Source organism: Lolium perenne, chromosome 3 (assembly GCF_019359855.2).
Source record: "Lolium perenne isolate Kyuss_39 chromosome 3, Kyuss_2.0, whole genome shotgun sequence".
Lineage (NCBI taxonomy): Eukaryota > Viridiplantae > Streptophyta > Magnoliopsida > Poales > Poaceae > Lolium > Lolium perenne.
This window is the reverse complement of record NC_067246.2, coordinates 335160938-335221885: the sequence shown is the minus strand read 5'-3', so window position 1 is coordinate 335221885 and position 60948 is coordinate 335160938. Positions and strand designations below refer to the sequence as shown.

The window sequence follows — 60948 nt, the reverse complement described above, 5'->3', positions numbered from 1 at the left end:
TCTAGGGTTTAGGGTTTGGTGTTTAGGGTGTTTAGGGTGTATGTTTAGGGTATAATTAGGGATTAGGGATTAGGGTTTTAGGGTTTAAGGTTTAGGGATCATCGATCGAGTGCACACACACATTATTAGAGGCACCCGCGCCTTTGCGCATAAAGTGCATACGTATATATATAAGTGTGTTTCTTGGCCACCAATGATATATAGATCGAGAGATAGAGATTGAAATCCCCAAGAATATGTTCAAATATACGCACACACATGAATTATTAGAGGCACCCGCGCCTTTGCGCATAAAGTGCATGCATATGTGTGTTGTTCTGGCCACCAACGATAGATCGAGAGAGAGAGAGAGAGAGAGATTGAAATCCCCAAGAATTAGAGGACCCCCCTGCACAAGTGTTGGCCATCTATATATAATATGAATCCCAATAATGTTCATACATGATAGGGCATATGTGTGAAGCAATTTTTTTCCGAGAACTTGTAAAGATTCAAATTTATCAGCGCAAATGGAAACCAGTGCACATTAGAGGACCCCCTTGCACACGTGTTGGCCATCTATGTATATTTTGAATCCCAATAATGTTCATACATGATAGGCTATATGTGAATCAATTTTTTCTTCCAAGAACTTGTCAAGATTCAAATTTATCGGTGCTAATGGAAACTAGTGCGCACTAGACGAGCCCCTTGCGCAAGTGCTGGCCATTACATATAGTAGTTTAAATCTTAAGAATGTTCATACATGATAGGCCATATGTGCAAAGAATTTTTTTTCCCGTGAACTTGTCAAAATTCAAGTTTATCAGTGCAAATGGAAACTAGTCCAAAATATTACATAGAGGTCCAAAAGAATTAGACAATAACTAATAGGACCTACCATTTTACAAAAAGGACCCCAAAACATATACAAGAAAATCAATCGAGTCCTTCTGGACCGCACATCAGATCTCTGCTCCGCATCCTTTCCAGCAACTCCGTCGCCGGGGACGCACCACTTGGGACGGTGTCGCCAGTAGTCGCCAGGACGAAGGAGAAGAATGGCCTCAGCAACGACATATTGGCTCTGAGAAGGGCCGCTGAAAGGCCAAGATGTTCACGGGCAAGACGGATGACGCCGTCGTATGCCCCGAGCTTGTGAACGTTAGCAGCTTGACTTCCCCGTTGGCCAGATCTGAAGCACTGACCAAAGCAAGCCTCACCGTTAGCGCCATCACCTTGATGGCACCAGATCGGGGTTTGGCCGGCAAGATCCGCCAGATCTGATCCGCCAGATTCACCATAGGCCAGATCTGAAGCCGATGACGAGATCCCCGACTCCATTGCGCCATTCTGCTCATGGGAAACATTGGATCTAAGCTTACAACAACACTAACTCCCTCGGATCCAAATTAGCTAACTCAACTTTGCTTATCTAAATATGGATGTATCCACACATGTTTTTACTCTAGATACATACACGTCTAAGGAAAGTTGAATCAATTAATTTAGTTCGGAGGGTGTACGATATACAGAGAGAAGTCGGCCTTGTCTCCGGCCGGCGAGGCCGCCGGAGAGAAGGGGGAGAGGAGCCGGGGGAGTGAGAGAGACTCGAGAGAGAAAGAGAAGAGGAGAGCTCCCTGGGGAAGAACATTATTTTTGTCGTTCTGCTCGTAGCTTGAAACTGAAAATTTCGGCCCCGCGCCAAATCATCCCACCGAATCCATTCGAAAATCCCGTGACCAGTTTTACCCTTTTAACCCTGGTCCGGAAGTTACAACCCACCGACCATGGAGGGCTCATTCGGTAACAATAAAATATCTTGCCTAGATCCCGAACCCTCCCCACAGGCCCACACCCACCCACCAACCATTCGCCCCATTAGCTCAAAAATACTCTCACACGCCAAAGCTCTGACTCTCTACAGTACTAGATCTGCTTTGCCGCCGGCATACTCCCCACAGCGTAGCCTTATCGTGTTGGCTGTCCACCCACCTGATCCGCTCCCCCGCCGCCCTCGCCATCGACGGATCTGCTTCACCGCCGACCTCGCCACCGACGGATCTGCTTCAACGCCGACCTCGCCACCGACGGATCTGCTTCACCGCCGACCTCATCCACAGCATAGCAATCAACGCCTTTCCTGTCGACGCACCGGATCCTCTCCAACGGAACCGAGTCTACTTCACCGCGCCCCCCCTCCACAGAAGCTGATCTATTCCACCGACTAGTTCGGCGCAGCGGCTGTATCAACTTCACCGAATCCCTTGCCAGCCAACCAGATCTGCTTCACCAACGCCCGCTTCTACTGAAACAGGGTCGACTTATCGTCTCCCGCGTTCGCCGCCGCTGGAATGCAAGTTTCCGCCCCCGTCCACCCCGCCGCAGCTTGGTTAGTACGCTGGCCCGTTAGATCGCGGTGTTTCTTTAGCCACGTTTTGTGTAGTTATTTGCAGATCTCATATGCCATTAACTTTCCTGATGTGTTACTTCGCATGAAGTTCGTTTAAATAGTGGACAGTACAAAAGCATTATCCGGTCGCTACCATCCTGTTCATTCTACTGACACCTGTGTGCATCCACATACTTATAGCCTTATACCCATTCATTTACTGCCAACTATTTTTGTACTGCATGCTATTCCTTTTATAGTCATGCTATGGGCATTTCCAATCTGGTTGTTCTTATACCACGTCATTAGCTCACTGCTAGCCGCTAGCTGTTTTCTCGTGCCTGCTATTCTCACACTGCTTTTTTAATCATGCTATGTGCATTTCCAATCTGCTTGCTCTTATACCTCGTCTTTAGCTTATAGATATTTTTTTTCCATGAATGCTCCTGTCGCACAGCTTGTATAGTTATTGCTGCGTGCATGTCTGGTCTTTGTATTATCGTAGACTAACTTGTCAATGTTATTTTTCCTAGGGATTGATCATGCGAACCACTTATTGAATATCCAACATTAACAGCGGGGACGCTAGGGAAGGTTGGAATCTGAGTTCTTGGTTGGTAATTTTGGCAGTTTACTTCCGTTATTATCTATAACCTATATGCATTGTTCCTTATGCAAGAGATTAACACTTGGAACCCTGCCATAGCAATGCCATTCATGCTTTACTATGTTTCTGCCTATTTGATATGCTTGTCTTGGAGCAACTGCGAAGGTGATTTGAACCTGACATTTGGTCATTCTTAATGCCAGTTTACTTTATGTGGAAAACCTTGCCATTACCCTACTCTAAATCTGAATGTCTGAAATTCGTATCTCATGAAAAGCAACATCTAGTTGGTTTTAATCTGATATCTGGTAAATATTGGCTTATTCATTTGGCAGCTCAAGTTTTTTGTTATTTGAAACCAGCTGACTTGGTCTTAAATGTGATATCTAAACACAGATTAAGGACAATGGAGCAGGAGGATTAGCATTTCACTTGATGGCTCAACCTAAAATGGCAGGCATGTCGACCACGACTAGTGCACGCAAGAGAAGGACCTACAGCGAGCCAGTATGTGCTTAGTACATGCATCTTATCTTATCTTGTGCTTATTTCTGCTACATGATGTTATCTGATCTCTACATTGCGTAATACATGTTTGAATAGTTATTGTTGTAACTATGTTTGCAATATTACCAGAATGCAGTTTTAATGAAGCAGTCATCATTAGAAGATAGTCGCTAAAGCGACCCTGTGCAACATTATGATGTAAGTCTGTGCTTAGTACAAGTTCCATACATTGTCTTATTTATGGAACTTGTTATTATCTTATATCTACATTGCATAATAAATGTTTGAATAGTTCACTGTTGTAACTATGTTGCAATATTACTAGAATGCAGGTTTAATGAAGAAGTCCTTAGTAGAAGATAGAGCGCAAAAAAGGTTCCGGGGTGAGCCTATGCAACGATATAATGTAAGTCTGTGCTTAGTACTTGTGACTATCTCATATCGACAATGCTTAATACATGTTTGCATAGTTCATCGTTTAACTCTTTTTGCATTATTATCAGAATGCAGTTGTGATGAAGCAATCTTCATCAGAAGAGAGGCCCAAAAAAAGTTCTGATCTTTCTTCTGATGCATCCTCTCATAGCCGTCAACCTAGACCATTCCTTTCATCAAACAGTAAATATCTCAAGGCTGTACTTTATAAAAGACATGGTATTGCTGCTTTAAGATGTGTAGCTGATATGTTGACCAAGGGTACACAAGATTCAATCAAGGCGATTGCCAAATGTCAACGTGTTATTGATGATGCTAATAGAAGTCCTCAATGATTCTATGTAATTTTTTTATTTGGGCACATTAATTGCCTTGTAATTTTCCTAGTTATTTTATTTGTGTATGTAATTGTGTGTATCATTGATACCAGATTTTAGGCTCATGAAATTTAATGCAAGTTGACTAGTCAAACAACAAAGGCCCTACAACAGATTGGGCCGGCCCACTTACAGTAGTGTGGGACCCACTTTCATTTTGGGTCGGCCCACCTACTTATTGGGCCGGCCCGTTAACAGGAAAGTGGGCCCCACCTGCTTATTGGGCCGGCCCACTATCTTGTTGGGCCAACCCACTTGCTATATGGTGGACCCCACATACTAAATGGGCCGGCCCTTTAACAGGAAAAGTGGGACCCACCTGTGTTTTTGGCCCGGCCCACTATCTTGTTGGGCCGGCCCACTTGCTATATGGTGGACCCCACATACTAAATGGGCCGGCCCTTTAACAGGAAAGTGGGACCCACCTGTGTTTTTGGCCCGGCCCAATTTCTTGTTGGGCCAGCCCAATTGCTATATGATGGACCCCACATACTAAATGGGTCGGCCCTTTAACTGGAAAGTGGGACCCACCTGTGTTTTTGGCCCGGCCCACTATCTTGTTGGGCCGGCCCACTTGCTATATGGTGGACCCCACATACTAAATGGGTCGGCCCGTTAACAGGAAAGTGGGACCCACATGTGTTTTTGGCCCGGCCCACTTTCTTGTTGGGCCAGCCCATTTGATCTATTATGGACCCCACGTACTAAATGGGCCGGCCCGATAACAGGAAAGTGGGACCCACATGCTAATTGGGCCGGCCCAATAACTTTTTGGGCCGGCCCACTTGCTTTAAGGTGGACCCCACTTGGTAAATGGGCCGGCCAGATAACAGGAAAGTGGGTCCCACATGTCTTGTGGGCCGGCCCTTTTGCCTGTTGACCGGCCAAACGAGTGCATTCGGCCCGGCCCGCATGCTTAGTGGTTAGGCCTGACCCACGTAACTAATGGACCAGCCCAGCTATATAGTTGACCGGTCAAACTAAGTCAGCTGGCCCGGCCCGCAAACTTAATGGGCCGGCCCGCTTAAGACGTGGTAGGCCTCGTGTGGGCCTACCATCTACCACGGGGTTTCAGCCGGTTAACGCCGTTAATCGCCGATTAACGGCGTACGCACGTGTCGGTTGCATGACGTCGGCGATCCAACGGGCTCCCGGAAACACTTGGGCAACGGTCCGATTTCCCGTGGCGGAAGGGCGCCCAAGCGCGACGGACCGAAAAAATCGTCGTAGGACTTTGCCTGACGCAGTTTCGACAACAGAACCCATATCGTCGGGTTAGGCCCATAGGCGACGAAAAATACCCCTTAGCGGACGATTTTGAGACGTTGTCTATCAGAACTTTTCTTGTAGTGTATGTTATCTGAGATCCGTCGACTCAAAGAAGCTGGTTTCGTTAAAGAACTACACACCGAGGCCACGTGGGTCGCTAACCCAGTGCTGGTCCCGAAGGAAAACACTGAAGTCCTTCGCATGCGCGTTGATTTCACGTGTCTCAGTAAACATTGTCCAAAGGATCACTTCCCCCTCCCGAGGAGCGATCAAATTATCGACTCCATGGCAGGTTGCGAACGTCTTTCCTTCCTGGACGCGTATTCTGGTTACAATCAGATCCGCCTAAAAGAAGAGGATGAAGTCAAAACAACTTTCACAACCCCTTATGGTGTATTCTGCTACAGAACAATGTCTTTCGGGTTAAAAAACGCAGGAGCCACATATCAGAGGATGATGGAGAAATGCCTCGCCACACAAATCAGCAAAAACGTCCAAGTATATATTGATGACGTAGTCATCACAACAAAACAAGGGTCATCCTTCGTCGATGATCTTCGGGAAACTTTTGACAACCTCGACAAGTTCCGTCTCCAACTGAACCCGACAAAATGTTCTTTTGGCGTTCCTGCGGGAGAACTCTTCGGATACCTGATGTCAGCTAGAGGAATCGAGGCCAATCCAGAGAAAATACAAGCTATCCTGATGATGAGAAAACCAACCAAGCTTAAATATATACAACAGCTAACCGTGCGATTCGAAGCTTTGAGAAGATTTTTCGCAAGGTTGGGAGAAAAAGTGTTGCCCTTTTACGCGCTTATCAAGCAAGGGGAAAAGTTTGAGTGGAACGAGGAAGCAGACAAAGCCTTTGAGCATCTGAAGCGTACAATTTCAACACCACCAGTACTGGTGGCGCCACGAGAAAAACAACCTTTGCTATTGTACATTGCGGCCACACCTCAAGTGGTTAGTACGGTTCTCGTAATAGAACAAGAAGAAGAAGGAAAAAAATCATGGAGTCCAGCGAACAGTATATTTCCTCAGCGAAGTCTTATCACCATCCAAGCAGCGCTACCCACAGTATTAGAAGCTGGCGTATGAAGTCTTCATGTCAGCAAGAAAGCTAAGACATTATTTTTCGGCACACCCGATAATAGTGGTAAATGAGGCACCTCTCTCAAACAACTTGAACAATCCAGAAGCTACAGGACGTGTCTCCCTTTGGGGAATCAAACTTTCCCCTCAGAACATCACATACGAAAAGAGGAAAGCAATCATGTCGCAAATTTTACCGGACTTTGTTGCAGAGTGGATGGAACTCCAAAACACAGGACCTCCAGATTTGTCGAGTACCTGTCATATGTACTTCGACAGGTCCAAGAGATTAGAAGGAGCTGGATCAGGTACAGTACTTATTTCACCGCAAGGCAACAAGATGAAGTACATATTACAGATGACCTTCCCCAACGCATCGAACAATGAAGCAGAATATGAAGCTCTTATTCATGGGATAAAGATGGCGAACGCATGTGGCGCTACTCGCCTCAAAATCTTTGGCGACTCTCAGTTGGTTGCACAACAGGTGATGAACAAGTGTGATGCAGTCAATGACAACATGATAGCATACAAAGAGTTATACAATGAGCTCGAGGAAACCTTCGACGGTTGCAAAGTAAATCATGTGAGCAGACTCAGTAATGACGAAGCCGATGTTTTGGCAAACATCAGGTCGCAATGTCTGCCCATACCACCTGGAGTTTTCTAGGAGGGTATCAGTGAGAGATCAACCAAGTCAAAGAAAACGACAGCGCCGAAGCAGCCGAAGAAAAAGGATAAACCCAAGAAAGACTCGGGGGCTCCAGTAGCCCCAGAACCACATATTTTGGATAAAGAGGAAGAATCGGTGGAGGCCATGATGATACAAATCCCTTGGATGCAAACGTACTTGGCATATATCACGAAGAAAGAAATACCCGAAGATCCAGTACAAGCATGAAGAGTTATTCAACGATCTAAGGCGTTCACAGTGGGTCAAGGGATAATTATACAAACGAAGTATATCGGGTGTGCTGCAGAGATGTGCTTATCAGACTTGAAGGAGAAGCAATTACAGTTGGAAGAAAAAATACAACTCGAAGAAATGCACTTACAGTTGGAAGTGCATGTACACCACTGAATGGTTCCACGCAACAGGAGGAAGGAACTTTACTTTTCTTGCTCAAAGAGGTGAAGCGGTGTACTAGTTTTTCCAAATCCTTCAAAGGAAGATCTTCGGAAACCCTATCAACATCTTCAGCACCCGAATATAACCAGAGGGGATTCTTGCGAGCTTGAAGAGGATGCACTCGAATCCGCAGGAAGTGTGCGATGATCTGCACACCCGACAGCTCCTCCCCTTCAGTGTTCTGCAGCTCCTGGATACGAGCAATCAGAGACTCAGTGGCCGCTTTTTTCGGCTTTGGCCTCCACGTCCCAGGATTTGCGCCTTTGAATGTCTTCCGAGAGTCAAAAGGAGCAAGGCCGTACTCTTGAGCATCCGAGGATTCGTCCTTAACATAGAGCCATTTCTTGTGCCAGCCTTGGACGAAGTCAGCGAATTTCAAATCAAAATAGCCAACTTCTGGCTGGACAGGAATACAGACACCACCTACATTGTAGACGGTGTTCTTCGAGTTGTTGAGGCGGAGATAGAAAATGCGTTTCCATAAGCCCCAGTGGGGGTGAATGCCCAGGAAGCATTCGCACAAGGTAATGAAGATGGAGATATGGAGGATAGAGTTGGGCGTCAGCTGATGGAGCTGAATCCCATAAATAAAGAGAAGACCACAGAGGAATTCATGGACATGAACGGATAATCCACGGATGAGGAAGTCAATGAAGGTTACCCAGAAACCTGAAGGAGGAGGAGGGGTACTTTCATCCCCTGGCATCTGCATCGCCTCCTTGTTGAACATGCCCAGATTCTTGAGCATGCGGTGGTCCTGCGACGAGATCTTGGATCTCTCCCATCGGGAGACCTTCTCCTTCTCCACGCGCTCGCCGGTGCCGGGAGCGACGTTCCTGGTGAGCTTGGTTCACGGAGGCATGGTGACGAAGTGGTGGAGCAGAGAGAGGAAGAGAAAGATGGGCGTATGCTCAAGGAAGTAGAATGGTAGAGCAATGGAAGGAGTGAATGATGGTGCGACGCAGCGAAGGGTAAAACTGAGCCCAGGGGTAAGAATTTATACCCTGGAAGACGATGAGGCTTGACCATTGGATAAACACGGGAAGATCCTGGACCATACACGTGGCTGCGTGGTAAAAAGTTTTACAGTTTATTTTGGAGGGGAGGAAGTTACCGCGCGCGTGCCAGGAATATCGGAGGACGTGCAAGCCCCACTTGCGCGACGTGGGGGACGAGCAGAAACTTTGGACCCACAAAACAGTGGTCCACCAGAAGTCGTGTCTTCCGGAGGTGGCCACACATGGTTTTCGTCAACATTGACGTCATGCCGATAAAAAATCTTCGAGTTGCTGGAACAATATATAGTTAGAAGCAAACTTCAGGAGCCTATGTTCAGATGCAAGCACCTGTTCATATGCTCGGGGGCTACTCTTATCAGAAGTATTGAATATACTTCTGATAAGATGACGTGATGATGATACAAATATAGAGTTGGTTAAATAACAAAAGTTGAGCCTACAACCAAGTGCAAACACTCGGTTGTAGCCTTGGGGTCTACTCCCATCGGGAGCGCTGGTCACGCACCCGATGAATTATAGAAAGGGCAAAAGAAAGAGAGACAAATAACAAGATAATATGGAGCAGAAGCCGAAGAATTTTTGCGTACATCTTCGAGTTACATATAACTCCTCATGTACTCCCATCGGGAGGTCAAGATATTATTAACATGTTAACTCAAAGAAATAAAGAATTCCAGCAGCCGCCCAAAGGCACTCGACAATATATTCTCAGAGCGCGTCCGCCGCGATAAAAACTCTAAATGCCGTGACTCGACAAAGAGCTCACGAAGGTAAGACCCCAGGATCCGTCTTGTGCGGCGTGGCATCGCATATGAATGCGCTCTCCCACTTTATCCACATCAACAGATGTGAAGAAAAATCTCGACAGACACGTTGGGTACTCAATAAAATAAGTTGGAATTCGATTCATGATAAGTCCTGAAGCGGCACGTGTCGAATTACGACAGTATCCCGAGTTCGAGTCCAGGGACTTGAGCTTGAAGTAGGTTTATGCGGGTTTTCCACGAGAGCAATTAACTGGTACCTGATCCGTCAGAAGAACTAGGCTCATCTACCATTATCCCTGTGCAAAATACACTTAGTGAAAATTGACATTGACTCAAAAGTATTATTAAATAGATGTACGATGGAGATTTTACTAGACTCTACGATTCAAGCAAAAATCTCGGGGGCTACTGACATAGGTATACCGAATAGGCATGCCGAATATGTACCCTGGATCTATAAGAAAGTATGAAGCCAATAAACTCGGAGCTTTGGAGGCCCAGAAGGTTGAAGACTTTCGGGTTAGAAAAGTAGAGTTGTAATAGGAAACTTGTATCAATATAGGAAAGGCCCAACGCAGCTCAATAGTTTGTAACTTGTACGACAGGGAAAGCCTCGGTGTTGCCTCCTATATAAATGGGAAGCCGAGGGAGAAATAAGGGATCGAAATCATTGTAACCCTAGCCACCATAACTTTGAGTTGAGCACATTCGTTCGGCTGAACCTTCGAGATCTACTTGCCCTCTACTTCTTACGAAACCCTAATTCTACAATACATATGCATTGACGAGTTAATCCCTCGTCAGGTTGTCCTTCTACTTAGGTCGCTAGCTCCATTTCTAAAATTTATGTGTCCAATATAAGTATGAGGCTCTAATTTAGTTCACTTTGTATCTATTTTGTTGCAATGGTCGATGATAAATTTTTGTAGCACATTGTGATTGAAGGACGATCTTGCAATACCTAGTGTTGTGCAGAAACATATTGGTAGTGCATTCTCCTTGGTCTTGCAGGATCATCTCTTAGCTTGTCATGTGCTATGTAAATATGAGGCTTCCGATTGTCACTTGTGTCTCAGTGATTACAATATGCACTAGCTAATCAAGGAAAACACAAATGTTGTGCATTTTACTTAGTTCACTTGATTCATCCATGGAATTTGTGTACCCAATATAAGTATGAGGCGGAAAATATGTTTATTATGCATCTCTTTTGTTGCAATGGTGAGAGTGGATTTAGTGATCATGTGTATAGCTACGCACGCAATCGATGTCACTGTCGTTGCACGGGAAGATGTTGCGGGCCATCACACGACGTTGGATCTACGCTGATGATTTGGCGCAGCAAGAGGCGAGCTCAAACACTATCGGTCAACGCAATCGGGAGTTTTTTTAGTGCTAGTGATGTGCTGGTTTGGATCATCTCTCGCGGCCGCACCTTCATGCCGCAACTCGGAACCAAAGCTCCCCTGGCCCAAAATCAACTAAATAAAGCTAGTTAGTATCTCCCACATGTGCTAATAAATAAAATCTCTATGGAACAAAAAAATATGCACCACATATTGACCGGCATATAAAATCTCAAAGTTCCCCGGCAGAGTGAACTTGTGTGCTGCTCCATTCCAGCACACAAGCTTGCTCCGTCGCCACCCAGCCGCCACCCATCTCGCAGCAGAGCCGCCACCCAGCGCCGATCTAGATCCCTAGATCTTGGCGCAAGTCGGCGCGCTCGAGGTGCTTGGCGAGGACCCGGCCGGCGCACGGCGATGAAGGAGGAGGGCGACTGGAGCAGCAGCGAGAGGCGACTGCACGTCAGCGCCAGGTCCGCTGACCGATCCATGATTCCGGAATGGGCTTCACTTCCACCGGAGCTTGTCCAAGGAATCGCCTACTGCGTCCTCTCCACCGACGGCGGCGTCGACACGTACGCGGACATGAGGGCCGTCTGCCCCAGCTGGCGCTCCGCCATCGCCAACCCATCTCCGAGCGCCACCGTTTCCGTCCACGCCACTGGGTCATGTTGGATAATTAGGCACAATTTCCATGATTAATTCCAGAATATTAAGCATGACGACAGTAACTACTAACATGTGAAACTCGAACATACTAGATGTAGTGATCAACATGAACAGTAGCATAGCAAACAGTACAACATCCATCGCTAAACAGATCGAGATATGTCGCACGTACCGATCTGGTGGAGGTGGCGGTGGAGGTGTAGCAGATGATGTCGCAGCAGTAACGTTGTTGATGACAACGTTGTTGACGACAGGGACGACGGGTCGTAGTAGATGGCGTTGAATATGACGGTAGGCAGCACCGCCCGACTTGGACGGAAGGCGACCCGTGATGAAGAGCTTGAGCAGTCGCGCAGAGCGCTTCCCAAAAACCTAATTCGCCCTCTCCCGTACAGGATCGCAAGGACGAGCGGTTCCGGAGACCTGCTCTCCCGTTCGCCGATGCACGTCGGCTCGCGGGATGGAGTAGGCTACGATGGCGGCGCAAGCAGAGAGAGGTGGAAACCCTAACTCGTGTATTGGATGTGTTTCTGCGGTAGCCGGGCAGGAGATTATATAGGCTCGGGAAACCCTAGGCAACGTGGGCCACGCCCACGTCGCACGAACGTTTCGAGTCGGTTACAGATAGCCCACGATCCGGGAGCGACCCGAACCGACTAACTGCGACGCGTCCGTCTAGGACTCTGTTCGTTTTCCTGAGCTGCAAAAAGTAAGGAAAGTCTCGGCTCGAGGCTCAATCCACTCACCACGAGCGCGGCGCGCGTCGTGACGTGTCGAGTCGAGTCGAGTCGAGACGAGACGAGCGAGCGAGGAGGAGGAGGAGCGCGCGTGTAGCACTCCTATTCTCACTCACTTACTAGTGGTGGAACAACCCACCTTATAAGGTGGTCTAACTTCCTCCCAACTTTCCATGTGGGACTAAACTTCCCACCTCTTGCCACTCCCTAGTGAGCTGCCACCAACTTGGGCTCAAACTCACAAGGCTGCCACTATGTGGGCTTTGAGATTTATAGGAAAAACTGAAATCTAATTTGGGCCACTAAAAGTGGGCCCAATATTTCAACAATCCCCCACCAGATCTCAAATCCCCATTTAGAGATTTACCAATACTCACTGCTTGTTTATATACCAGTGTTTCAGCGGAGACTGTTAAGTTGAACTTCCGCCTAGAACCTTAAGCTACATCCACTCACACTTGAACAATGGACTAAGCCTTGAATTGCAAGTTTTGCGTGAACAGGGTTTCACTCAAAGTCATGACCAGTACATGGCTGCCAGTAGCCTACCCCGCGGGTGAAGCATATGCGTCATACTTCATGGTCTCTTCATGAGTTTACTAGAGATCACCCAAATCTCATAGATTGCGACGTTTAACAATCGGACTCATATAGGTGTGTTATTTCAAGAATGCTCTGTAGGACAGCATCTTTGCTAAAATAGCCAACATAAACACATTAAGGCTTGTTGCCAACCTGCCTTACAGCAACTGAGAGTTGTGCATCTTCACATAGAGAGGGTTACATAATACTCTCCTCAATTAAACCACTAGTTTGTTCTTCCAGTGTCCTAATTCACGGGATCTCCGATCACAAAGGTTGGGTTGCCACTATGGTGTAACATCAACGGGTCTCAAACCCATCTCCTCGATGCACTTTCTATCACATTACGTGATAGTCCCTTTGTAATGGTATGTGCAGGTTTTTGTCTGTTTGAATATATGTAACAGTTATTACTCCGGAGTTTCGCAATTTCCTGACAGACTTCAAACGTCTCTTGACGTGTCTTGATGACTTCGCGTTATCCTTAGAATTGTTCACTTTGACAATTACAGTTTGATTGTCACAATTCAAAAGGATTGCCGGAACAGGTTTTTCAACCACAGGCAAGTCCATCAAGAGCTCACGCAACCATTCTGATTCAACAGTGGTTGTGTCTAAAGCAGTAAGTTCTGCTTCCATAGTTGACCTCGTCAATATGGTTTGCTTACAAGATCTCCATGACACTGCGCCACCTCCAAAGGTAAATACATACCCACTTGTGGCGTACAGATCAGCTACATCTGAGATCCAATTCGAATCACTATATCCTTCAAGCACGGTGGGTGCCACTGAATAGTGAATCCCATAACTCATTGTACCACATAGGTAGCGCATGACCCTATCAAGTGCATGACAATGATCAGTACCTGGGTTTGACATGAACCTACTCAACTTGCTAACAGCAAAAGAGATGTCGGGTCTAGTCGCGCTCGCTAAGTACATGAGTGAGCCAACGATCTGAGAATATCTCAATTGATCTATGGCAATCCTCCGGTTCTTGCGTAGTGTCACACTGGGATCATAAGGTGTTGAAGAAGGCTTGCTATCAATATAGCCGAACCGGCTCAAGATCTTCTCAACATAATGGGATTGCGTTAGAGTAATCCCACTCTCGTTCTTAATCAGCTTGATGTTCAGAATCACATCAGCTTCTCCCAGATCTTTCATATCAAAACTCTTTGACAAGAAAGACTTGACCTCGTGTATTACTTTCATGTTTGTACCAAAGATCAGAATATCATCCACATACAAACATAGTATAACACCTTCGCCCCACCATGGCGATAGTAAACGCACTTGTCAGCCTCATTGACAACAAAGCCTACAGAAGTTAAAGTTCTGTCAAACTTCTCATGCCATTTCTTAGGTGCTTGTTTTAGGCCATATAAAGATTTCAGCAACTTGCACACCTTTCTTTCTTCACCTTTTACTACAAACCCATCAAAGCTGATCCATATAGATTTCCTCTTCCAACTCTCCATTAAGGAAAGCTGTCTTTACGTCCATTTGATGAACGATAAGACCATAGGAGGCAGCCATGGATAGTAGTACTCGAATGGTGGTAAGTCTAGCGATAGGTGAATAGGTGTCGAAGTAATCTTCGCCTTCTCTCTGTGTGTAGCCTTTCGCTACAAGCCGTGCCTTGTACTTTTCAATAGTACCATCAGGTCTTAGCTTTTTCTTGAACACCCATTTGCAGCCTACTGGCTTGCATCCATGGGGTCGTTCTGACAACTCCCAAGTTCCATTAGAAAGAATCGAGTCCATCTCATTATGGACAGCTTCTTTCCGATCATCTGCATCCGGAGATGCATATGCCTCTGCAATGGACGTGGGAGTATCATCCACAAGGTACACAATGAAATCATCACCAAAGGATTTTTCAATCCTTCGTCTCTTGCTCCGTTTAGGAGCTTCATTGTCATCCTTCTCAGTAACATTCTCATGTGATTGTTCAAAATACTCATTAGATGTCTTGGACTCAGAATTATCTCGTAGAAATTCTAGCAATGCTATGCATATCTTTCATAGGAAACATATTCTCAAAAAATGTTGCATCACGAGATTCCATAATAGTATCAACGTGCATATCAGGTACCTCGGATTGAACTACTAAAAATCTATATCCTACACTCCGCGGAGCATAACCTAGAAAGATACAATCCACTGTCTTTGGTCCAAGTTTGCGCTTCTTAGTAATTGGAATATTGACTTTCGCCAAACATCCCCATGTGCGCAAATACGAAAGTGATGGTTTTCTCCCAGCCCACTCCTCGTAAGGGGTTTTATCTTTATTCTTGTTAGGAACTCTGTTCAGGACATGACATGAAGTCAATAAAGCCTCCCCCCACCATGCCTTTGATAAACCAGCAGTGGCTAACATGGAATTCACCAAGTCAGTCAGCGTGCGGTTTTTCCTCTCGGCAACCCCGTTTGATTGGGGTGAATAGGGAGGCGTCCTCTCATGAATAATGCCATGTTCCTCAGAATTCATCAAAGATTTTAGGAAAATATTCGCCACCACGATCCGACCTAAGACGCTTGATCTTTCTCTCTAGTTGATTTTCAACTTCAGCCTTATAAATTTTAAAGTAGTCTAAAGCTTCATCTTTAGTTCGCAACAAATAAACATAGCAAAATCTAGTCGCATCATCAATCAATGTCATGAAATATCTCTTTCCACCTTTTGTCAACACACCATTCATCTCGCATAGATCGTAATGTATGAGTTCTAGAGGTGCCAAGTTTCTCTCCTCGGCCGCCTTGTGAGGCTTCCGAGGTTGCTTTGATTGCACACAACTATGGCACTTAGAACCTTTGGCAATGGTGAAATTCGGAATTAAACTTAAACTGGATAGCCGAGACATTAAACCAAAATTAATGTGACATAAACGAGAATGCCAAACACTGGTGTCATCACTAACATTGCCACATATATGGTTCACAGACTTATTACTGAAATCAGAAAGCAAAAAGCGGAACAAGCCTCCGCACTCATAGCCTTTACCAATAAATTGTCCAAACTTGGAAACAACTACTTTATTCGACTCTAAGACAACCTTAAACCCATCTCTGCATAGAAGGGAGCCGCTAACGAGATTCTTGTTCATAGTAGGGACATGCTGCACGTTCCTCAGCACCATGATCTTTCCCGAAGTGAACTTCAGATCTACCGTGCCAACACCACGAACAGAAGCATGTGACCCATTCCCCATCAAGACGGAAGAATCCGGGCGACCTGGTAAGAAGTGAACATGGATATGTCAGCACACACATGAACATTAGCACCCGTATCAATCCACCAACATGGAGATTGAAATACCGAAAGAACAGTAAAGAGATTACCGTACCCATCAGCATTGCTAGCGGTCACCGTGTTGACTTGCCTCGCCTTTTTCTTGCGGTCTGCCCTCTCTGGACAGTCCTTAGAAAAGTGGCCAGTCTCTCCACATGTAAAGCAGCTCAGATCTGCTTTGTTTATCATCTTCTTCTTCTTGAAGGTTGTAGTCTTCATAGGCTTATTGAAGGAGGGCTTGTTATTCCCTTTGTTCTTGCTGTAGGGTTTCTTCTGCACCATGTTGGCGCTAGACTGACCCTCTCCTTTCTCAGTATTATCCTTAGCCCGAGCTTTCTCCTCAACATCAAGAGATGCTATCAGATTTTCAACTGATATCTCCTGTCTCTTGTGTTTGAGAGTTGTGGCAAAGTTCCTCCATGAAGGGGGCAACTTAGCGATGATGCATCCAGCCACAAACTTGTCAGGTAAGGCACACTTAAGGAGTTCAAGCTCTTTCGCAATGCACTGTATCTCATGAGCTTGTTCGACTACAGAACGGTTGTTAACCATCCTGATGTCATGGAAGCTCTCCATGATGTACAGTTCACTGCCTGCATCGGTTGCACCGAACTTAGCATTCAGTGCATCCCAGAGCTCTTTACCATCTGTTAAGTGCATGTACACATCACACAGACGATCAGCAAGAATACTTAGAACGCATCCGACGAAGAGAGTATTGCTTTCCTTGAACTTGTTCTGATCTTGGTCAGATATAGTTCCTTCAGGTAAACCCTTAGCAACATCGAACACTTTCAGATGAGTAAGCCAGAGCATGGCCTTATACTGCCACCTCTTAAAGTGCACACCGGTAAACTTATCCGGCCTCAGTGCATCAGCAAATCCAGCCATTGTTAACTCAGGAAATTGCCTACAATTAGGTTTTTGGATTGTTGGATAATTAGGCACAATTTCCATGATTAATTCCAGAATATTAAGCATGACGACAGTAACTACTAACATGTGAAACTCGAACATACTAGATGTAGTGATCAACATGAACAGTAGCATAGCAAACAGTACAACATCCATCGCTAAACAGATCGAGATATGTCGCACGTACCGATCTGGTGGAGGTGGCGGTGGAGGTGTAGCAGATGATGTCGCAGCAGTAACGTTGTTGATGACAACGTTGTTGACGACAGGGACGATGGGTCGAAGTAGATGGCGTTGAATACGACGGTAGGCAGCACCGCCCGACTTGGACGGAAGGCGACCCGTGATGAAGAGCTTGAGCAGTCGCGCAGAGCGCTTCCCAAAAACCTAATTCGCCCTCTCCCGTACAGGATCACAAGGACGAGCGGTTCCGGAGACCTGCTCTCCCGTTCGCCGATGCACGTCGGCTCGCGGGATGGAGTAGGCTACGATGGCGGCGCAAGCAGAGAGAGGTGGAAACCCTAACTCGTGTATTGGATGTGTTTCTGCGGTAGCCGGGCGGGGAGATTATATAGGCTCGGGAAACCCTAGGCAACGTGGGCCACGCCCACGTCGCACGAACGTTTCGAGTCGGTTCTGAGATAGCCCACGATCCGGGAGCGACCCGAACCGACTAACTGCGACGCGTCCGTCTAGGACTCTGTTCGTTTTCCTGAGCTGCAAAAAGTAAGGAAAGTCTCGGCTCGAGGCTCAATCCACTCACCACGAGCGCGGCGCGCGTCGTGACGTGTCGAGTCGAGTCGAGTCGAGACGAGACGAGCGAGCGAGGAGGAGGAGGAGCGCGCGTGTAGCACTCCTATTCTCACTCACTTACTAGTGGTGGAACAACCCACCTTATAAGGTGGTCTAACTTCCTCCCAACTTTCCATGTGGGACTAAACTTCCCACCTCTTGCCACTCCCTAGTGAGCTGCCACCAACTTGGGCTCAAACTCACAAGGCTGCCACTATGTGGGCTTTGAGATTTATAGGAAAAACTGAAATCTAATTTGGGCCACTAAAAGTGGGCCCAATATTTCAACAATCCCCCACCAGATCTCAAATCCCCATTTAGAGATTTACCAATACTCACTGCTTGTTTATATACCAGTGTTTCAGCGGAGACTGTTAAGTTGAACTTCCGCCTAGAACCTTAAGCTACATCCACTCACACTTGAACAATGGACTAAGCCTTGAATTGCAAGTTTTGCGTGAACGGGGTTTCACTCAAAGTCATGACCAGTACATGGCTGCCAGTAGCCTACCCCGCGGGTGAAGCATATGCGTCATACTTCATGGTCTCTTCACGAGTTTACTAGAGATCACCCAAATCTCATAGATTGCGACGTTTAACAATCGGACTCATATAGGTGTGTTATTTCAAGAATGCTCTGTAGGACAGCATCTTTGCTAAAATAGCCAACATAAACACATTAAGGCTTGTTGCCAACCTGCCTTACAAAGAATCGAGAGTTGTGCATCTTCACATAGAGAGGGTTACATAATACTCTCCTCAATTAAACCACTAGTTTGTTCTTCCCAGGTCCTAATTCACGGGATCTCCGATCACAAAGGTTGGGTTGCCACTATGGTGTAACATCAACGGGTCTCAAACCCATCTCCCTCGATGCACTTTCTATCACATTACGTGATAGTCCCTTTGTAAAGGGATCTGCCAGGTTTTTGTCTGTTTGAATATATGTAACAGTTATTACTCCGGAGTTTCGCAATTTCCTGACAGACTTCAAACGTCTCTTGACGTGTCTTGATGACTTCGCGTTATCCTTAGAATTGTTCACTTTGACAATTACAGTTTGATTGTCACAATTCAAAAGGATTGCCGGAACAGGTTTTTCAACCACAGGCAAGTCCATCAAGAGCTCACGCAACCATTCTGATTCAACAGTGGTTGTGTCTAAAGCAGTAAGTTCTGCTTCCATAGTTGACCTCGTCAATATGGTTTGCTTACAAGATCTCCATGACACTGCGCCACCTCCAAAGGTAAATACATACCCACTTGTGGCGTACAGATCAGCTACATCTGAGATCCAATTCGAATCACTATATCCTTCAAGCACAGCTGGGTGCCCTGAATAGTGAATCCCATAACTCATTGTACCACATAGGTAGCGCATGACCCTATCAAGTGCATGCCAATGATCAGTACCCGGGTTTGACATGAACCTACTCAACTTGCTAACAGCAAAAGAGATGTCGGGTCTAGTCGCGCTCGCTAAGTACATGAGTGAGCCAACGATCTGAGAATATCTCAATTGATCTATGGCAATCCTCCGGTTCTTGCGTAGTGTCACACTGGGATCATAAGGTGTTGAAGAAGGCTTGCTATCAATATAGCCGAACCGGCTCAAGATCTTCTCAACATAATGGGATTGCGTTAGAGTAATCCACTCTCGTTCTTAATCAGCTTGATGTTCAGAATCACATCAGCTTCTCCCAGATCTTTCATATCAAAACTCTTTGACAAGAAAGACTTGACCTCGTGTATTACTTTCATGTTTGTACCAAAGATCAGAATATCATCCACATACAAACATAGTATAACACCTTCGCCCCCACCATGGCGATAGTAAACGCACTTGTCAGCCTCATTGACAACAAAGCCTACAGAAGTTAAAGTTTTGTCAAACTTCTCATGCCATTGCTTAGGTGCTTGTTTTAGGCCATATAAAGATTTCAGCAACTTGCACACCTTTCTTTCTTCACCTTTTACTACAAACCCATCAGGCTGATCCATATAGATTTCCTCTTCCAACTCTCCATTAAGGAAAGCTGTCTTTACGTCCATTTGATGAACGATAAGACCATAGGAGGCAGCCATGGATAGTAGTACTCGAATGGTGGTAAGTCTAGCGACAGGTGAATAGGTGTCGAAGTAATCTTCGCCTTCTCTCTGTGTGTAGCCTTTCGCTACAAGCCGTGCCTTGTACTTTTCAATAGTACCATCAGGTCTTAGCTTTTTCTTGAACACCCATTTGCAGCCTACTGGCTTGCATCCATGGGGTCGTTCTGACAACTCCCAAGTTCCATTAGAAAGAATCGAGTCCATCTCATTATGGACAGCTTCTTTCCAGTCATCTGCATCTGGAGATGCATATGCCTCTGCAATGGACGTGGGAGTATCATCCACAAGGTACACAATGAAATCATCACCAAAGGATTTTTCAATCCTTCGTCTCTTGCTCCGTTTAGGAGCTTCATTGTCATCCTTCTCAGTAACATTCTCATGTGATTGTTCAAAATACTCATTAGATGTACTGGACTCAGGAATTATCTCAGTAGAAATTCTAGCAATGCTATGCATATCTTTCATAGGAAACATATTCTCAAAAAATGTTGCATCACGAGATTCCATAATAGTATCAACGTGCATATCAGGTACCTCGGATTGAACTACTAAAAATCTATATCCTACACTCCGCGGAGCATAACCTAGAAAGATACAATCCACTGTCTTTGGTCCAAGTTTGCGCTTCTTAGTAATTGGAATATTGACTTTCGCCAAACATCCCCATGTGCGCAAATACGAAAGTGATGGTTTTCTCCCAGCCCACTCCTCGTAAGGGGTTTTATCTTTATTCTTGTTAGGAACTCTATTCAGGACATGACATGAAGTCAATAAAGCCTCCCCCCACCATGCCTTTGATAAACCAGCAGTGGCTAACATGGAATTCACCAAGTCAGTCAGCGTGCGGTTTTTCCTCTCGGCAACCCCGTTTGATTGGGGTGAATAGGGAGGCGTCCTCTCATGAATAATGCCATGTTCCTCACAGAATTCATCAAAGATTTTAGGAAAATATTCGCCACCACGATCCGACCTAAGACGCTTGATCTTTCTCTCTAGTTGATTTTCAACTTCAGCCTTATAAATTTTAAAGTAGTCTAAAGCTTCATCTTTAGTTCGCAACAAATAAACATAGCAAAATCTAGTCGCATCATCAATCAATGTCATGAAATATCTCTTTCCACCTTTTGTCGACACACCATTCATCTCGCATAGATCAGAATGTATGAGTTCTAGAGGTGCCAAGTTTCTCTCCTCGGCCGCCTTGTGAGGCTTCCGAGGTTGCTTTGATTGCACACAACTATGGCACTTAGAACCTTTGGCAATGGTGAAATTCGGAATTAAACTTAAACTGGATAGCCGAGACATTAAACCAAAATTAATGTGACATAAACGAGAATGCCAAACACTGGTATCATCACTAACATTGCCACATATATGGTTCACAGACTTATTACTGAAATCAGAAAGCGAAAAGCGGAACAAGCCTCCGCACTCATAGCCTTTACCAATAAATTGTCCAAACTTGGAAACAACTACTTTATTCGACTCTAAGACAACCTTAAACCCATCTCTGCATAGAAGGGAGCCGCTAACGAGATTCTTGTTCATAGTAGGGACATGCTGCACGTTCCTCAGCTGCACGATCTTCCCCGAAGTGAACTTCAGATCTACCGTGCCAACACCACGAACAGAAGCATGTGACCCATTCCCCATCAAGACGGAAGAATCCCGGGCGACCTGGTAAGAAGTGAACATGGATATGTCAGCACACACATGAACATTAGCACCCGTATCAATCCACCAACATGGAGATTGAAATACCGAAAGAACAGTAAAGAGATTACCGTACCCATCAGCATTGCTAGCGGTCACCGTGTTGACTTGCCTCGCCTTTTTCTTGCGGTCTGCCCTCTCTGGACAGTCCTTAGAAAAGTGGCCAGTCTCTCCACATGTAAAGCAGCTCAGATCTGCTTTGTTTATCATCTTCTTCTTCTTGAAGGTTGTAGTCTTCATAGGCTTATTGAAGGAGGGCTTGTTATTCCCTTTGTTCTTCTTTGTAGGGTTTCTTACGCACCATGTTGGCGCTAGACTGACCCTCTCCTTTCTCAGTATTATCCTTAGCCCGAGCTTTCTCCTCAACATCAAGAGATGCTATCAGATTTTCAACTGATATCTCCTGTCTCTTGTGTTTGAGAGTTGTGGCAAAGTTCCTCCATGAAGGGGGCAACTTAGCGATGATGCATCCAGCCACAAACTTGTCAGGTAAGGCACACTTAAGGAGTTCAAGCTCTTTTGCAATGCACTGTATCTCATGAGCTTGTTCGACTACAGAACGGTTGTTAACCATCCTGATGTCATGGAAGCTCTCCATGATGTACAGTTCACTGCCTGCATCGGTTGCACCGAACTTAGCATTCAGTGCATCCCAGAGCTCTTTACCATCTGTTAAGTGCATGTACACATCACACAGACGATCAGCAAGAATACTTAGAACGCATCCGACGAAGAGAGTATTGCTTTCCTTGAATTTGTTCTGATCTTGGTCTGATATAGTTCCTTCAGGTAAACCCTTAGCAACATCGAACACTTTCAGATGAGTAAGCCAGAGCATGGCCTTATACTGCCACCTCTTAAAGTGCACACTGGTAAACTTATCCGGCCTCAGTGCATCAGCAAATCCAGCCATTGTTAACTCAGGAAATTGCCTACAATTAGGTTTTTGGATTGTTGGATAATTAGGCACAATTTCCATGATTAATTCCAGAATATTAAGCATGACGACAGTAACTACTAACATGTGAAACTCGAACATACTAGATGTAGTGATCAACATGAACAGTAGCATAGCAAACAGTACAACATCCATCGCTAAACAGATCGAGATATGTCGCACGTACCGATCTGGTGGAGGTGGCGGTGGAGGTGTAGCAGATGATGTCGCAGCAGTAACGTTGTTGATGACAACGTTGTTGACGACAGGGACGACGGGTCGAAGTAGATGGCGTTGAATACGACGGTAGGCAGCACCGCCCGACTTGGACGGAAGGCGACCCGTGATGAAGAGCTTGAGCAGTCGCGCAGAGCGCTTCCCAAAAACCTAATTCGCCCTCTCCCGTACAGGATCGCAAGGACGAGCGGTTCCGGAGACCTGCTCTCCCGTTCGCCGATGCACGTCGGCTCGCGGGATGGAGTAGGCTACGATGGCGGCGCAAGCAGAGAGAGGTGGAAACCCTAACTCGTGTATTGGATGTGTTTCTGCGGTAGCCGGGCAGGAGATTATATAGGCTCGGGAAACCCTAGGCAACGTGGGCCACGCCCACGTCGCACGAACGTTTCGAGTCGGTTCTGAGATAGCCCACGATCCGGGAGCGACCCGAACCGACTAACTGCGACGCGTCCGTCTAGGACTCTGTTCGTTTTCCTGAGCTGCAAAAAGTAAGGAAAGTCTCGGCTCGAGGCTCAATCCACTCACCACGAGCGCGGCGCGCGTCGTGTCGAGTCGAGTCGAGTCGAGTCGAGACGAGACGAGCGAGCGAGGAGGAGGAGGAGCGCGCGTGTAGCACTCCTATTCTCACTCACTTACTAGTGGTGGAACAACCCACCTTATAAGGTGGTCTAACTTCCTCCCAACTTTCCATGTGGGACTAAACTTCCCACCTCTTGCCACTCCCTAGTGAGCTGCCACCAACTTGGGCTCAAACTCACAAGGCTGCCACTATGTGGGCTTTGAGATTTATAGGAAAAACTGAAATCTAATTTGGGCCACTAAAAGTGGGCCCAATATTTCAACAATCCCCCACCAGATCTCAAATCCCCATTTAGAGATTTACCAATACTCACTGCTTGTTTATATACCAGTGTTTCAGCGGAGACTGTTAAGTTGAACTTCTGCCTAGAACCTTAAGCTACATCCACTCACACTTGAACAATGGACTAAGCCTTGAATTGCAAGTTTTGCGTGAACGGGGTTTCACTCAAAGTCATGACCAGTACATGGCTGCCAGTAGCCTACCCCGCGGGTGAAGCATATGCGTCATACTTCATGGTCTCTTGATGAGTTTACTAGAGATCACCCAAATCTCATAGATTGCGACGTTTAACAATCGGACTCATATAGGTGTGTTATTTCAAGAATGCTCTGTAGGACAGCATCTTTGCTAAAATAGCCAACATAAACACATTAAGGCTTGTTGCCAACCTGCCTTACAGCAAGCGAGAGTTGTGCATCTTCACATAGAGAGGGTTACATAATACTCTCCTCAATTAAACCACTAGTTTGTTCTTCCCTGTGTCCTAATTCACGGGATCTCCGATCACAAAGGTTGGGTTGCCACTATGGTGTAACATCAACGGGTCTCAAACCCATCTCCCTCGATGCACTTTCTATCACATTACGTGATAGTCCCTTTGTAAAGGGATCTGCCAGGTTTTTGTCTGTTTGAATATATGTAACAGTTATTACTCCGGAGTTTCGCAATTTCCTGACAGACTTCAAACGTCTCTTGACGTGTCTTGATGACTTCGCGTTATCCTTAGAATTGTTCACTTTGACAATTACAGTTTGATTGTCACAATTCAAAAGGATTGCCGGAACAGGTTTTTCAACCACAGGCAAGTCCATCAAGAGCTCACGCAACCATTCTGATTCAACAGTGGTTGTGTCTAAAGCAGTAAGTTCTGCTTCCATAGTTGACCTCGTCAATATGGTTTGCTTACAAGATCTCCATGACACTGCGCCACCTCCAAAGGTAAATACATACCCACTTGTGGCGTACAGATCAGCTACATCTGAGATCCAATTCGAATCACTATATCCTTCAAGCACAGCTGGGTGCCCTGAATAGTGAATCCCATAACTCATTGTACCACATAGGTAGCGCATGACCCTATCAAGTGCATGCCAATGATCAGTACCCGGGTTTGACATGAACCTACTCAACTTGCTAACAGCAAAAGAGATGTCGGGTCTAGTCGCGCTCGCTAAGTACATGAGTGAGCCAACGATCTGAGAATATCTCAATTGATCTATGGCAATCCTCCGGTTCTTGCGTAGTGTCACACTGGGATCATAAGGTGTTGAAGAAGGCTTGCTATCAATATAGCCGAACCGGCTCAAGATCTTCTCAACATAATGGGATTGCGTTAGAGTAATCCCACTCTCGTTCTTAATCAGCTTGATGTTCAGAATCACATCAGCTTCTCCCAGATCTTTCATATCAAAACTCTTTGACAAGAAAGACTTGACCTCGTGTATTACTTTCATGTTTGTACCAAAGATCAGAATATCATCCACATACAAACATAGTATAACACCTTCGCCCCCACCATGGCGATAGTAAACGCACTTGTCAGCCTCATTGACAACAAAGCCTACAGAAGTTAAAGTTTTGTCAAACTTCTCATGCCATTGCTTAGGTGCTTGTTTTAGGCCATATAAAGATTTCAGCAACTTGCACACCTTTCTTTCTTCACCTTTTACTACAAACCCATCAGGCTGATCCATATAGATTTCCTCTTCCAACTCTCCATTAAGGAAAGCTGTCTTTACGTCCATTTGATGAACGATAAGACCATAGGAGGCAGCCATGGATAGTAGTACTCGAATGGTGGTAAGTCTAGCGATAGGTGAATAGGTGTCGAAGTAATCTTCGCCTTCTCTCTGTGTGTAGCCTTTCGCTACAAGCCGTGCCTTGTACTTTTCAATAGTACCATCAGGTCTTAGCTTTTTCTTGAACACCCATTTTCAGCCTACTGGCTTGCATCCATGGGGTCGTTCTGACAACTCCCAAGTTCCATTAGAAAGAATCGAGTCCATCTCATTATGGACAGCTTCTTTCCAGTCATCTGCATCTGGAGATGCATATGCCTCTGCAATGGACGTGGGAGTATCATCCACAAGGTACACAATGAAATCATCACCAAAGGATTTTTCAATCCTTCGTTTCTTGCTCCGTTTAGGAGCTTCATTATCATCCTTCTCAGTAACATTCTCATGTGATTGTTCAAAATACTCATTAGATGTACTGGACTCAGGAATTATCTCAGTAGAAATTCTAGCAATGCTATGCATATCTTTCATAGGAAACATATTCTCAAAAAATGTTGCATCACGAGATTCCATAATAGTATCAACGTGCATATCAGGTACCTCGGATTGAACTACTAAAAATCTATATCCTACACTCCGCGGAGCATAACCTAGAAAGATACAATCCACTGTCTTTGGTCCAAGTTTGCGCTTCTTAGTAATTGGAATATTGACTTTCGCCAAACATCCCCATGTGCGCAAATACGAAAGTGATGGTTTTCTCCCAGCCCACTCCTCGTAAGGGGTTTTATCTTTATTCTTGTTAGGAACTCTATTCAGGACATGACATGAAGTCAATAAAGCCTCCCCCACCATGCCTTTGATAAACCAGCGGTGGCTAACATGGAATTCACCAAGTCGGTCGGCGTGCGGTTTTCCTCTCGGCAACCCCGTTTGATTGGGGTGAATAGGGAGGCGTCCTCTCATGAATAATGCCATGTTCCTCACAGAATTCATCAAAGATTTTAGGAAAATATTCGCCACCACGATCCGACCTAAGACGCTTGATCTTTCTCTCTAGTTGATTTTCAACTTCAGCCTTATAAATTTTAAAGTAGTCTAAAGCTTCATCTTTAGTTCGCAACAAATAAACATAGCAAAATCTAGTCGCATCATCAATCAATGTCATGAAATATCTCTTTCCACCTTTTGTCAACACACCATTCATCTCGCATAGATCAGAATGTATGAGTTCTAGAGGTGCCAAGTTTCTCTCCTCGGCCGCCTTGTGAGGCTTCCGAGGTTGCTTTGATTGCACACAACTATGGCACTTAGAACCTTTGGCAATGGTGAAATTCGGAATTAAACTTAAACTGGATAGCCGAGACATTAAACCAAAATTAATGTGACATAAACGAGAATGCCAAACACTGGTGTCATCACTAACATTGCCACATATATGGTTCACAGACTTATTACTGAAATCAGAAAGCGAAAAGCGGAACAAGCCTCCGCACTCATAGCCTTTACCAATAAATTGTCCAAACTTGGAAACAACTACTTTATTCGACTCTAAGACAACCTTAAACCCATCTCTGCATAGAAGGGAGCCGCTAACGAGATTCTTGTTCATAGTAGGGACATGCTTTGCACGTTCCTCGGTGCACGATCTTCCCCGAAGTGAACTTCAGATCTACCGTGCCAACACCACGAACAGAAGCATGTGACCCATTCCCCATCAAGACGGAAGAATCCCGGGCGACCTGGTAAGAAGTGAACATGGATATGTCAGCACACACATGAACATTAGCACCCGTATCAATCCACCAACATGGAGATTGAAATACCGAAAGAACAGTAAAGAGATTACCGTACCCATCAGCATTGCTAGCGGTCACCGTGTTGACTTGCCTCGCCTTTTTCTTGCGGTCTGCCCTCTCTGGACAGTCCTTAGAAAAGTGGCCAGTCTCTCCACATGTAAAGCAGCTCAGATCTGCTTTGTTTATCATCTTCTTCTTCTTGAAGGTTGTAGTCTTCATAGGCTTATTGAAGGAGGGCTTGTTATTCCCTTTGTTCTTGCTGTAGGGTTTATTATGCACCATGTTGGCGCTAGACCGACCCTCTCCTTTCTCGGTATTATCCTTAGCCCGAGCTTTCTCCTCAACATCAAGAGATGCTATCGGATTTTCAAGCGATATCTCCTGTCTCTTGTGTTTGAGAGTTGTGGCAAAGTTCCTCCATGAAGGGGGCAACTTAGCGATGATGCATCCAGCCACAAACTTGTCAGGTAAGGCACACTTAAGGAGTTCAAGCTCTTTCGCAATGCACTGTATCTCATGAGCTTGTTCGACTACAGAACGGTTGTTAACCATCCTGATGTCATGGAAGCTCTCCATGATGTACAGTTCACTGCCTGCATCGGTTGCACCGAACTTAGCATTCAGTGCATCCCAGAGCTCTTTACCATCTGTTAAGTGCATGTACACATCACACAGACGATCAGCAAGAATACTTAGAACGCATCCGACGAAGAGAGTATTGCTTTCCTTGAACTTGTTCTGATCTTGGTCAGATATAGTTCCTTCAGGTAAACCCTTAGCAACATCGAACACTTTCAGATGAGTAAGCCAGAGCATGGCCTTATACTGCCACCTCTTAAAGTGCACACCGGTAAACTTATCCGGCCTCAGTGCATCAGCAAATCCAGCCATTGTTAACTCAGGAAATTGCCTACAATTAGGTTTTTGGATTGTTGGATAATTAGGCACAATTTCCATGATTAATTCCAGAATATTAAGCATGACGACAGTAACTACTAACATGTGAAACTCGAACATACTAGATGTAGTGATCAACATGAACAGTAGCATAGCAAACAGTACAACATCCATCGCTAAACAGATCGAGATATGTCGCACGTACCGATCTGGTGGAGGTGGCGGTGGAGGTGTAGCAGATGATGTCGCAGCAGTAACGTTGTTGATGACAACGTTGTTGACGACAGGGACGACGGGTCGAAGTAGATGGCGTTGAATACGATGGTAGGCAGCACCGCCCGACTTGGACGGAAGGCGACCCGTGATGAAGAGCTTGAGCAGTCGCGCAGAGCGCTTCCCAAAAACCTAATTCGCCCTCTCCCGTACAGGATCGCAAGGACGAGCGGTTCCGGAGACCTGCTCTCCCGTTCGCCGATGCACGTCGGCTCGCGGGATGGAGTAGGCTACGATGGCGGCGCAAGCAGAGAGAGGTGGAAACCCTAACTCGTATATTGGATGTGTTTCTGCGGTAGCCGGGCAGGAGATTATATAGGCTCGGGAAACCCTAGGCAACGTGGGCCACGCCCACGTCGCACGAACGTTTCGAGTCGGTTACAGATAGCCCACGATCCGGGAGCGACCCGAACCGACTAACTGCGACGCGTCCGTCTAGGACTCTGTTCGTTTTCCTGAGCTGCAAAAAGTAAGGAAAGTCTCGGCTCGAGGCTCAATCCACTCACCACGAGCGCGGCGCGCGTCGTGACGTGTCGAGTCGAGACGAGACGAGACGAGACGAGCGAGCGAGGAGGAGGAGGAGCGCGCGTGTAGCACTCCTATTCTCACTCACTTACTAGTGGTGGAACAACCCACCTTATAAGGTGGTCTAACTTCCTCCCAACTTTCCATGTGGGACTAAACTTCCCACCTCTTGCCACTCCCTAGTGAGCTGCCACCAACTTGGGCTCAAACTCACAAGGCTGCCACTATGTGGGCTTTGAGATTTATAGGAAAAACTGAAATCTAATTTGGGCCACTAAAAGTGGGCCCAATATTTCAACAATCCCCCACCAGATCTCAAATCCCCATTTAGAGATTTACCAATACTCACTGCTTGTTTATATACCAGTGTTTCAGCGAGAGCTGTTAAGTTGAACTTCCGCCTAGAACCTTAAGCTACATCCACTCACACTTGAACAATGGACTAAGCCTTGAATTGCAAGTTTTGCGTGAACGGGGTTTCACTCAAAGTCATGACCAGTACATGGCTGCCAGTAGCCTACCCCGCGGGTGAAGCATATGCGTCATACTTCATGGTCTCTTCATGAGTTTACTAGAGATCACCCAAATCTCATAGATTGCGACGTTTAACAATCGGACTCATATAGGTGTGTTATTTCAAGAATGCTCTGTAGGACAGCATCTTTGCTAAAATAGCCAACATAAACACATTAAGGCTTGTTGCCAACCTGCCTTACAGCAACTGAGAGTTGTGCATCTTCACATAGAGAGGGTTACATAATACTCTCCTCAATTAAACCACTAGTTTGTTCTTCCCAGTCCTAATTCACGGGATCTCCGATCACAAAGGTTGGGTTGCCACTATGGTGTAACATCAACGGGTCTCAAACCCATCTCCCTCGATGCACTTTCTATCACATTACGTGATAGTCCCTTTGTAAAGGGATCTGCCGGTTTTTGTCTGTTTGAATATATGTAACAGTTATTACTCCGGAGTTTCGCAATTTCCTGACAGACTTCAAACGTCTCTTGACGTGTCTTGATGACTTCGCGTTATCCTTAGAATTGTTCACTTTGACAATTACAGTTTGATTGTCACAATTCAAAAGGATTGCCGGAACAGGTTTTTCAACCACAGGCAAGTCCATCAAGAGCTCACGCAACCATTCTGATTCAACAGTGGTTGTGTCTAAAGCAGTAAGTTCTGCTTCCATAGTTGACCTCGTCAATATGGTTTGCTTACAAGATCTCCATGACACTGCGCCACCTCCAAAGGTAAATACATACCCACTTGTGGCGTACAGATCAGCTACATCTGAGATCCAATTCGAATCACTATATCCTTCAAGCACAGCTGGGTGCCCTGAATAGTGAATCCCATAACTCATTGTACCACATAGGTAGCGCATGACCCTATCAAGTGCATGCCAATGATCAGTACCCGGGTTTGACATGAACCTACTCAACTTGCTAACAGCAAAAGAGATGTCGGGTCTAGTCGCGCTCGCTAAGTACATGAGTGAGCCAACGATATGAGAATATCTCAATTGATCTATGGCAATCCTCCGGTTCTTGCGTAGTGTCACACTGGGATCATAAGGTGTTGAAGAAGGCTTGCTATCAATATAGCCGAACCGGCTCAAGATCTTCTCAACATAATGGGATTGCGTTAGAGTAATCCCACTCTCGTTCTTAATCAGCTTGATGTTCAGAATCACATCGGCTTCTCCCAGGATCTTTCATATCAAAACTCTTTGACAAGAAAGACTTGACCTCGTGTATTACTTTCATGTTTGTACCAAAGATCAGAATATCATCCACATACAAACATAGTATAACACCTTCGCCCCCACCATGGCGATAGTAAACGCACTTGTCAGCCTCATTGACAACAAAGCCTCTGAAGTTAAAGTTTTGTCAAACTTCTCATGCCATTGCTTAGGTGCTTGTTTTAGGCCATATAAAGATTTCAGCAACTTGCACACCTTTCTTTCTTCACCTTTTACTACAAACCCATCAGGCTGATCCATATAGATTTCCTCTTCCAACTCTCCATTAAGGAAAGCTGTCTTTACGTCCATTTGATGAACGATAAGACCATAGGAGGCAGCCATGGATAGTAGTACTCGAATGGTGGTAAGTCTAGCGGCACAGGTGAATAGGTGTCGAAGTAATCTTCGCCTTCTCTCTGTGTGTAGCCTTTCGCTACAAGCCGTGCCTTGTACTTTTCAATAGTACCATCAGGTCTTAGCTTTTTCTTGAAGACCCATTTGCAGCCTACTGGCTTGCATCCATGGGGTCGTTCTGACAACTCCCAAGTTCCATTAGAAAGAATCGAGTCCATCTCATTATGGACAGCTTCTTTCCAGTCATCTGCATCTGGAGATGCATATGCCTCTGCAATGGACGTGGGAGTATCATCCACAAGGTACACAATGAAATCATCACCAAAGGATTTTTCAATCCTTCGTCTCTTGCTCCGTTTAGGAGCTTCATTGTCATCCTTCTCAGTAACATTCTCATGTGATTGTTCAAAATACTCATTAGATGTCTTGGACTCAGGAATTATCTCAGTAGAAATTCTAGCAATGCTATGCATATCTTTCATAGGAAACATATTCTCAAAAAATGTTGCATCACGAGATTCCATAATAGTATCAACGTGCATATCAGGTACCTCGGATTGAACTACTAAAAATCTATATCCTACACTCCGTGGAGCATAACCTAGAAAGATACAATCCACTGTCTTTGGTCCAAGTTTGCGCTTCTTAGTAATTGGAATATTGACTTTCGCCAAACATCCCCATGTGCGCAAATACGAAAGTGATGGTTTTCTCCCAGCCCACTCCTCGTAAGGGGTTTTATCTTTATTCTTGTTAGGAACTCTATTCAGGACATGACATGAAGTCAATAAAGCCTCCCCCCACCATGCCTTTGATAAACCAGCAGTGGCTAACATGGAATTCACCAAGTCAGTCAGCGTGCGGTTTTTCCTCTCGGCAACCCCGTTTGATTGGGGTGAATAGGGAGGCGTCCTCTCATGAATAATGCCATGTTCCTCACAGAATTCATCAAAGATTTTAGGAAAATATTCGCCACCACGATCCGACCTAAGACGCTTTATCTTTCTCTCTAGTTGATTTTCAACTTCAGCCTTATAAATTTTAAAGTAGTCTAAAGCTTCATCTTTAGTTCGCAACAAATAAACATAGCAAAATCTAGTCGCATCATCAATCAATGTCATGAAATATCTCTTTCCACCTTTTGTCAACACACCATTCATCTCGCATAGATCAGAATGTATGAGTTCTAGAGGTGCCAAGTTTCTCTCCTCGGCCGCCTTGTGAGGCTTCCGAGGTTGCTTTGATTGCACACAACTATGGCACTTAGAACCTTTGGCAATGGTGAAATTCGGAATTAAACTTAAACTGGATAGCCGAGACATTAAACCAAAATTAATGTGACATAAACGAGAATGCCAAACACTGGTGTCATCACTAACATTGCCACATATATGGTTCACAGACTTATTACTGAAATCAGAAAGCGAAAAGCGGAACAAGCCTCCGCACTCATAGCCTTTACCAATAAATTGTCCAAACTTGGAAACAACTACTTTATTCGACTCTAAGACAACCTTAAACCCATCTCTGCATAGAAGGGAGCCGCTAACGAGATTCTTGTTCATAGTAGGGACATGCTTTGCACGTTCCTCGGTGCACGATCTTCCCGAAGTGAACTTCGGATCTACCGTGCCAACACCACGAACGAAGCATGTGACCCATTCCCCATCAAGACGGAAGAATCCCGGGCGACCTGGTAAGAAGTGAACATGGATATGTCAGCACACACATGAACATTAGCACCCGTATCAATCCCACCAACATGGAGATTGAAATACCGAAAGAACAGTAAAGAGATTACTGTACCCATCAGCATTGCTAGCGGTCACCGTGTTGACTTGCCTCGCCTTTTTCTTGCGGTCTGCCCTCTCTGGACAGTCCTTAGAAAAGTGGCCAGTCTCTCCACATGTAAAGCAGCTCAGATCTGCTTTGTTTATCATCTTCTTCTTCTTGAAGGTTGTAGTCTTCATAGGCTTATTGAAGGAGGGCTTGTTATTCCCTTTGTTCTTGCTTTGTAGGGTTTCTTACGCACCATGTTGGCGCTAGACTGACCCTCTCCTTTCTCGGTATTATCCTTAGCCCGAGCTTTCTCCTCAACATCAAGAGATGCTATCAGATTTTCAAGCGATATCTCCTGTCTCTTGTGTTTGAGAGTTGTGGCAAAGTTCCTCCATGAAGGGGGCAACTTAGCGATGATGCATCCAGCCACAAACTTGTCAGGTAAGGCACACTTAAGGAGTTCAAGCTCTTTCGCAATGCACTGTATCTCATGAGCTTGTTCGACTACAGAACGGTTGTTAACCATCCTGATGTCATGGAAGCTCTCCATGATGTACGTTCCTTTGCATCGGTTGCACCGAACTTAGCATTCAGTGCATCCCAGAGCTCTTTACCATCTGTTAAGTGCATGTACACATCACACAGATGATCAGCAAGAATACTTAGAACGCATCCGACGAAGAGAGTATTGCTTTCCTTGAACTTGTTCTGATCTTGGTCAGATATAGTTCCTTCAGGTAAACCCTTAGCAACATCGAACACTTTCAGATGAGTAAGCCAGAGCATGGCCTTATACTGCCACCTCTTAAAGTGCACACCGGTAAACTTATCCGGCCTCAGTGCATCAGCAAATCCAGCCATTGTTAACTCAGGAAATTGCCTACAATTAGGTTTTTGGATTGTTGGATAATTAGGCACAATTTCCATGATTAATTCCAGAATATTAAGCATGACGACAGTAACTACTAACATGTGAAACTCGAACATACTAGATGTAGTGATCAACATGAACAGTAGCATAGCAAACAGTACAACATCCATCGCTAAACAGATCGAGATATGTCGCACGTACCGATCTGGTGGAGGTGGCGGTGGAGGTGTAGCAGATGATGTCGCAGCAGTAACGTTGTTGACGACAGGGACGACGGGTCGAAGTAGATGGCGTTGAATACGACGGTAGGCAGCACCGCCCGACTTGGACGGAAGGCGACCCGTGATGAAGAGCTTGAGCAGTCGCGCAGAGCGCTTCCCAAAAACCTAATTCGCCCTCTCCCGTACAGGATCGCAAGGACGAGCGGTTCCGGAGACCTGCTCTCCCGTTCGCCGATGCACGTCGGCTCGCGGGATGGAGTAGGCTACGATGGCGGCGCAAGCAGAGAGAGGTGGAAACCCTAACTCGTGTATTGGATGTGTTTCTGCGGTAGCCGGGCAGGAGATTATATAGGCTCGGGAAACCCTAGGCAACGTGGGCCACGCCCACGTCGCCTGGCGTTCGAGTCGGTTACAGATAGCCCACGATCCGGGAGCGACCCGAACCGACTAACTGCGACGCGTCCGTCTAGGACTCTGTTCGTTTTCCTGAGCTGCAAAAAGTAAGGAAAGTCTCGGCTCGAGGCTCAATCCACTCACCACGAGCGCGGCGCGCGTCGTGATGTGTCGAGTCGAGTCGAGACGAGACGAGACGAGCGAGCGAGGAGGAGGAGGAGCGCGCGTGTAGCACTCCTATTCTCACTCACTTACTAGTGGTGGAACAACCCACCTTATAAGGTGGTCTAACTTCCTCCCAACTTTCCATGTGGGACTAAACTTCCCACCTCTTGCCACTCCCTAGTGAGCTGCCACCAACTTGGGCTCAAACTCACAAGGCTGCCACTATGTGGGCTTTGAGATTTATAGGAAAAACTGAAATCTAATTTGGGCCACTAAAAGTGGGCCCAATATTTCAACAATCCCCCACCAGATCTCAAATCCCCATTTAGAGATTTACCAATACTCACTGCTTGTTTATATACCAGTGTTTCAGCGGAGACTGTTAAGTTGAACTTCCGCCTAGAACCTTAAGCTACATCCACTCACACTTGAACAATGGACTAAGCCTTGAATTGCAAGTTTTGCGTGAACGGGGTTTCACTCAAAGTCATGACCAGTACATGGCTGCCAGTAGCCTACCCCGCGGGTGAAGCATATGCGTCATACTTCATGGTCTCTTGATGAGTTTACTAGAGATCACCCAAATCTCATAGATTGCGACGTTTAACAATCGGACTCATATAGGTGTGTTATTTCAAGAATGCTCTGTAGGACAGCATCTTTGCTAAAATAGGCAACATAAACACATTAAGGCTTGTTGCCAACCTGCCTTACAGCAACTGAGAGTTGTGCATCTTCACATAGAGAGGGTTACATAATACTCTCCTCAATTAAACCACTAGTTTGTTCTTCCCAGGTCCTAATTCACGGGATCTCCGATCACAAAGGTTGGGTTGCCACTATGGTGTAACATCAACGGGTCTCAAACCCATCTCCCTCGATGCACTTTCTATCACATTACGTGATAGTCCCTTTGTAAAGGGATCTGCCAGGTTTTTGTCTGTTTGAATATATGTGATTATTACTCCGGATTTTCGCAATTTCCTGACAGACTTCAAACGTCTCTTGACGTGTCTTGATGACTTCGCGTTATCCTTAGAATTGTTCACTTTGACAATTACAGTTTGATTGTCACAATTCAAAAGGATTGCCGGAACAGGTTTTTCAACCACAGGCAAGTCCATCAAGAGCTCACGCAACCATTACGATTCAACGGTGGTTGTGTCTAAAGCGATAAGTTCTGCTTCCATAGTTGACCTCGTCAATATGGTTTGCTTACAAGATCTCCATGACAACTGCGCCACCTCCAAAGGTAAATACATACCCACTTGTGGCGTACGGATCAGCTACATCGAGATCCAATTCGAATCACTATATCCTTCAAGCACGGTGGGTGCCACTGAATAGTGAATCCCATAACTCATTGTACCACATAGGTAGCGCATGACCCTATCAAGTGCATGCCAATGATCAGTACCGGGTTTGACATGAACCTACTCAACTTGCTAACAGCAAAAGAGATGTCGGGTCTAGTCGCGCTCGCTAAGTACATGAGTGAGCCAACGATCTGAGAATATCTCAATTGATCTATGGCAATCCTCCGGTTCTTGCGTAGTGTCTGCCCAGGATCATAAGGTGTTGAAGAAGGCTTGCTATCAATATAGCCGAACCGGCTCAAGATCTTCTCAACATAATGGGATTGCGTTAGAGTAATCCCACTCTCGTTCTTAATCAGCTTGATGTTCAGAATCACATCAGCTTCTCCCAGATCTTTCATATCAAAACTCTTTGACAAGAAAGACTTGACCTCGTGTATTACTTTCATGTTTGTACCAAAGATCAGAATATCATCCACATACAAACATAGTATAACACCTTCGCCCCCACCATGGCGATAGTAAACGCACTTGTCGGCCTCATTGACAACAAAGCCTCTGAAGTTAAAGTTTTGTCAAACTTCTCATGCCATTGCTTAGGTGCTTGTTTTAGGCCATATAAAGATTTCAGCAACTTGCACACCTTTCTTTCTTCACCTTTTACTACAAACCCATCAGGCTGATCCATATAGATTTCCTCTTCCAACTCTCCATTAAGGAAAGCTGTCTTTACGTCCATTTGATGAACGATAAGACCATAGGAGGCAGCCATGGATAGTAGTACTCGAATGGTGGTAAGTCTAGCGACAATTGAATAGGTGTCGAAGTAATCTTCGCCTTCTCTACGTGTGTAGCCTTTCGCTACAAGCCGTGCCTTGTACTTTTCAATAGTACCATCAGGTCTTAGCTTTTTCTTGAACACCCATTTGCAGCCTACTGGCTTGCATCCATGGGGTCGTTCTGACAACTCCCAAGTTCCATTAGAAAGAATCGAGTCCATCTCATTATGGACAGCTTCTTTCCGATCATCTGCATCACGGAGATGCATATGCCTCTGCAATGGACGTGGGAGTATCATCCACAAGGTACACAATGAAATCATCACCAAAGGATTTTTCAATCCTTCGTCTCTTGCTCCGTTTAGGAGCTTCATTGTCATCCTTCTCAGTAACATTCTCATGTGATTGTTCAAAATACTCATTAGATGTCTTGGACTCGGGAATTATCTCGGTAGAAATTCTAGCAATGCTATGCATATCTTTCATAGGAAACATATTCTCAAAAAATGTTGCATCACGAGATTCCATAATAGTATCAACGTGCATATCGTGTACCTCGGATTGAACTACTAAAAATCTATATCCTACACTCCGCGGAGCATAACCTAGAAAGATACAATCCACTTGTCTTTGGTCCAAGTTTGCGCTTCTTAGTAATTGGAATATTGACTTTCGCCAAACATCCCCATGTGCGCAAATACGAAAGTGATGGTTTTCTCCCAGCCCACTCCTCGTAAGGGGTTTTATCTTTATTCTTGTTAGGAACTCTATTCGGGACATGACATGAAGTCAATAAAGCCTCCCCCACCATGCCTTTGATAAACCAGCGGTGGCTAACATGGAATTCACCAAGTCGGTCAGCGTGCGGTTTTCCTCTCGGCAACCCCGTTTGATTGGGGTGAATAGGGAGCGTCCTCTCATGAATAATGCCATGTTCCTCAGAATTCATCAAAGATTTTAGGAAAATATTCGCCACCACGATCCGACCTAAGACGCTTGATCTTTCTCTCTAGTTGATTTTCAACTTCAGCCTTATAAATTTTAAAGTAGTCTAAAGCTTCATCTTTAGTTCGCAACAAATAAACATAGCAAAATCTAGTCGCATCATCAATCAATGTCATGAAATATCTCTTTCCACCTTTTGTCAACACACCATTCATCTCGCATAGATCAGAATGTATGAGTTCTAGAGGTGCCAAGTTTCTCTCCTCGGCCGCCTTGTGAGGCTTCCGAGGTTGCTTTGATTGCACACAACTATGGCACTTAGAACCTTTGGCAATGGTGAAATTCGGAATTAAACTTAAACTGGATAGCCGAGACATTAAACCAAAATTAATGTGACATAAACGAGAATGCCAAACACTGGTGTCATCACTAACATTGCCACATATATGGTTCCACGAGACTTATTTGAAATCGAAAGCGAAAAGCGGAACAAGCCTCCGCACTCATAGCCTTTACCAATAAATTGTCCAAACTTGGAAACAACTACTTTATTCGACTCTAAGACAACCTTAAACCCATCTCTGCATAGAAGGGAGCCGCTAACGAGATTCTTGTTCATAGTAGGGACATCTTTGCACGTTCCTCGGTTTGCACGATCTTCCCCGAAGTGAACTTCAGATCTACCGTGCCAACACCACGAACAGAAGCATGTGACCCATTCCCCATCAAGACGGAAGAATCCCGGGCGACCTGGTAAGAAGTGAACATGGATATGTCAGCACACACATGAACATTAGCACCCGTATCAATCCACCAACATGGAGATTGAAATACCGAAAGAACAGTAAAGAGATTACCGTACCCATCAGCATTGCTAGCGGTCACCGTGTTGACTTGCCTCGCCTTTTTCTTGCGGTCTGCCCTCTCTGGACAGTCCTTAGAAAAGTGGCCAGTCTCTCCACATGTAAAGCAGCTCAGATCTGCTTTGTTTATCATCTTCTTCTTCTTGAAGGTTGTAGTCTTCATAGGCTTATTGAAGGAGGGCTTGTTATTCCCTTTGTTCTTGCTGTAGGGTTTCTTCTGCACCATGTTGGCGCTAGACTGACCCTCTCCTTTCTCAGTATTATCCTTAGCCCGAGCTTTCTCCTCAACATCAAGAGATGCTATCCGATTTTCAACTGATATCTCTTGTCTCTTGTGTTTGAGAGTTGTGGCAAAGTTCCTCAATGAAGGGGGCAACTTAGCGATGATGCATCCAGCCACAAACTTGTCAGGTAAGGCACACTTAAGGAGTTCAAGCTCTTTCGCAATGCACTGTATCTCATGAGCTTGTTCGACTACGTAACGGTTGTTAACCATCCCGATGTCATGGAAGCTCTCCATGATGTACGAGTTCATCGCACTGCATCGGTTGCACCGAACTTAGCATTCAGTGCATCCCAGAGCTCTTTACCATCTGTTAAGTGCATGTACACATCACACAGACGATCAGCAAGAATACTTAGAACGCATCCGACGAAGAGAGTATTGCTTTCCTTGAACTTGTTCTGATCTTGGTCAGATATAGTTCCTTCAGGTAAACCCTTAGCAACATCGAACACTTTCAGATGAGTAAGCCAGAGCATGGCCTTATACTGCCACCTCTTAAAGTGCACACCGGTAAACTTATCCGGCCTCAGTGCATCAGCAAATCCAGCCATTGTTAACTCAGGAAATTGCCTACAATTAGGTTTTTGGATTGTTGGATAATTAGGCACAATTTCCATGATTAATTCCAGAATATTAAGCATGACGACAGTAACTACTAACATGTGAAACTCGAACATACTAGATGTAGTGATCAACATGAACAGTAGCATAGCAAACAGTACAACATCCATCGCTAAACAGATCGAGATATGTCGCACGTACCGATCTGGTGGAGGTGGCGGTGGAGGTGTAGCAGATGATGTCGCGACGATAACGTTGTTGATGACAACGTTGTTGACGACAGGGACGACGGGTCGAAGTAGATGGCGTTGAATACGACGGTAGGCAGCACCGCCCGACTTGGACGGAAGGCGACCCGTGATGAAGAGCTTGAGCAGTCGCGCAGAGCGCTTCCCAAAAACCTAATTCGCCCTCTCCCGTACAGGATCGCAAGGACGAGCGGTTCCGGAGACCTGCTCTCCCGTTCGCCGATGCACGTCGGCTCGCGAGATGGAGTAGGCTACGATGGCGGCGCAAGCAGAGAGAGGTGGAAACCCTAACTCGTGTATTGGATGTGTTTCTGCGGTAGCCGGGCAGGAGATTATATAGGCTCGGGAAACCCTAGGCAACGTGGGCCACGCCCACGTCGCACGAACGTTTCGAGTCGGTTACAGATAGCCCACGATCCGGGAGCGACCCGAACCGACTAACTGCGACGCGTCCGTCTAGGACTCTGTTCGTTTTCCTGAGCTGCAAAAAGTAAGGAAAGTCTCGGCTCGAGGCTCAATCCACTCACCACGAGCGCGGCGCGCGTCGTGACGTGTCGAGTCGAGTCGAGTCGAGACGAGACGAGACGAGCGAGCGAGGAGGAGGAGGAGCGCGCGTGTAGCACTCCTATTCTCACTCACTTACTAGTGGTGGAACAACCCACCTTATAAGGTGGTCTAACTTCCTCCCAACTTTCCATGTGGGACTAAACTTCCCACCTCTTGCCACTCCCTAGTGAGCTGCCACCAACTTGGGCTCAAACTCACAAGGCTGCCACTATGTGGGCTTTGAGATTTATAGGAAAAACTGAAATCTAATTTGGGCCACTAAAAGTGGGCCCAATATTTCAACAATCCCCCACCAGATCTCAAATCCCCATTTAGAGATTTACCAATACTCACTGCTTGTTTATATACCAGTGTTTCAGCGGAGACTGTTAAGTTGAACTTCCGCCTAGAACCTTAAGCTACATCCACTCACACTTGAACAATGGACTAAGCCTTGAATTGCAAGTTTTGCGTGAACGGGGTTTCACTCAAAGTCATGACCAGTACATGGCTGCCAGTAGCCTACCCCGCGGGTGAAGCATATGCGTCATACTTCATGGTCTCTTCATGAGTTTACTAGAGATCACCCAAATCTCATAGATTGCGACGTTTAACAATCGGACTCATATAGGTGTGTTATTTCAAGAATGCTCTGTAGGACAGCATCTTTGCTAAAATAGCCAACATAAACACATTAAGGCTTGTTGCCAACCTGCCTTACAGCAACTGAGAGTTGTGCATCTTCACATAGAGAGGGTTACATAATACTCTCCTCAATTAAACCACTAGTTTGTTCTTCCCAGGTCCTAATTCACGGGATCTCCGATCACAAAGGTTGGGTTGCCACTATGGTGTAACATCAACAGGTCTCAAACCCATCTCCCTCGATGCACTTTCTATCACATTACGTGATAGTCCCTTTGTAAAGGGATCTGCCAGGTTTTTGTCTGTTTGAATATATGTAACAGTTATTACTCCGGAGTTTCGCAATTTCCTGACAGACTTCAAACGTCTCTTGACGTGTCTTGATGACTTCGCGTTATCCTTAGAATTGTTCACTTTGACAATTACAGTTTGATTGTCACAATTCAAAAGGATTGCCGGAACAGGTTTTTCAACCACGAGGCAAGTCCATCAAGAGCTCACGCAACCATTATGATTCAACAGTGGTTGTGTCTAAAGCAGTAAGTTCTGCTTCCATAGTTGACCTCGTCAATATGGTTTGCTTACAAGATCTCCATGACACTGCGCCACCTCCAAAGGTAAATACATACCCACTTGTGGCGTACAGATCAGCTACATCTGAGATCCAATTCGAATCACTATATCCTTCAAGCACAACTGGATGCCCTGAATAGTGAATCCCATAACTCATTGTACCACATAGGTAGCGCATGACCCTATCAAGTGCATGCCAATGATCGGTACCGGGTTTGACATGAACCTACTCAACTTGCTAACAGCAAAAGAGATGTCGGGTCTAGTCGCGCTCGCTAAGTACATGAGTGAGCCAACGATACGAGAATATCTCAATTGATCTATGGCAATCCTCCGGTTCTTGCGTAGTGTCACCTGGGATCATAAGGTGTTGAAGAAGGCTTGCTATCAATATGGCCGAACCGGCTCAAGATCTTCTCAACATAATGGGATTGCGTTAGAGTAATCCCACTCTCGTTCTTAATCAGCTTGATGTTGAGAATCACATCGACTTCTCCCAGGATCTTTCATATCAAAACTCTTTGACAAGAAAGACTTGACCTCGTGTATTACTTTCATGTTTGTACCAAAGATCAGAATATCATCCACATACAAACATAGTATAACACCTTCGCCCCCACCATGGCGATAGTAAACGCACTTGTCAGCCTCATTGACAACAAAGCCTACAGAAGTTAAAGTTTTGTCAAACTTCTCATGCCATTGCTTAGGTGCTTGTTTTAGGCCATATAAAGATTTCAGCAACTTGCACACCTTTCTTTCTTCACCTTTTACTACAAACCCATCAGGCTGATCCATATAGATTTCCTCTTCCAACTCTCCATTAAGGAAAGCTGTCTTTACGTCCATTTGATGAACGATAAGACCATAGGAGGCAGCCATGGATAGTAGTACTCGAATGGTGGTAAGTCTAGCGACAGGTGAATAGGTGTCGAAGTAATCTTCGCCTTCTCTCTGTGTGTAGCCTTTCGCTACAAGCCGTGCCTTGTACTTTTCAATAGTACCATCAGGTCTTAGCTTTTTCTTGAACACCCATTTGCAGCCTACTGGCTTGCATCCATGGGGTCGTTCTGACAACTCCCAAGTTCCATTAGAAAGAATCGAGTCCATCTCATTATGGACAGCTTCTTTCCAGTCATCTGCATCTGGAGATGCATATGCCTCTGCAATGGACGTGGGAGTATCATCCACAAGGTACACAATGAAATCATCACCAAAGGATTTTTCAATCCTTCGTCTCTTGCTCCGTTTAGGAGCTTCATTGTCATCCTTCTCAGTAACATTCTCATGTGATTGTTCAAAATACTCATTAGATGTACTGGACTCAGGAATTATCTCAGTAGAAATTCTAGCAATGCTATGCATATCTTTCATAGGAAACATATTCTCAAAAAATGTTGCATCACGAGATTCCATAATAGTATCAACGTGCATATCAGGTACCTCGGATTGAACTACTAAAAATCTATATCCTACACTCCTCGGAGCATAACCTAGAAAGATACAATCCACTTGTCTTTGGTCCAAGTTTGCGCTTCTTAGTAATTGGAATATTGACTTTCGCCAAACATCCCCATGTGCGCAAATACGAAAGTGATGGTTTTCTCCCAGCCCACTCCTCGTAAGGGGTTTTATCTTTATTCTTGTTAGGAACTCTATTCAGGACATGACATGAAGTCAATAAAGCCTCCCCCACCATGCCTTTGATAAACCAGCGAGTGGCTAACATGGAATTCACCAAGTCAGTCAGCGTGCGGTTTTCCTCTCGGCAACCCCGTTTGATTGGGGTGAATAGGGAGGCGTCCTCTCATGAATAATGCCATGTTCCTCACAGAATTCATCAAAGATTTTAGGAAAATATTCGCCACCACGATCCGACCTAAGACGCTTGATCTTTCTCTCTAGTTGATTTTCAACTTCAGCCTTATAAATTTTAAAGTAGTCTAAAGCTTCATCTTTAGTTCGCAACAAATAAACATAGCAAAATCTAGTCGCATCATCAATCAATGTCATGAAATATCTCTTTCCACCTTTTGTCAACACACCATTCATCTCGCATAGATCAGAATGTATGAGTTCTAGAGGTGCCAAGTTTCTCTCCTCGGCCGCCTTGTGAGGCTTCCGAGGTTGCTTTGATTGCACACAACTATGGCACTTAGAACCTTTGGCAATGGTGAAATTCGGAATTAAACTTAAAGCTTGGATAGCCGAGACATTAAACCAAAATTAATGTGACATAAACGAGAATGCCAAACACTTGGTGTCATCACTAACATTGCCACATATATGGTTCCACGAGACTTATTCTTTGAAATCGAGAAGCGAAAAGCGGAACAAGCCTCCGCACTCATAGCCTTTACCAATAAATTGTCCAAACTTGGAAACAACTACTTTATTCGACTCTAAGACAACCTTAAACCCATCTCTGCATAGAAGGGAGCCGCTAACGAGATTCTTGTTCATAGTAGGGACATGCTGCACGTTCCTCAGCTGCACGATCTTCCCCGAAGTGAACTTCAGATCTACCATGCCAACACCACGAACGAAGCATGTGACCCATTCCCCATCAAGACGGAAGAATCCCGGGCGACCTGGTAAGAAGTGAACATGGATATGTCAGCACACACATGAACATTAGCACCCGTATCAATCCACCAACATGGAGATTGAAATACCGAAAGAACAGTAAAGAGATTACCGTACCCATCAGCATTGCTAGCGGTCACCGTGTTGACTTGCCTCGCCTTTTTCTTGCGGTCTGCCCTCTCTGGACAGTCCTTAGAAAAGTGGCCAGTCTCTCCACATGTAAAGCAGCTCAGATCTGCTTTGTTTATCATCTTCTTCTTCTTGAAGGTTGTAGTCTTCATAGGCTTATTGAAGGAGGGCTTGTTATTCCCTTTGTTCTTCTTTGTAGGGTTTCTTACGCACCATGTTGGCGCTAGGCGACCCTCTCCTTTCTCAGTATTATCCTTAGCCCGAGCTTTCTCCTCAACATCAAGAGATGCTATCAGATTTTCAACTGATATCTCCTGTCTCTTGTGTTTGAGAGTTGTGGCAAAGTTCCTCCATGAAGGGGGCAACTTAGCGATGATGCATCCAGCCACAAACTTGTCAGGTAAGGCACACTTAAGGAGTTCAAGCTCTTTCGCAATGCACTGTATCTCATGAGCTTGTTCGACTACAGAACGGTTGTTAACCATCCTGATGTCATGGAAGCTCTCCATGATGTACAGTTCACTGCCTGCATCGGTTGCACCGAACTTAGCATTCAGTGCATCCCAGAGCTCTTTACCATCTGTTAAGTGCATGTACACATCACACGGACGATCAGCAAGAATACTTAGAACGCATCCGACGAAGAGAGTATTGCTTTCCTTGAACTTGTTCTGATCTTGGTCAGATATAGTTCCTTCAGGTAAACCCTTAGCAACATCGAACACTTTCAGATGAGTAAGCCAGAGCATGGCCTTATACTGCCACCTCTTAAAGTGCACACCGGTAAACTTATCCGGCCTCAGTGCATCAGCAAATCCAGCCATTATTAACTCAGGAAATTGCCTACAATTAGGTTTTTGGATTGTTGGATAATTAGGCACAATTTCCATGATTAATTCCAGAATATTAAGCATGACGACAGTAACTACTAACATGTGAAACTCGAACATACTAGATGTAGTGATCAACATGAACAGTAGCATAGCAAACAGTACAACATCCATCGCTAAACAGATCGAGATATGTCGCACGTACCGATCTGGTGGAGGTGGCGGTGGAGGTGTAGCAGATGATGTCGCAGCAGTAACGTTGTTGATGACAACGTTGTTGGCAACGAGGACGACGGGTCGAAGTAGATGGCGTTGAATACGACGGTAGGCAGCACCGCCCGACTTGGACGGAAGGCGACCCGTGATGAAGAGCTTGAGCAGTCGCGCAGAGCGCTTCCCAAAAACCTAATTCGCCCTCTCCCGTACAGGATCGCAAGGACGAGCGGTTCCGGAGACCTGCTCTCCCGTTCGCCGATGCACGTCGGCTCGCGGGATGGAGTAGGCTACGATGGCGGCGCAAGCAGAGAGAGGTGGAAACCCTAACTCGTATTGGATGTGTTTCTGCGGTAGCCGGGCAGGAGATTATATAGGCTCGAGAAACCCTAGGCAACGTGGGCCACGCCCACGTCGCACGAACGTTTGGAGTCGGTTACAGATAGCCCACGATCCGGGAGCGACCCGAACCGACTAACTGCGACGCGTCCGTCTAGGACTCTGTTCGTTTTCCTGAGCTGCAAAAAGTAAGGAAAGTCTCGGCTCAATCCACTCACCACGAGCGCGTGTCGTGTCGTGTCGTGTCGTGTCGAGACGAGCGAGGAGGAGGAGGAGCGCGCGTGTACCACTCCTATTCTCACTCACTTACTAGTGGTGGAACAACCCACCTTATAAGGTGGTCTAACTTCCTCCCAACTTTCCATGTGGGACTAAACTTCCCACCTCTTGCCACTCCCTAGTGAGCTGCCACCAACTTGGGCTCAAACTCACAAGGCTGCCACTATGTGGGCTTTGAGATTTATAGGAAAAACTGAAATCTAATTTGGGCCACTAAAAGTGGGCCCAATATTTTAACAGGTCATGCTCGACCTGAAATCCAAGATCCCCGACGACGACGACGCCAGGCTCTTCCTCCACGCCCCCACAGGGCGCTTCCGCCGCCTGCGGCTCCCGGCGCTCCGGGACCACTACATCCTCAGCGCGTCCGACGGGCTCATCGTGCTCAGAGACAGGGAGCAGCCACGCTTGGCTCGTGTCCTCAACCCCTTGACAGGCGACATGCTCCACTTTGCTGCGCCCTTGTGGGAAGGGCTAGGGTCTGTGGCTACACTGCATGCCGCAGTGAGCGGCGGCGGCGCTCGACCGGCGCTGGTCGTGTGGCGGATATGGGACAGAAGAGGGCACACGGTTCTGTATGGTGATCCAACCAGCACTGAATTTGCTGAGGGGTACATTGGCAAGGTCTTGCTGACTACCATGGTTACCTTCCAAGGGACCATCTATCTTGCTGGTCAGGAAGGATCGGTATGGAAACTCGTCCCAGCAGAGCACCGCCATCCTGAGCTTCTAGTCGCAGCTCAGATGTCGCCTGATGCGGACATATATTTACAGGAGAACAAAATCGCAAAGTCTTATCTCGTGGAGTCTGCCGGGGAGCTTCTGCTCGTTCGCCATCAGGATCAAGCCTTGAAAGTTTTCAGAGTCGATGTCGAGCACAAGATGTTGGAGGAGGTCAAGAGCATCAGCTGCCGCGCACTGTTTCTTGGTGCCGAGAGGTGTGTGTCAGTGGATGCCAATATGCTTCCGTCCATCGACACTGACTGCATATACATGTTTGATTGGGTACAAACTCACATAGAGCCTGTCTTGCATGTCTATAACCTAAGGGACGCCACGATGGACATTATCTACCATCCAAAACAAAGCTTTCACGAGGATCCCTATCATTATTTATTTGGATTAGACATTTACAGTAGTCACAATGGATTTGACATTTACAGTAGTCACAACAACCATCATGTCCGCCCTCTCAGCCTTATTCAGGTTCTCCTCGACTACTGCAACGGCGATATGAGCTCTAATTTTTAAGGACGATCAAGGATTCAAGGACGTGACAATAAATCATCTTCTTACCTCTGTGCTAGCACTTGCTTCCTCGGTTCAGTACTTATATTCTTCTTACCAATGTTGTCAGGAGTGTTAAGAGTTTTTTCGATAAAGGGCGCTTCCATTACTTATAAATAAGCATTACACCCGGCCTCTGCATAACAAGATGCACACAGCCGCACACACTCAAGAGTATCATCGTACACACCCAAAAAAGAACAAACGTCTTTGAATAAGCTATGAGAAAAACCAACAATGGTGAACGCCTAGGACCCCGAAGGCTCAATCCGAAGGTTACGCCGCCATCCATGTTGGGAAAAAATATCCTTCGCCACATCGTCCAATCGTGAAGATACCTCCATAAAGAGGTCTCGATTCTCTGTCCGTTGAAGCATAGACCACGAACGGAGCAAAGCGGTGGATCGGTAGATAACCTGCAAACAAGAAGAGTTAATATCATGGAAAATCTTGTCATTTCTACATAGCCAAAGCGACCAAATGATGGCAATCGCCCCCACCCTAATAAAGGTTTTATACTTACGGTCCACCCCATTTAACCAGCTGCCAAAAAGATTAGCAACGCTCTGAGGTGGATGCAAGGTAGAACCTATCTGGGTTATCGACCATATAGATCTCGCAAATTGACACTGGAAAAAAAGATGATTGATTGTCTCGTCATGATGACAAAAAATACACTTTTTGCTACCTTGCCAATTACGCTTTACAAGATTGTCCTTAGTAAGAATTACCCCCCTACGAAGATACCAAGCAAAAATTTTCGTTTTTAACGGTATCTTCATAGACCAGATTTTTGTATTCTTATAAACAGGTGTAACAGAATGAATCAGCGCATTGTACATTGAATCCACCGAGAATTTACCACTCTCGCATAGATTCCATCTAACCACATCAGGACCTGACGTCAACTGTACTCGTTCGAGTCGTTGAAGCAAGACGTTCCAAGATGCTAGTCTGGGACCTATCAAATCCCGTCTGAATGACATTTCAACCGGTGTTTGTTGCATCACCGTTGCGATGGTATCAGATTTGTGGCGTACAATGTTATACAAGGCCGGATACTGTTCTCGGAGGGTTGTAGGTCCTAGCCATCTGTCCTCCCAGAAGCGTATCTGAGATCCATCCTTAATAGAAAAGGATGTAAAAGGAAAAAAGAATTTCTTAGTCGCCATAAGTCCAGCCCAAAAATGTGAGTCACCGGGTTTCCAAACCACTTGTGACAAAGCTTTGGAGCCTACATATTTTCTTTTTAGAATTGTTTGCCATATACCTTCTTCTGAAAGAAGTTTAAATAACCATTTCCCAAGGAGGGCTCGGTTTTTGATTTCAAGATCATGAACCCCAAGCCCTCCGTGGTCCTTTGGTCGACAAACTATATTCCATTTGGCCAACCGATATTTCTTTTTCTCACTATCTCCTTGCCAAAAGAATCTAGATCGGAAGTAATCTAACCGATGCAAGACACCTTTAGGTAATTGGAAGAAGGAAATCATATACAGCACCATATTACTTAGTACTGAATTAATGAGTACCAATCGACCCCCTAGAGATAGTAATTTTCCTTTCCAGCTAGATAACCGCTTTTGGAGTCTTTCCTCAACAAGTTTCCATTCAGCTATTGTTAGTCTCCGAAAATGAATCGGAATACCCAAATAACTAATAGGAAACTGCCCAAGCCCGCAGCCGAATAGTTCAGCATATTGGGAGGCCACATCCTGGGCTTCGCCGAAACAAAACAATTCACTTTTATGGAAGTTGATCTTAAGACCTGAAAGTTTCTCAAAAGCTGATAGGATCAACTTAAGATTCGTCGCTTTCACAAGGTCATGTTCCATAAAAAGAATTGTATCGTCAGCATATTGAAGTATGGATAGACCACCATCAACAAGGTGTGGTACTACTCCTTCAATAAGGCCATCAGCTTTTGCACGCTCAATAATAATAGCAAGCATATCCGCCACTATGTTAAACAACATAGGTGAAAGCGGATCTCCTTGCCTCAATCCCTTTTTCGTTTGAAAGTATTTGCCAACATCGTCATTGACTTTGATGGCAACACTTCCTCCAAAAACGAAATTATGTATTAGAGCACGCCACTCATCAGAAAAACCTTTCATCCTGAGTGTTTGTTGTAAGAAAGACCATTTTACTTTATCATAAGCCTTCTCGAAATCAATTTTTAAAATGACACCATTCATCTTTTTCCTATGAAGCTCATGCACTGTTTCATGTAAAGTGACTACCCCATCAAGGATATTCCTTCCTTGCATGAATGCCGTCTGAGACGGTCGCACAACATTATCAGCAACCGAATTTAGTCTTAAAGTAGCGGTTTTAGTGAAAATCTTAAAGCTAACATTAAGGAGACATATAGGACGGAATTGTTGAATCCGTTCTGCTTCCATAACCTTAGGCAATAAAATTATCTCACCAAAATTAAGACGAAATAGTTGCAATTGATCTTTGTGCAATGCAGAAAATAAAGCTAACAGATCCGACTTGATTATGTCCCAGAAGTTTTGATAAAACTCAGCTGGAAAACCATCTGGTCCTGGTGCTTTATTATGCTCCATTTGGAAAACCGCGTTTCTGACTTCCTCCTCAGAATAAGGGGCTGTCAGGAAAGCATTTTCTTCAGGGGAAACTTGGGGAATATCATGAATTCTGGATTCTTCCATGCTGAAAGTTCCTTCTTCCGGTTCCCCAAATAGACCCTTATAATACTTAGTAATATAAGATTTGAGTTGTTCATGTCCAACAATTGTACCCTCGTCCTGAACTAGAGAATGAATAAGTTTCTTCCTATGTCTGCCGTTAGCAACAGAGTGGAAGTATCTTGTATTCGAATCTCCTTCAAGGATGAACTGTACCTTTGATCTTTGATACCATTTTAGCTCCTCCTCCCTCAACATGAAAGCCATCTGCGCATTATATTGGCTCTTAGACTCAATTTCATGCGGAGATAGCGATCTTGTTTCGGCAAGGGCTTCAATTTCATCGATCAAAGTTGTTAGACGAACCTTTTACGATTTTAAGAGGCACATGCCACATGTCTAGCCCATCCCCCAAGGTGTTTTCGCATAGCGCGAAGTTTATTATTCCACCTCTGAATCGGACTGGAGCCAGCAATAGGCCTCTCCCATACTCTTTTAACCATATCCGAAAAGCCTTCACGCTGTAACCAACCTAGCTCAAACTTGAACTGCCGTTTACATTGTGATCTATTCTTACCGGTTGTTAAGAGTATGGGGGCATGATCCGAAAGCCTTTCAATGCGAGGGAGAGCACGCACATTAACCATAGGGTATTTTGATTCCCAATTATGGTCCATGAGTACGCGATCAAGCTTCTCATATGTAGGCTCTGGAAGACTATTCGCCCAAGTGAACTGTCTCCCAACCATTTCGATCTCTTTCAAATCTAGGCTGTCAATGACAGCATTGAATAAGAAGGACCAATGGTTATCGAAACGGCCCCTACTTTTCTCGTGAGAGAACCTAAGCAAATTAAAATCCCCCCCTATAATGATAGGATAAGGATTATCTTTTGCTAGGTTAACCAGTTCTCGAAGAAAAGCAGCTTTGAACTCGACTTGGGCAGCACCATACACGGCAACAAGACTCCATATAAAGTTATCAGCTTTATTGCGGATATGGAGTTTGATATGAAAATCTCCTTCCGAACAAGCCAACACTTCCATGGAAGTTGTCCTGACACCAAGTAAGATACCTCCCGACCGTCCCCGAGGAGGGCTAGAAAACCATGAGAAGTCAACCCCACCAGAGATGCGGTTTAACAGACTCGCAGAGTAATCTCGCTTCCCGGTTTCAGAAATACCCACGAAATCTAAACAATATTCAGTTATACAATCAGCGATATATGCATGCTTAGCCAAGTCTTTTAGACCTCTGCTATTTGAGAACATACCATTCATTGTGTAACTATTGTAGATTTCATAGATTTAACCTTAGCAGAAAACTTAGATTTCTTGGTTGCAGAATTAGCTTTGGATTTTCTAGCAGATGCTTTTAGATCATACACAGAGCCAAGCATCAACTCATCCAAATCTACTTCTGCCACCTCACCAACAAGTTGAGAAAGGAGCTGACCATCTATTGTGGCACTCAGTTCTTCCTCATCCTGAATAGAGGGAACCAGCTTAGCTGAGACTCTGGAATTGACTTTTAGTCTATCAAATTCCATATGTCTCAAAGCATTAGCCGAAACCATGATAGAATCTTTATTTGAACCTAAACTAACCCCTAGTCTAGCAAGTTTAGATGAAATAACATTATCTGAAAGCGATAAAAAGGATTTAGAGCTTGTGTTCTTACCAGCTGTGTCCAAATTCAGCTCCGCCTTACGGCGCATGGCCTTCGTCAAAGTGTCCTCATCCGTCACCTTCGCCCCATCCGCATCCGAAGCGTATCTTGAGCTACGCCGCTGAGGAGCCGGTGGCTGACGACGAGGGGGAGCCTTCTTCTTAGGCGAAGAAGCCGGAGTAGACGCGGGTGTAGACGCAGCTGATGAAGAAAAGGAGTGTTAAGAGTATTGGCTTGTTGAATAGTTATCTGAAATCCAGTTGTCTCTTTCGTCTGTCTTACTACTTGCACCTAGCTAGTACTCAATATATGTTGATTTAGTCATAAAACTCCATGTGCAGCTAGCAGCTGTTTCCTGCTCAGTATGTGGTGTTCTCAAAGTATTAGCTTTTTTTACATGGTTACGTCCTTATAATGCACTTAAGTAGTATCAGGTTCCCAGGTAGAATGTATGAACCCGTTTCAACAATAACAATAGTAATGAGTTTCAGTCTGGAAACTAAGTGAAGCCATTTCGGTTGATGCGTGTTCATGTTTGTGTTGGTTTATTGGACCATCTATATGGAGCACTAAGTAATGGCTGATTTACTGTGTTCCCTGACCCCTTGAGCCATTTCATCCTACAACATCTCTGAATCTAAAACTGCAACTGCATGATTTGTGTGATCTTGGCTTGCACCTACAATGAAATGCTGTTGTCCATACACCAAATTCTAGATTGTTCGGTCAATGCTACTGAAGTTGTGGAATACTGGATCATGTCGTACCGTCTATTTTGCGGACAAGAGGCAACCAACGAAGCTCCATATGGCTCGATGTGCAGTGGCTGTTCATCAATGCTTGTCTCAGTCCATCTTCTGACAATGTAGGCTTATTGCAAGTTTCAGATTTTTGTTCTGTACTGCAATGCTAATCTATATTTTTTTGTTCTGTTCTGTACGACATGCTTCAGGTGCAACCGTAGGAAGTATAAGATCGAATACAATCAAATTGACACAGTTTCAGGTTACTATTTATGTGATCCTCTTTCAATGTATGTCCTTAATTTGATGAAATAAAATTGTGCACCAAATATTTACTGGCATATCGTCGAGAAGGGGTGGTGAAGGAATGTAAGGCTTAAATATCTTCAGGTTTAGGAAACACAAGAAAGAAGACATGGGTTGGAGCTGCCTGTAGTCTGCAGATGGAAATGTCATCTCAGAAATTGGCACCTGAGACTATTCCTTTAAATTGGACTAGTTTGTCTGGTGAACCTGATACACATAATTCAGGTTCCAACTTCCAAGTGAACCTGATACTGTTTCTTTTACTGAGATGTAACCACTATTCAAAAATTCGTCTGATTCAACGGTTAATTGGTCGATTAATCGCTACTTGATGGTCACCGATTAGCTGATAAACTCATTTATCGCTGATATACTCATTTATCGCCCGATTAATCGTCCGTTTGCCTATTAATCGCTAATCGCCAGCTGACCGAGTTGACACTGATAAGTGATTTCCTCAACATTGGATGTAACCTTGTCACCAAAATACAAGAGGTTGTAATTAACATGTGCAGTAAGTACGAGATGACTATGGATGTCTTTCAATGCTTGTTTCAGTCCATCTTCTGCGAATGTACGCTTGCTGCAAGTTTCAGATTTTGTTCTGTACTGGAATGCTAATCTATATCTCGCTGAAACAAGCAGTATCAGGTTCCAGGTAACAGGAACGACATGCTTTGGGTTCAACCATTGGAAGTATAAGATTGAATACAATAAAATTGACACAGTTTTAGGTTACTATTTATGTGATCCCGTTTCAGTAGAATGCACGTCCTTAATTTGATTTTGGTGGTAAGTTGTATATCATCTACCTGCAACTCGAAAGTCATGTCCGCAGCTTTACTGTCTCTCTACATGATAGCGAGCAGGACTTACATAAGTTGAAGCATTCTAAACAAGTGTTATTTTTACACGCAAGAAGTTGTTCAATTGTAAAGTATTAAATAAACTTCATAGTCTACACGTTATGCATACAAAATATTAAACAACATAATCATGTAGACATGAAAACTATAGCATGCCAAAATGATTAGTAGCATTCAATAATAGTTGAGTCCTACGATGCGTGGTGATCCCATACGCCTCGGCCATATCAAGCTCCTCCGGGTTCCTACCGTCCGGGAGGTTCCAGTCGAAGTGGTAGAGGAGGCTTGCAAGGGCAAACTCGACGTTCGCCACTACAAACATCTTACCACGGAACATTCTTTGGCCCACATCATAGGGGAAGAAGCTGAAGTCCGAGTCACTGTAGACCCCCTTCTCGCCCTCGAACCTCTCGGGTATGAACTCACTGGCGTTAGTCCAGTTTTGCTCATCCCTACCGATCGTCCATAGGTTGACGAACACGGTGGTGCCCGGAAGCACATCGTAGCCCATGATCCTCCTCCGTTCCGTGCACATCATCGGGCGGAGCAAAGGCAAAGGAGGGTGCAACCTGAACGTCTCCCTGATGACCATCCGGAGGTAGTGGAGCTGGCCGTCGATGTTCGCCTCGGCCACAGTCTTGCCGTGGAGGACTCGCCGGACTTCAGACTGCGCAATAGCCATTATCCGCGGGTTCCTCATAAGCTCCGACATGGCCCATATTATCGTCGTCTCCGCCTCTGACCCCATCGAGAAAATGTCCTGGTGACATGACAAATATAATGTAGAAATATTGATCGATCTGTGGTGTACGTGATAATACATTTGCGAGGTGTGGTTGACTTACGGAGAGGATGCCGCTGACACTTTCGTTGGTGAGAGTGACACCGCCATTGCTCTGAAGCCTCAGCAGAGTGGTGAGGATGTCCTCCGTTGGAGCATCATGACCGACATCACCAGCTTCGTCCTCCCTTTCCATCGCCGTCTTGTGTTCACGGATCATGGCATCCGCGATGGACTGGATCCTCCGGCGAGCCTCCCTCAGGGACCCGCCTCTGAGCGCCCGCGCCAGGCGCGACGCCGGGAAAAGGTCTGTCAGACTGAGCCCGGACATGAGGCCCGCCGCCCTGTCCAGCTCCTCGAGGTACGCCTCCCACTGCGGTCGCCGGTCGCCGAGTAAGACCCTCAGGTAGAAAGAGTTCGTCTTGGCCTTCGCCAACACACCGACGGCGATCCTCGTGAAGACGTTGTTCATCATGCCCTTCACAACCTCGTCGACGCGGACGGGGACTGGCCCCATATACGACATGGTGAAGAAGATGCGGGACGCGAGGCTCTCCGCCTCCTCCTCCCTTACGGAGCGGAAGGACCGGACGCGCGTCGGGCCGAGCAGCTCGCCGGCGGTGGGGTATTCGTGCCGGTCGGCCAAGGCGAAGCCGTGGACCTCCATCGCCTCCCTGGCCGCCTCGGCCGAGGAGAGCACGAGAGTGTGGACGTCGCCGAGCCGGAGGAGCATCACGGGACCGTGCTGCTGGGCGAGCCTGTGCATGGCCTGGTGCGGCAAGGCGCCGAGCAGGTTGTGCGTGTCGCCGATCACCGGCAGTGTCAATGGACCCGGAGGCAGGTTCAGGCTGCCGGCGCCGCGCCTGAGCTTCAGCTTGGCGAGTATGGTGGCGACGAGAACGAAGAGGACATTGTAGCAGCGCACGAGCTGAACGAGCATGGTTTCTGCCATTGGAGCTAACAAGTCGAGAGTCGACGGAGCTAAGAAATGGAGATCGATACGAAGAAATGATCTTGGCTGACTGGCTTTGTTAGTGAGCTTAATAATTCAATTAAGGTTTATTGTTGGACCTGCTATGTGCATTTGACAATTAGTTGTGTTGATTCTCCCTAGATTAAAACTCTCTTTCATCCATTGTTAATTGCACTATGCGAAACAGACAAGACGTGGACGGCGAGGCTTTGTGCCGATGGCATTTTGTCATGGCCGCCTACACAGGGTAGGTCGTAGAAAAAGCCGTCAGTACAGGAAAGCTGTTGGCGTAGATCAACCTATGCCGAACAACAATAGGTCCTCAGCACGGACTGGGACCTATGGCCCCGGGAGTCTCAATCGTGGTGGCGAGGCAATGGAGTTAGAGGCACAATTTTTTCTTGTTTTTTTATTCAGCCCTATGTCGACGTCATTCTATTTTGCTCTAGCACCACCCCCCTCAGAATCACCTTTTTGTTTTTTCGAAAAAATATAAGAAAATGTTAGAAATTTCTGAAAATAAATCTTTTCAGAGAATCACGTAATATGTGTTTTAGTTGTTAGGAAAATTAACAAACATGAATTTTGATATATTATATGAAAAAATGGCGTCATGTTTCGATAAAACTGTTTTTTTTGCTGTTGCATACGACCTTCGATGAAAACGTTTTCTATATGAAAATGTATCTACAGAAAAAGTTACATCTGGTTTCAACATAATATGGTTGTTTACTGATTTTTTAGATTCCTTAAAATAAAAAAAAGTAAATAAGAGTTTTTTTGAGGTTTTAGATTTTAGTGAAAAAATTAAAAATAAATTATTTTATTATTTCAAGATTTATTATTTAAAAAATGTATACATTGTTTTTTAGTCAAATAATTAATTCGAATTCAAATAATAAATAATTGTGATGTCATGCCCCAAGGGTTAATATGATTGGTAGGAAGCTTATCTGACGAAGAGTGAAAAAGTTAAGCATGTTAGAATGAGAGCAGTTTGAGAATGGGTTACTGAGTGAAAATATTGACTATTATTAATAAATAATTCAATATAATATTAAGCATGCTTAGAGATTTAACGATCAAACCATTCAAAAAAAATGCCTCGATTTTTTTAAAAGTAATGCACTGTGCCGGCACAGACAGGGCAAACGGCTGTTAGACATCGGCGGACCCACCTGCACCTGTGTCGTCGGCTCGATTTTGGCCGTGCATGTGCCGATGGCCAAACGTAACTGAACTAGCAAATCCTATATGAATATAACAGAGTGAAAACCTGTTTCGAGCTAGTCTAAACGTAACTCAGCTCGTATATTAGCTACATCTTAAAGCTTAATGCTTATATTAGTTTTAGAAAGTCAAACTATGTCAAGTTTGATTTTTTAATCTAAAATCATTAATATGCAAAATAAAAAATCAATGTCATTAGATAGATAACGAAATATATTTCATATGCTATCTACAAAATATTATATTTATTGATAGAATTTACTTTGTTTAACTTTTCAAAAAAAGAACTGTAAATGTTAAAGGTTTGAGATGAAGGTAGTACTCCCTCTGTTCCATTCTATAGTGCATGAGCGCTGCTATACACACGACAGTTTCTATCCGATACTTGTACGGTTCTTTCTAGCAGCCAGCTTGCTTCAAGTGGATAAGGTTGGACTCAGTCGTTTCTCAGAACTAAAGCCCAGACCAATGGTCTCTTGTGCTATCATCCTTCTAAAAAAGACGCTGATAAAGTCAATGCAAGAGGATGCTTAGAAAATAGTTCATTACCAGTTTAATTTTTTGCAGGAAATTAACGTTTTAATTTGATTTAAGGTTGTCTTCAAAAAAGGTGGATGCCAGCAGCTTTATCGTTCCCTCCTTGGGTAATGCCTTGGATTTGCCAAGTTGGTTTGTCTCTGCGGCGCGTGCGATGAATGTCTAGGCAGCGACCTCGAGGTTGGTCTTGCATATTGGGGTGGCGGGCCTGGATTGTGTGCGGTTGCGACCCTATGAGATGGGGTTGCGGCTCATTGGCTCAATAGAAAGTGAGTGCGACCCGGTGCTTTGCAGTGTGTGACAACTAGGTAGATGCCGAGGTGGCGGCTCGAGGACGAGGTGTTCGTCGACGTGTTGTGTAGTGGACACTTTGATATCGTTGAGTTTGTCAGCCTCGTGACACGTGAGCGATGATATTGCTCTTCATGCTAGTTAGTCGGCAATGTCTTGTTCGTGCGACTCTTTGAGGGTCGGCTTCTTAGGGCATCACCAGTGGCTCGAAGTATTTCAGAGACCAAAAGTAACCGCACGCACCCGTTTGCTTCTGGCTGCGGATGCGAAATTGGCCTTCGGGTGGTTGACCGGGCACCCCCAGCGTCCTGACGCATTTTATCTGGCGAGGCCGGTAGGGTTTATTCCACCAACATAGTACAATATTTGATGTATAGTTTTGAAACAACAAATAACAAATTTCATAGCAATAAAATCATAGACGCATCCGCGAACCAAATTTGGGTCACGTTTGCATCCCCGCGGATAGGCCGGTCATTTTGCGTCGGTTGTGGGGCTTGATCCAGTTTGTACTACCTGCGTTTTGACAAATAAGGTGCTAGCGTATTTCAAGATGAACTTTGACCAAAAAAGTTGAGCAACAATACCTTTGTTATATTGTACATAATTAGTATCATTAGATTTATATTGAAAACACTTTCTAATGATGCTAATTTTATGCCAACAGTCTTTATATATTTAGTGTAATTCTTAGGCAAAATAAATTAAAGGAGTACCAATTTCAGTTGATTTTCGGTTAATTAACCAGACAACTCATTTTCTAATCAATGGAAGGCAACGATCTTGTCTCTTTTAAAAATAGTTGGGCTGGGGCTTGGAACGTGGCCACGTGGGACGGGGTACACAGGGTTGTTTAGCGCTATGTTCAGTTGCAGAAAAAGAAACAAAGAGTAGCACTGCGGGAGAGTTATCGGACAGAGATCGTATGAAAATTGTCGTGTGTGAAGCAATTCCGATAGTGCATATTGTTTTTTGGCACGAAAATTAGCGCAAGAGTATTTTTTACACAAGACTCCTAGCTGAACGATTTGAGATCAACGTAAAATTTGGGAAATCCATATCTTCGTAACTTACCATAACAATTTTGGGGGCTGAACGGGGAGGGGGTAATTGAAAAAAAGCTAAGCTAAAACCTTATATTCTGAAACAAATGCCAAAAATCTATAGGCACTATAGAAAGGAACGGAGGGAGTATAATATTCGACACAATCACATCAATCTGAAATCAACTGAAATGGCGTGGCTGAGTTTTAAAATTCAGATCCTATCACACTATTTGGATAGAAACGCGAAGGCAGATGATCCATGAAGTCAATGAGTGCTGCCGTCGACGATCCACCGATCTCCAGCGCATGGGCTGCCATCTCCCGCGCCGTGGCCATCCTCTCCCTGATTTCCTTCCCTTGCTCCGACTCCATGACCAGCCTCACCTTCGCCTCCACCTCGTCCGCTGTCACCGTCCCCTCGTCGTATTCGTCCATGGCCACCCCAAGCCTCATCTCCTCCACGATGAACACCTTGTTCATCCTCTGCTCCGCGTACATCGGCCAGCAGACCATCGGCACGCCGGCCAAGACAGCCTCCAGCGCCGAGTTCCAGCCGCAGTGCGTCACGAACGCGCCGGTCGCCGGGTGCCGGAGCACCTCCACCTGAGGCGCCCAGGATGACACCACCATGCCGCGCCCCCTCGTCCTGTCCAAGAACCCGTCCGGCAGCAGCGCCTCCGCCGCCGCCGCCTCGCCACGCCCCTCGAACCGCTTCGTGCAGTCGGCGTCCGGCGCGACGGGCGCGCGCACGGCCCAGAGGAACGGGTGCCCGCTCTTCTCCAGCCCCACGGCGATCTGTTGAAGCTGCTCTGCCGGCACCGAGCTCGCGCTCCCGAAGCAGAGGAACACCACGCTCCGCGCAGGCTGGCTGTCTAGCCACCTCAGGCACTCATGCTTCTCCGCGTCGCGTCCCCTCTCCTCGCCTACCAACGGACCGACGCAGAACAATGCCGGTGCTGGCACGCCGGGGCGGACACAGCCACAGGCAGTGCCGTCCCTGATCGCCTTCACGGCGCGGGGCTCCAGCCACTCGAAGGTGTTCGACAGGAAGCCATTGGCTCTCGGCAGCTGCTCAAGGAGGCAGAGAAACGCCTCGTACTGGCTGCCGTTGGGATCGAGGAGCGCTTCTGGCAAGTGGGACGCCGGGATCGGGTGAACTCCGGGCAAGTGCAGCAAGTCGTGCCCCATGTCCCCGAAGGAGGCAGAGGCGGAGCGCATCATCGTGGGGATGTGCAGGCAGGCCGCGAGGACCGACGCGCCGGAGGCACAGAAGAGGTAGGCCGGGACGCCGAGCTCCGCGGCGGCGTCGAACCCGTACGGGCAGAAGAAGTCGGCCACGAGAGCCGTAACGGACGCGATGGACCTGAGGAAGGTGAGGAGGGCGGGGTTGGTGGCGCGGAGGTCGGCGATGAGTGCGATGAAAGGGTCGGCGTCGGGGTCGGCCGTGCCCGCTGAACGGGTCGCTGCCGCCGGCGACGGGAGTAGGTGGAAGGAGACGGAAGGGTAGGACGCGGCGAGACGAGCGATGGTGTCAGGGGAGTCGCGTGTGGACGGGACGTCAGCGACGGCGACGGTGACGGGGACGCCGAGCCCGGCGAGGCGGTGGGCGAGCTGCGTCATGGGGTGGAGGTGGCCCCTGACCATCCATGTGTAGAGCACGATGCTTCCCTCCATATTTCTCTGCTCTGTGATGAACTCTGAACGACAAATGCAAGGGCGGTTTCAAAGAAAAATGCCAAGCGGCCTCATACATCTCATAGGATTCCCAACCAATGACATCTGCCAGCAAAAAAATATGCAATGCCTGGGCTCAAGGACAAATCCTGCACAAGCTAAAACCAATCTGCAGAAGCAACTGTACAAGGTGGACGTAAGCACAAGCACCACACGTTTGAATTCCAGATAAGCTAAATTATTGGTTATCCGATGGCCTGATTCGGCGTTTCTCGAACTTTGCGCATATCCAAATAGTTCAACAATGCGTAAAATGCCATGTCAGAAAACCCACCTTCCTCGGTGGCGTCGCCTTCGCCATGGCCGCCCTGTTTCTCAGCTTTTTTTTCCCCCCTTCCTCGGACTCCATTAATTACCAGCTCCACTGCTCACCTTGGTTTCAACCTGCTCACCCTTCACAGTCTGTCATCTCCCCCAAAATGTTCAGCAACTGCTCCACGCATAGTGATTTCATATTTAACTTTTACGCACTTGTATTCTTTAAGCGGTCTACGGCGGGCTTAGAGCATCTCTATCGAGTCCTTATTCTTTGAAACTGAAAAAATGAAGTTTAGTCTCCCAAAAAGCAAAATGCGAGCGGTTTAGGCTCAGAACAACACCCGTATTCGGAACTGAAAAAACGTGAATTCAAATTTTACCGGTAAACTGATGATAGCAAAGAAGTTTAAAAGTGAAATTCAAACATAGTAGTTGCATAATTCGATAGTTTCGATCGCAAAAGGGACTACATTTGAGGTGGTCGTCGGCGACCAACTCCTAAACTTAACTATAATTTCGCCCGGCGGCGATCTACTGTACGCGCGGCGGAGGACTACGCCGTCGGTGGCCTACTCCGAGTTGAGGTCGACGACCTCCTGCTTTACATGGCGGACGACCACCTCCTTCTGCGCCGCCTCGTAAGCGCGGACGGCACGGACGGCTTCCGAGATGACGGAGACCTACTGGATCGTCGTCGCCTCCTCCTCATCATTGAGGACGTAGTCCCCGAATGGAGGACGGCGCGCGCCGGCACCTTTTCCTCCTCCCCCTCCTCCTCCTCCTCCTCCTCCTCACTGCTGCTGACGACTAGTGGCAGCGCTAGCTCACGGCCGGACGCGCCGGAGGAAGACCCCTCGCCGCTATTGGCGTAGCATAACCGGGCGCCTTCCGAGCGG

The 60948-nt window shown here is 45.8% G+C and overlaps 2 protein-coding genes and 1 pseudogene across 2 annotated transcripts; 1 reads left to right on the top strand and 2 right to left on the bottom strand.

Annotated features, from left to right (window-relative positions):
* Window positions 1-11167: 11167 nt before the first annotated feature.
* On the top strand, window positions 11168-47037 carry LOC127345896 (uncharacterized; annotated as a pseudogene).
* Window positions 47038-53331: 6294 nt separating this feature from the next.
* On the bottom strand, window positions 53332-54935 carry LOC127338927 (zealexin A1 synthase-like). The gene is made up of 2 exons (XM_051364868.2): window positions 54048-54935; window positions 53332-53962 (listed from the first exon to the last, which is right to left on the bottom strand). Exons 1-2 carry the CDS (start codon window positions 54933-54935, stop codon window positions 53348-53350), a joined length of 1503 nt encoding a protein of 500 aa, XP_051220828.1. The 3' UTR covers window positions 53332-53347.
* A 3201-nt stretch (window positions 54936-58136) lies between these two features.
* LOC127345894 (anthocyanidin 5,3-O-glucosyltransferase-like) lies at window positions 58137-59742 on the bottom strand. Its single transcript, XM_051372418.2, has one exon. It carries the CDS (start codon window positions 59732-59734, stop codon window positions 58265-58267), a length of 1470 nt encoding a protein of 489 aa, XP_051228378.1. The 5' UTR covers window positions 59735-59742; the 3' UTR covers window positions 58137-58264.
* Between the last annotated feature and the right edge of the window lie 1206 nt (window positions 59743-60948).

What these genes read in the sequence shown, in the direction of transcription:
- LOC127345894 (XM_051372418.2), bottom strand. Translation starts at nt 59,734, where the DNA reads ATGGAGGGAAGCATCGTGCTCTACACATGGATGGTCAGGGGCCACCTC.
- LOC127338927 (XM_051364868.2), bottom strand. Translation starts at nt 54,935, where the DNA reads ATGGCAGAAACCATGCTCGTTCAGCTCGTGCGCTGCTACAATGTCCTC. An exon ending in GTGTCAGCGGCATCCTCTCC is followed by an intron (nt 53,963 to 54,047) that starts GTAAGTCAACCA and finishes TCATGTCACCAG; the next exon opens with GACATTTTCTCGATGGGGTC.